Raw genomic sequence first — 55,834 nt, 5'->3', positions numbered from 1 at the left:
ATAATTACTGTTTAATATTAAAAGTTTGGTTCGCATTCATGAAACTTTCAAAAAAGGCATTCTCAATAATCACAATTTTGGTTAATAATTACTTCACCTCTTCATGTTAGGGAGATCAAGACCTTAGGAAGCTTCCTTTAATAATTAATATAATTTATAGAGACACACTTTAACCCAAATAATTAATGTTTAATATTAAAACTTTGGTTCGCATTCATGAAACTTTCAAAAAAGGCATTCTCAATAATCACAATTTTGGTTAATAATTGCTTCACCTTTTCATGTTAGGGAGATAAACACCTTAGAGAGCTTCATTGAATAGTTAATATAATTTATAAAGACACATTTTAACTCAAAAGGCCTAAGCCCAATGAGTATGTATTCAATTATATTATATTAGCCACTCATTCTTCTCATTACTATTGAATGTGAGACTTTACTCACACACGTAACCCAACGCTTCACACATAAAGCACATGACTTGCTATTAATCCAATGTATACGCGCAGTTAGAAATTACAATGTCTCATATTTTGTCAAATGATTAGCAAATCTTGGGCCAGGACCTTACTTTTTTTGACTTGACGTGGATGGTATTTTCCACAACATGTTATCATATAAAGAAAAAAAATATATTGAGTGAATTTAGCATTAGGTTGAATGGAAAGAAATTACTTTCTATTAACTTAGTGTATACGCACAGCAGGAAATTACAATGTCTCCTATTTTGTCAAATGACTAGTAATTCCTAGGCCAGGGCCTCACTCTTCTTGACTTGACGTGGATGGTTTTTCCACAACATGTTATCATATAAAATAAAAAATCTATTGAGTGAATTTTACGTTAGGTTGAATGGAAAGAAATTTCTTTCTATTAACCTAGTGTATACGCACAGTAAGAAATTACAATGTCTCCTATTTTGTCAAATGATTAGCAAATCTTGGGCCAGGACCTCACTTTTTTTGACTTGACATGGATGGTATTTTCCACAAAATGTTATCATATAAAGAAAAAAAAAATCTATTGAGTGAATTTAGCATTAGGTTGAATGGAAAGAAATTACTTTCTATTAACCTAGTGTATACGCACAGTAGGAATTTACAATGTCTCCTATTTTGTCAAATGATTAGTAATTTCTAGGCAAGGGCCTTGCTCTTTTTGACTTGATGTGGATGGTATTTTCCACAACATGTTATCATATAAAGTAAAAAATCTATTGAGTGAATTTTACGTTAGGTTGAATGGAAAGAAATTTCTTTCTATTAACCTAGTGTATACACGCAGTAAGAAATTACAATGTCTCCTATTTTGTCAAATGTTTAGCAAATCCTAGGCCAGGGCCTCGCTCTTTTTGACTTGATGTGGATGGTATTTTCCACAACGTGTTATCATATAAAGAAAAAAATATATATTAAGTGAATTTAATGTTACATTGAATGGAAAGAAATTACTTTCTATTAACCCAGTGTATAGTTATGTTGAATGGAAAGAAATTACTTTTTATTAACCCAGTGTATAGCATAGTAAGAAATTACAACTCCTATTTTGTCAAATGATTAGCAAATCCTGGGCCAAGGCCTCGCTCTTTTTGACTTGATGTGGATGGTATTTTCCGCAACATATTATCATATAAAGAAAAAAAAAACTATTAATAGTGTATTTAACATTAGTTTGAATGGGAAGAAATTTAGTTCTCGCAAGAAACAAATTTTTGAAGAAAGTTGTGCCCAACACGAGAAACAATTCCAAGACACAAACATTGATTGACAAGCAAATCAATGTCTCCATTTCTTTTTTGACACACTTAAAAGTTATGACATTCATAAATTTTTGTTTTACTTGTAGTTTTAGATGATAAAATTCATATTATTGTGCCTCTCATCATTCCTCACTCAATTTTCGTCACTCATCACCCATTACTCATCACTCATCACTTAAAATACCCCAAATTTCTAACCCCACCCGTTTGGCAATTGTTTTCACTACACATCACTCAAATATTTCAACCTTTCTATGGGTCCCATACCTGAGCTAAGTGTCAGACCCTTCTGTTCTTTCAACGGATTGCCTCTCCCCTTCACCCCTTCAATAGAGTGCCTCTCCCACCATCCTCTTCCTCTCTTATTAGCTCCAAAAAAAATCAAAGCTCAAAAAATTAAAGCAGAGAGCAAAGCACAAAAAGCAAGCTCCGGTGTCCGTCACGTGCAAGGCCGACGAGGCGGCGCTTTGCATCTCGTGCAACTCCGATATCCACCTGGAGTTCAAACATCGCCGATCTCCACCTCACCGGGTCCAAACAGCGTCGATCTCCACCTCACCGAGTCTAAACAACACCGATCCCCACCTCTCCGGGTCCAAACAGCGCCGATCTCCACCCCTTTTCTCCGCCCCTTTCCTCTCTTTCATTTCTTACTTTTGGGTTTTGTTTGTGTTTGGAGAAGAAATTTTTAGATTTATTGTGTGGATGAACATGTTTATGGGTTTGTGTTTGTTTGTTAGTGTGTATGATTCGGTATCATGTGTTTATGGGTTTGATTTTCTGGGTTTGAGAAATTGGTACCAATGATTTTTTTTTTGTTGATAAAGTTACCCATGTGTTTCTGTGAAGAAGAAAAGAAAGAAAAAAGAATGAAGAAGAAGAAATAAAATGGCCGTTGGAGCGAGTTTGTGAAGAAGAAAGAAGAAGAAAACATGAAATCTAAAAAAAGTCGTTGAGTTGAGTGAGTCTGTGAAGAAGAAATGAGAGGAAAAAATAAATAAATAAAAGCAAGGACGTGACTTCTTTGACCGTGGGTCCTTCAGTGTGGATTTAATTACCAAAATGCCATTAAAAATTGAGTTTTGGAAACTGAAAACACCTAAAATGTGTTTTCAGTTTTCATAACTCATCACTCAAAAATCAGAGAATTGGATGATGGAAACAATAACTGGAAACAAAATCCAAACAAGCCTCTCAGTCATGGGTCCCACCATTTTTGAGTTATGGGTGATGGAAACAGAGTTATGAGTTACGGAAACATGAAATCCAAACACCCCCTTAACGTTAGTGTGCAGGGAAAGAAATTTCGTTCGGGTAAGAAAATATGGCCCATTTGGGAAGAGATATCTAGTAATGTTGTTTGTAGTTGTTGAAAATACGTGTTGGTGAAAAAAAAGTGTGTGAAAATACGTATAATATTGTTTAAATACTGAAAACTGTTTTTTAAACAACGGTAACAAATATTTTCTAAGAAAGTTGTGCCTTAGACAAGAAAGCAAACACTGAGAAGAAAAACAATGTCCACACCTTTTTCTTTTACTTAGATTTTGTAACTCACATTCATAAACTTTTGATTTTACTCAGATGATGCCTGTTTGGTTTCAAAAAGTGGTGTATCTACTTTTCATTTTCTTTATTCTATATTCTAATAAAAAAAATCTTGAATTTGAATATAGAAAAAAGTTTCACTAAATCAACTTTTCTTCACTTGTGTCTTTAATCAATTTTCTTGTTTTTAATGATACCACTTGTTATGTTTGAGCAACACACTTCTTGATACATTAAACCCAACTTAGATCTACCTAATTACAAGTAAAATGTGTTTTGTCACTGGATAAGGGCCCAAAATATGCAAGGTTCACATCTACAAGACTTACAGTCAATGCTTGTTGCCAAATGTGTGGTAAGAGCATCCACATCAGTGGGGTGCAAATTTTCCTTTTATTTTGCACAAAAAACCTACTTTTTCTATTTTACACATCCAATTTTACAAAACAACCACATTAGTTTATCTATTCTACACATTTATTCAATAAAATATTAATTCTTTCACCATTTTTTATTATTTTCTCACTTATTGCCTCTCTCTTTCCCTCAGACCCAACCACCATCATCATCACTACTTCGATCGGCAAACATACCTAACCAAATCATCATCATCATCACTACCCCGATCGGTGAACAGACCCAACCATCACTTGATCCGAAACGAGGAGCGATTTCCTAGAAGAAGCTGAAGTGGAAAATTTGGAGCGGTGTTGATGACTTTTGTTGTTGCCATTTTCTGATTTTTCTGTGAGCTCTGTCCTCTGTTGTGAATTTTTGAGGTTGCTGGGGGAGGTTGTACAGTGAAGGGTGGGACTCAGGTGGTTGAAGAGTGCAGCGAACTAAGGTGGTCCCATCATCATCATCACTCGATCCGAAAACCAAGATCGGAAAACCAACCGATCGGCGATTTGATCAGGCTTCGTGCTGGTCTGGTGAGTTGATCGGCGGCAGTTGATGAGTTGATCAAATGAGAATAACGGAGAGTGGGGAGAGAGTGAGAGCAACCAGAGACAAGGTGAGAGAAAAAATTACTAAAATATTAAATACACGTGCTACAGTAACCGTGTATATATACACGGTTACTGTAGCAATTGTATATTTATTCATAATTATGCACAATTTTACACCCACTGATGTGGTTGTTTTTTTGGTCAAAATGTGTAAAATGAAGGGTTTTTTTGCATTTTACAAGACTTTGCATCCACTGATGTAGATGCTCTAACATCAACAAACAAACCCACATTGTCTATACCGTAGAAAATCAAGGTTTTTTTTTTTTTCCTTTAATTTTTGACACTGCTCCTGCATTTCAAGAGTCCATGTTAGTAAAGGCAGTTTTTTTCCCCTTTTAATGCTTTTTGCTTTTTGTTTCAATTTTTTCCCAAATATATATATATATATATATTTTTTTTCAAATAAACTAGTTTTCACTAATGCTAAGATTATGATTATCTTCAAACCCCCTCCCGCTCCCGGGTTCCATTTTCCAGAGGAGAAATCAACCAACTTGTCCAAAACCAATTTATAGAGTCAAGTTTGGCCCTTTTTCACCATTTTTGGGACCCAAAAAGTCTACACCTTATGGAAAAAAGAACCATTGTCACCTTATCCCATTCGTCCATGGTTGAAACTTAATTCTGTTTTTTCTTAAGATAATTGAGTAGTTCAGCATTACTTGGTGCGATGCTACTGTTGTCAGTCTGTTTGAAACAAAGTCACAACTCACAAATGTTTCTAATTTGAATTTTTTTCGTCCTCTTGCAAGTCGTTATTTCATTCCTCAGGTCTTTTGGAAGTAAATGGTATATACAAAAACCTTTCGTGGATGCTATCAGTACAAGAAAACCAAAGGTGCTTGAGAAAAGTAGTAGCATCTATGTCGCGTCCACCTCTCTACTCTTTCTATCTCCTTTTTTGCTTCTTCTTCCTTCTCTCTGGGATCCGATCGGATGACCTTCAAATTCTTATGAAACTAAAATCCACCCTTCTTCAAACATCAAACACCAGTGCCTTCAATTCTTGGGAATCCAGCAATTCCATGTGCAATTTCACTGGAATCACCTGCAGTTCACAGGGTTCCGTTACAAAAATCAAACTTTCACACCAAAATTTAACAGGGGTTCTTCCTCTTGATTTCATATGCCAGCTCCAATCATTGGAAAAACTCTCGCTGGGGTTCAACCACTTGAACGGTCCAATTATGGACGACTTGAAAAATTGTGTTAAACTGCAGTATCTGTATTTGGACAGAAGCGGATTGTCCCAGACTTTCCCATGGAAATCACTTCAAAACATGACCAGTCTTGTTCAGCTATACCTCGGCAATAATCCTTTTAATCCTTTTCCATTTCCAAAAGAGGTATTACAGCTTACCAACCTGACTTGGCTTGACCTATGCAACTGCAGCATCCACGGAACAATTCCAGCAGAGATTGGCAAACTTAAGGAGCTAATCTACTTGGGGCTTCAGGACAATAACATGACAGGGAAAATTCCGGTCGAGATTGGGAACCTAGTCAACCTCAGGAAGCTTAGCCTCTCCCACAACTCATTCATGGGAAAACTTCCTGTTGGTTTAAGAAATCTCACGAAGCTTGAGGTGTTTCATTTTTCAATGAACAATCTTGAAGGCGATTTGTCTGAGTTGAGGTTCTTGAATAACTTGGTTTCTATACGATTATCTGAAAATGAGCTATCTGGCCAAGTGCCTGCCGAGTTCGGTGAGTTCAAGAAGCTTGTGAACCTTTCTCTATATTATAACAGCTTCACAGGTCCCCTGCCTCAGAACCTTGGCTCCTCAGCAAAATTATATATCGTCAACTTGTCCATGAATTTCTTTACCGGCCAAATTCCGCCATATATGTGCAAGCAAGGTACATTGAGTGTGCTTTCCATGTTCGGCAACAATCTCACCGGTGAAATTCCAGCCAGTTACGCCAACTGTTCCACTCTACTTGATTTCAGGGTCAACAATAATTCCCTTTCGGGAACCATTCCAAGTGGAATTTGGGGATTACCACATTTGCTTAATATTGATATCAAGTGGAATAGTATCGAAGGCCCAATTACATCTGATATCAAAAACGCCAAGTCTCTTGCTACGTTATATGCGGGACACAACCGCTTATCTGGTGAATTACCAGCAGAGATTTCAAAAGCCACGTCACTGAAGTTTATTCAACTGAGTGATAATCAGCTTTTGGGCAGTTTAGTGCAACTTCCAACTTCTATAATATACTTTATCATCCCAAACAATAGACTTACTGGGGAGATCCCACCTATGATCTGCAACGTAAGTTTCCTCGAAAGATTAGATATCTCTAATAATGGTCTCAGTGGTAAAATTCCACAATGTTTGGGAAACTTCAGCAACCATCTTCGGGAATTAGATTTGCAAATGAATAGCTTTCACGGGACCATCCCTATTACATTGGCAAATAGTAGATTTTTGCAATATCTTGCCTTCAGTGACAATGATTTAGAAGGGCCATTACCAAGATCTTTGATCAACTGTAAAACTCTGGAAGTTCTTGACCTCGGAAATAACAAGATAAGTGATTTCTTCCCGTATTGGTTGGGAGCTCTTCCCAATTTAGTAGTTCTTGTCTTGAAATCAAACAAATTCCATGGTCCTATAGGAAATCATAATACCAGTGGGAAGTTTTCAATGGCCTACAAATTCTTGACATTGGAAATAACAAGATAAATGATTTCTTCCCCTGTTGGTTGGAAGCTCTTCACAACATACATGCTCTTGTCTTGAAGTCCAACAGATTCCATGGTCCTATAGGAAATCATAACACTAGTGGGATATTTTTCTCTAGGTTACTAATTCTTGACCTCTCTCACAATAAGTTTACTGGTCCTTTACCAATAAATTATTTTGAAAATATGAATGCCATGAAGATCAAGGATGAAGATAAACATGAACCACAAGATTTGAGTGATGGTTCTTATCAAGAATCGGTGGTGTTGATTGTGAAAGGGCTGCAGAGTAAACTAAAGAGAATCTTAACCATCTTCACAGCAATTGATTTATCAAGTAACAAATTTGAAGGTGAGATTCCCAAAGTACTTGGAAAGCTTACAGTTCTTCGATTGCTTAACCTTTCCCATAATAGCCTAACCAGCCATATCCCACTATCATTGGCAAATTTATCAAGACTTGAATCTTTGGACCTTTCTTCAAATAGGCTCACTGGACGTATACCTATCCAATTGACAAGCCTAACATTTTTGGCCATGTTAAACCTTTCACAAAACCAGCTTACTGGACCCATACCTCAAGGCAAGCAATTTGATACATTTGAGAACAACTCATACAATGGGAACTTGGGATTGTGTGGATTTCCATTATCAGTGAACTGTAGTACTAATGAGCTGCTATCACCACCACTACCATCAATATTGCAAGAACATAATGATTCTATATTTGCTAGTGGATTTGATTGGAAGGTCGTGTTAATAGGCTATGGATGTGGATTGTTGTTTGGATTAGCTATGGGATGTGTTGTGTTTAACTTTAAAAGAGGAATACCTAAATGGCTTCTAAGGTTTGTTAAGGAGAACAAGACGAAACGATGAGGAGTAATCAAAGACCCAGGAAAAGAAGATATTTTTGCATTCAAGGGGTGCTCTAATTTGGTGAGTTTGACGTTCTCTTTAGTTTAATATATGCCATGGTTTTAAATAAACTTGTCTTAGAAGTAACAACAAAATCAGTATGTTGTAGTATATATTCTGTAATTTTTCTTTGTGTTGCCTGCAAGGTATTTTAGAAATTAATAAAGCATTTGTTCTCTACTAAGAATCAGAAGAAGATCATGAGCCATTATCTTATAGGATAGCCTTAGAATGGTGTCTGTCGTGGAGTTAAAATATATGTATGAATTATTGAATTATAGTGTTGTTTTCTCCTTTCTTGAATAACCATATTACCTTTTGGATAACTTACACACTTATAAATTCCTTTCTCAAAAAGAAAAACAAAAAAAACAGCAACAACAACCATAATCCATTCACCCTCTACAACAATGCGGCAATTCACCCACATTTTTTCTTATATTTGGAAGATTTGATGATTTTTTAATTGTTGTACCACATAAATTTGCAGTAAGAGAGATGTATGATGTTCAACAAAGAAATAATCTTTAGATATTTTCAGATTTTTCATGGTAGGATTTTTCATGTTAAACATGGCCAAAGCTAAATGCAATTCAATAAATTGACATTAATGGACAATTTGTCTCTTAACTGAGTTGAATGAATCATGTCTAATTCCATTATGTGACGATTTATAAAACTATTTATGTGTATTAAAGCATATGATTTATTAAATCAAAACTTTCTCCAAACTTTTTGAGAAAATGTTTGTTCTTTCAATACATGACAAGAAGGAAGGATCCTATCTCCTACTAAGAGATCTACACGACTATAAGTTTGAGATTTCTTGTGCACTAGACTTGCAGGCTTGCAGCTGCACTTTGAGTATCTCACCTACATGTTTTCTTCTACTGCTCTAATACACACATTATGATTAGTGTTTGAGATTGAAAACAAAAAAACAAAAAAACAAAAAAACAAAAAAACAAAAAACAACTGGCCTTAATTCATTATATGATTTCTTGACTATTCAATCTTGATTTTTAACCTATAAAATTTTTCTTGTGCTTAGAACTAATGTCGTCTTAGAAACATTTTTGGTAATAATGGAATAACTTGTCTGAAAGAAGGCCTAATATTATATCTTGAAGAAATTTTCCAACTGCTCTAGGCCATTATAGAAGAATCTATTAACCTTGCAGGAAGTGAAGTGAGATATAGCAAATTTGAGCTAAATTCTCAAAGCCAGCAAATAGCATTAACATATTAATGGAAATGATCGTAATCGTGAACTCATAGAAGTATATGCTAAATCTTTTGTTTTATCTGATCTAATTAAGAAAACGAAGGTGAACATGGGCTTTGAATATAATTCTGTTTACTTTTAGTTCACTGTTCATTTGAGTTACTATGTATATATATATATACCATCTCTGCCTTTCAATTTTTAATCAAATTCCAAAATTAAATCGACCACAAGAAAAGAAATTTGTGCACGCATATTTAAAGCCGCAGAAAGAACAAAGATGCTTTGCCTACCAAAGAAGACATTTTCCAAAGAATTGGCTCAGGAGACACTATCAGTGTTTTTTGTGGGGATAGCATGGAAATTAGCAGCCACCTCTTTTTCAACTGCACTGTTTCTCGAGCAATCTGGTGTGCAAGCTACTGGAGTCTTAAATCTGATTGCATTCCAATTTCCTCTAACGAAGATATTGTCAGACTAGTTTTGGACCCAACCAGCTTCTTTTGCTTGGAAAGATCCACAATTGGAGAAGATTCCTGGTTATGCTCCTTAAAGATGATCACAAAGGACAATGGTGGCCACGGAGACTCGCTGGGTACTATCCGGAATATAGAAAAGAGATCGCAAAGGACAATGTCCTAATGGTTTGGACGAAAAGTCATGATCTGTGTGCTCTTTTACAAGCAGAAGATGCAGCTGTGCTTTGGGCGATCCAACTTGATATTGGTGAAAATTGGAAGCAGATCATCATTGAGGGAGAAAGTCCAATGAATATCAACTTGACTGGTCTATTGCAACTTTTATTAGTAACATCCTTCACCATAGAAAGTCCTTACTGAATTGTCAGTTTCGCTGAACTAGTAGGAGCTGTAATTCTGCAGCTCATGTGGCTGCAAAGTTTGCCATTAAGTATAGTTGGTCCTTTTGTTTCAATAAGTGTAGTCTGCCTAAAGTCATTGATGATGCTTGAATGGTGACTGCTAATTGTTTTATTGTTGAATGAAATAACAGTTATCAAGGAAAAAAAAGTGCATTCATAATAACTCACTCTACTTTCAGCAAAACCAATAGGATATCTTTATAGTGTCCATAATATTAAAGCATTCCTATGGGGTGATGTAAAGTAAAACCCATAAAAACGCAAAATATATAATTTTGCTAACAAAAATGCACAAAACACCTGTAAATCCAGTCAGGCATTTGCAAATAATTTTTACAATTTGCTGTAGTGCTTAAACACAACGTTGTAGCAAGAGATGAAAGAAAAAATCTAGGATCACAAAATTTTTTACAACTTCTTGCCACAATTGTTACATGGCAGAGTGTGATTGACGAAAAAAAAATAGTGAGTTTATGTATAAGTGATAATTAACTACTCACATTCTGACAGATCAAAGTTGTGGCAAAAAAGTTGTGAAATAATTTGTGATCCTAGAAGTACTCGAGGTGAAAAGGAATTTATTATTATTTTTATTCTCTCTCTCACCAAACTCTCACCTCTCTTCTCTTGTCTATGGGTTGTAGTGTGGTAATTGTGGATTTTAGCGAATTTATAGTATCTCTAACATTACTCATAGAGAATTTAGTGGAAGCCATCAAAGGTGAAAAAATTAATGAGAATATTTGAATCTATGACTATATACAATTAGTGATATTTCTAATCGATAAGAAAATATTAAACTTATTATAAATTTCATTACATAATAAGTAAAAACTGATGTTACCATAAATGTGATTGGTGGATTTAAAAAACCTAATTAATAAATATTTAAATTATTATTTTTTTTGTAATTGATGACCATAGTTAGTAAAATATGCTACATGTATAATATGGTAAGTATGTGGAGTGATATAATTCGGCATCTTTTTAAAAAGTATGTTTTAAAAAGTCTGCAAAAAAAAAAAAACATAAACGGGAAAATAACGGTATATATATAGTACGTGTATAATACTTTTATATTTTGAAACTTCGCCAAAAAAAATACTGAAATATTTGTCATATGCTTTTTTTGGAGATGACTAAAGTTATTTAACAAATTACAATCATATAGAAATAATCTACTTAACAAAGAAAATTATTTCAATAACCATATAGAAATTTCTTAACAATCTAACACATTACATGACAAATGCAAATATATTGTATAAATAAAGACAATAAATTCAATAAAATAATATTAAATGATATGCAGGTACATGAAAATGGATGCATATATAATATTAGATGGAAGAGATTTAGCAAAAATTGGAATTTAGAAACAATAAAATTTGACAATAAAAGACTAGACATTTTAAAAATTGGACTGGGAGCAAAACTGAATTTGCTTCTTGTTCTCAATTTTTCCTGATTTTTGGTATTTTTATCAGACCAAATTAGTACCCGATTTTTAATTAAACTAGTTGAACCGGATCGGTCTGATTTTTAAAACCACGATGACTAGTAGTATATATGAATGAGATTTACTAACGTGTGCCCTTAGGGCATACATTAGTAAACTATTTTAAGAAACTTTTTATGGAAAAACAAAAAAATAATTAACTGTTTTGACAGTTTTTTCAATTCCTAAAAAAATCTTTCTCAAAATAAATGGTTAATGTGTGCCCTAACTGGACCTATAAGAATTATTAAGCTCTGTGTAGATCCCAATTGACTATTAGAATAGTAGCCTATAGTTGTGTTGCGCGTGCAGTTGTGCTTTGACGTATAGAATAGTAGGGTGCAGCGGAACAATATAAGTTTAGTACGTTTTTTACGGTTTTGATGTCTATCTTCTCCTTTTTGTTGCCGTGTTTGAAGTATAAAAACGGAATGTTACTCCTAGTTTTGAAGACACGTGTATATTACCCTATCATTGGGAAACAGGTGGCAAACATGTGTGTTTTTTTTTGTTTTTTGTTTTATTTTATAAGATAGAACTTTTACTCTAGCCTAATCTAAGTGTATATGTGTGTGAAGCTTTCTCCTGGAGACTTGAACCCCGACTCTTGCCCCCCACACTCCACAAACACTTATACCTATGGAATGACCATCGCACCAAGGGTGTGCGGTGGTAACATGTGTTTTTTTTATAAAATGTTTTGTATGTACAAACAAATTAGGTTGACGACACATTAATTTATAAGTTTATTTTTTAAAAGAATTTTTAATCTATGAAGTTTGTTTCTAATAATTAGGGATGGCAATGGGCAGGGCCGGGCTGGGCCGAGCCGGGCCGAAGGATGGGATCTTCGCCCCCGCCCTGTATAGATTTTTCTTGCCCCATTTTCGCCTCTTAAGGCCCTACGAAGACCCACAAAGCCCAGCCCTACACCGTAAAACTTTATTTCTTATTAATTTTTCCTACAACTATTACCATTTTTTCAGATAAAATGACATGTTTTAATATTAAAAATATACTTGAATTTATAAATAAATTTATCCTATCAAATCAAACTAATTTTTAGTAAAAGCTAAATAATATTATCTAAATGTTTGACAAGACAATGTCACAACAAAAATCTCATAGTATGACACAATAAAAAAAATCCAAACTCCTAATACATAACAAAATAAAAATTGCCTAGTTCTTCAAAAAGAATCTCCACTTTCTTCCATCATTGTGACACCACTTTCTTTTTCATCATCATAATCATCCTGGAAATTTTGGAATGTATCTTTAATTCCATCTATGGTAGATGAAGAACCTAAAAAAAAGATAAAATAAATTCAATCAAACTATTGAAAAATATAATAAAGACTATAGCAACATAAATTATTGCATAATTAAACTAGTAAATTTAATTACCATTAATTTCAGCCCATAACCAATTTTGAGCACACATTAATGCCTCCACAGTCTTTTGATGAAGTTTATTGCGATGTGAACTTAACAACCGACCACTTGTGCTAAATGATGACTTTGAGGCAACAGTTGACACTGGAATTGCAAGGATATTCCTTGCAATGCATTGCAAAGTAAGAGACTTTAGCCCGTTAGATTTCCACCATGCCAAAATATCAAAATCGACAGTTCTTGGCATTAAATCATCCTCAAGGTAATGGTCCAACTCCAATTTAATATTCCCACCCCTTTTTTTTCTGACTAAGATATCTTTCAAAGTCCATAAAGGAGTCATTAACTTGCGAATTCTCTCCCACACAAGGGCCACGAGTACCTTCCCTACTCATTCTCCCAGAACTGTAGTCACGAATCATTTCATAACAAATATCTCTAACCCTTTGAATTTCATTATCAGCTTCATCACCATAAATTATTGGAAAATAATATTCTACCAATTCAATCTTATATCTTGGGCCTAAAATGGCTGCCACGACCATAACACCATGAATCACATTCCAATAACAATCAAATTTTTCCAACATTTTAAATGCCATACTCCTAATCACATCATTTGCACTTGTAAACCATGAATTCAAAGCTATTTTTATTTCACACACCTTAGGAAAGAAAAGATTAGCTGTAGGGTATGAGGTACCTAAAAATAGCTCTGTAACCTTGTGAAACACTACCAATCTCTTACATATATTACTTGCCATCTCCCATTCTTTCTCCGTTGAAATGCACTTATAAGACGACTCACATATGTTCAATCGATAAAAAACATTTTGATACTTTATAGCAGTAGAAAGCATGAGATAGGTAGAGTTCCAACGAGTCTTACAATCAAGGCCTAGTTCTTTGGTACATTCAACATGTGCTTGTCGGGATGTCTCTTCAAACTTCTACCTTCTCTTTGTTAATGCAGTCCAAAATCCCACACTTTCTTGAACCTTTTCAATGCATGATCCAATTACATCCAAACCATCCTAAACAATCAAATTAAGAACATGTGCTGCACAACGCATATGCAACATTGATCCACGCATAATAAGTGCACCACGTTGAAGCTTATCTAAGATAATTTTTATAACTGCATCATTGGTACTGCAATTGTCAATAGTCATAATAGATAACTTCCTATCAATATTCCACTCTAACAAAGTATCTAGAAGGGCACTAGAAAGCACTTCTTTCGTATGTGGAGATGGCACATAAATAAACCTTAAATGAGAAATTTAAATAATTAGAACCAACAATGATATAAGTTCATAAAACATTTGAAAAGAATTTATGTGATGCCTCAATTTGATTGATCGTGTGATGTGTGTGGGTGTGTGATGAGTCCCATATCGGGTATTTACTAGGTTGAATTGGGCTTTATTAACAACTGCAAGGAGCCTCAATTGTGACTAGTCCTTTTGAGGTATAACGCAGATGTGGCTAGCGCTTTTCCTTGGGTCATTACATATGGTATCAAAGCCGGCCCGATAATCCCGTGTGGGCTCGGAGACACTACCTCACAAAGTGGGCCCTAACGAGGACGTTAGAGATTTAAGTGGGGGAGATTGTGATACCCCAATTTGATTGATTGTGTGATGTGTGTGGGTGTGTGATGAGTCCCACATCGGGTATTTACTAGGTTGAACTGAGCTTTATTAACAACTGCAAGGAGCCTCAATTGTGACTAGTCCTTTTGAGGTATAGCGTAGATGTGACTAGCGCTTTTTCTTGGGTCGTTAAGACAGTTAAGACTTCTGATGTTTTTTTTGTAGGATGTGGAAGAATAGGCTTGAATCACTAGATAGTCAAAGGGTATTTTATGGGTTTGATAATTGTTAGAAGCAGTGTGCCTATATGCTTAGAATCATAAGAATAGTAAAAGCTTTAGTATCTCTTGTCTACTATGATTTTTCTTTGAGGTTTATCCAACTCTAAAGTGTTGTTTGTTTGGTTATAGGAAAATGCCACCCCGCAATTCTACCCGTTCTAGTTTTGAGCTGAATGCTGAAAACCTTGAGGGTGTTTTAAATGCTATTAGAAGTCTTGCTGAGGTGGTGGAAAAACATATTAGTACTAGTGGGACAGCTAAGTCCAAAGATGCTGAAATTGAAGGATGTACCATTAAGCAATTCAGGAAAATGGGTCCTCCTTCATTTTTGGGAAACCCTGATCCTACAGAAGCAAAGACTTGGATAATGCAAATGGAGAAAATATTTGATGTGGTTGGTTGCACTGAGGTACAAAAAGTCTCTTTTGCTTCATTTATACTGAAAGGGGAAGCAGAGCATTGGTGGAGATCCACTAAAAAGACTTTGCCACTTGAGAAAGACGAGATATTGACTTGGACTGTTTTCCTTGATGCTTTTTATGAGAAATATTTTCCAGAAAGTGTACGGGATGAGAAAGAAGTGGAGTTTATGGAACTCATTCAAGGGAATTGTAGGGGCAGGATGGCCAAAATACGCTTTTGGGCCTTGGGCCTGATTTGGGGGTATTTACCTCTTCGAGCAAGGTTGATAGGGATTATCTGAGGAGTGGCATCTCCTTGGCCGAGTCAGGTGAAGATTGTATGACACATCAGGATGTTTGGAAGGAAATTCTGAAAGGTCTGTTGGGTGCAGATATATTCTACAAAAAACTATAGAGAGGAATAACGAATGAGAAATATCTTGAAGAAAGCTACTACCATTGCATTAAAGGCTCTACACCTACCTCTCTGGCCACATTAATGGGGAAATGACCTCTGAACGGTAGTGACCAGGTTTACAACTATTGTTTGAAGACTTCATAGGGTGGCGGATGGGACAAGTATCTAATTGGGTGATTTGTGCTACACGTGGAAGATGAAGGGAAGAAGAAGAGTGATATAAAAGAACGAAAAAGGCATTAGAGCGGGGGATCGGACAAAAAAAAAAGAGAGAGAAAGAAAGCACTGTACACATCATCTTCAATTTTAATCTATTGTTTGAAGAAAGAAAGGCAATACAAGTCATCCTTGGCTTACGTCCGAGGAGAATTTCTGTTATTTTTATCCATTAATTGTGTAGATAGTGGCAATCTAGCCCACCTATCTGTTGTCCAATATCCCTAAAACCTAGGTTTCAAGCCCACGCTCTATAAATTTGATTGTATGAGGCTTTTTGGACCTGAATCCATCACGCGGTTGGGTCCGAGTACAAATTGTGCACTTATAGGAATAAAACGGTGTTATAGTATAAGGCTAAATTTACTGAGTTGGCTCGATTTGCTTCTCATGTTGTGTCTGATGATGTTAGGAAGGCTAAGAAATTCCAAAGGGGACTACGACCAAGTATTAGAACTAGGATGGCGGCCTTACGATTGAAAGCTTACTCTGAGGTAGTGGAGACGGCAAAAGTTGTTGAGAAGGAATGTGAAGACTATCAGAAAATTCGAGATCAAAATAAAAAGAGATCCAAGCCTGAAGAATCTCAAAAAGAAAATGAAAATGACAAACCATTCAAAAAGAAGACTACAATAGAACTAGAGCCTAACGTGGTGCAACAAGTAATAGAGAATTGTTCGAAGTGTGGTAAAAAGCATAACAGTGTTTGCTATCGTGAAAGTGGGGCATGTTTTAAGTGTGGACAAATGGGGCATCGTGTCAAAGATTGCCTAGCTTTGAAGAGTGAGATGATGGTTAAGCCTAATGATGTGAATCAACAGCCAAAAATCCAAGGGCGAGTGTTTGCTATTACTGGGCAAAGTGATGAGGAAACTAAGTCAGGTACCATCTCCTTGTTTTTTTTTTCCTTGTTAAGTGAAATAATGTTTGCTGAGTTTATGCAAGTAATGTGTGGTTATGATAGTAGACAAGGAAGTAATGGCTGACTTAATTCTCTTAAAGATTTGAGATTTTGATATGATATAATGTCGATTGGTTATTAGGATATTTTTTTGAGTTCTAAATAAGGGTTGTATTCAATAGTGTATTTTCATGTGGAAAGGATATTATGCATTGACAATAGGCTATTGAATAGGATGACTGTGAGGAATAAATATCGATTACCCAAGATTGTCCTTAAATCAAGTTACCATCAACTCAAAGTTAAGAAGGAAGATATTTTTTAAGATTGTCATTCATACATATTATGGCTAGTATTGCGTTTTGGTGATGCTAATTTGGTGGACTAATATCTCACTCAATTCAAGGAATAAGGTACGTCAAGTTTAGAGGACTAAACTAATTTTTAAGGGGGAAAGAGTGTAATACCCTGATTTGATTTTATGATCATCACCGTCATCGTCATTATTAATAAAGAGTTGAGGTACTTTATGTGTGTGCATAGTAAGATGGGAGTAGACAATTTTGTGGTGTAACAAAATAAGTAAGAAGATTAAAGTTTTAATGCATACAATTTAGTGCGGTAGCTTAAATAATTAAATAAATAAATAAAAGAGGAAGATGTTTATGGGCCTTTTGGAGACTAAAGAGGTAAGTTTAAGTGGGTTTTAAACTACAGCCCACTACCCCACTAAGCCCACATCTTTGATGTGTTGTATATAAGGTAGAGGAAAAGATAATTAGGGTTTTGATAAGAAACGTTTCATCACACTAAGGAGGCTAGAAGGTGTATTTTTCCTTGGAGCATTGAAGAGGCAATTTGATTGTTCAAGGTATGATTTCTCACAATTAGAAACAAAGAATTAAAAGTTTATAAGGTTGTTTAGAAGTTTGATTTTGATCCTAAAATTCTACTTATATTTTACAATTAGAATTGCCGTTGTGTATCCATGTTAGATGTTAGATTGTTCATTAGGATATATATATAATTCTAGAATGAGCCACGATATTTCAAAAAAAAAAAAAAAAATTCATGATTTGGCTTAAGTCTTCCGTCGGTTTTGTACATATAATATATATATATATATATATATATATATATATATATATATATATATATATATATAATAAGCCAACCATGCGGCCATTGTTTTCATTGCCATTGGGAGATATACTCCCACCTTTCATTGAGATTGATAGCATATATATATATAATAAGCCAACCATGCGGCCATTGTTTTCATTGCCATTGGGAGATATACTCCCACCTTTCATTGAGATTATGCTATCAAACCATTGAGGTTATATATTAAAGTTGAAATTGGCTTTGGTGGGAGTATGGTTCTCACGTTGTTCTCCGTGGGTCCCTAGAACAGGTAAATATTGCCATTAGGTCTTCTATTGGATTTGTATATATACGATCCTTTTAGTTTTGCCATGTTTTTTTGTGAATATATATGTTAGGATGAATTAACTTTTTGGGGTTTTATATTAAATCCTAGGTCAATGATATTTTTGGCTACTGTCTTCCTCATGACAATATGAGTTTCGATTAATGCAATGGAATATTATTGGTTAGAGCATCATTGGTTATAGAACCTTTAATTTAGTGTTAAAAGTGTTATTAGTTCAGCAAAGTATAATCCTAGTGAGTCCATTTGTATAGTTTTATAAGCTTTATATTTTGTGGAGGATATGAAGTAATTTTCACGATTGATTATAGGTCCTATTTAAGAGTATTTTGAGACTATTTAGAGGGTGTTTCAGCTGGACTTTCAGAGTGATTCAAGTGCTTTAAGTAATTATGCATAATATGCACAAGTTTTGTTCTTTAGGTTCTTAGAAGTTAAAAGTTTTCAAAAGTTATATTTTTTTTAGCTTACGTTTTAAAAGTTTATCAAAAAACATTTTTACATTATTGAAAGAGAAATTTTAATTGGCTTTTAATTTTAAGAGAAATTTCGAATTTTAAATAACGTTTTGAATGTCCAAATCCCATTTAAAAGATTATTTTAAACTAAACTATTTTCCGAAAATAATTGAGTTTCAAATTAAGTTTTCTAAAAAGATTATTGTTCTGTAAATTGTTTCAAACCAAGTGATTTCGGAGTCATGTTCTTGTTTTTCAAACAGTATTTAAGACATTTCTTTTAGCAAATTGGATTTTTCAAACTTACTCAAGAATTGTAAAAATATTTATATAAACTCTTCAGTTCCTATTCGTTCCCTAAGAAAGTCAAGCATCTTTTGATTTATGTATCAATTCAATATTATGATATTCAATATGTCCCTATCTCTGGAATAATTGTTACTATTAAAAAAATTATTCTATTTTGTATATATTTTGTTTTGTGATATGCAACTCAAATTAAGTGTTTTTAGAATTGATCAGATATATGTGTAAATCCACTCACAGGATTGTATGTGAGAATATGTGTTGATCCCTCACCAGTAGGGGTTAGATGTTGGCATTTGCTTATAGGATTGTATGTGAGAATATGTGATATGTATATGTGACACTGTGCTCTGATCAATTTTATGCATGTGTTTTCTAATGATTGTGAGATGTTATTATATATGTATTAAGTGATTCATTATATGTATTAAGTGATTCATTATATGTTTTGGAATAATTATTTTGATATAATTGAATGAGTTTGTGAAAAATCAAAATACTCATGCTTTGCTTGACTTTATTCCGTTGTATATTCTGTATAATTCCTTAGTAGATGTGTGGCTCACTCAATCAATTACTATTTTCATATTAAAGTGTAGTTGAGAATATAGAACCCTTGGATCGCTTTGTAAGGTGCAAGGTAGAGCGTGGAAGTTGTAGGCGACTTCAGTATTACTTGAAGACTCATAGAATTTTAGTTACCTTTGTTTTGGTAATTTACGTTTTATATAGTGGAGATTGTTTCCAATTTGTGGAGTTTTGAAAAGATTATTAGTTATTTTTGCATTTCCGCGTTAGGCTTCATAGTATTTTAGAGATTATTATAAATTGTGGATTTTAGTTATTGTAAGAGATTTATCAGTAGCATTGTTTATTGGAGTTTATTGAATTATGTCTAAACAAATTATTTTTATTGAGCTAGGTAAGGTAGCAAGTTAGTCATGCATCTAAATTAATGTTTCATGGATTTGGGTCGTGACAATTTAATTGAAACATAAAAATGAATATATACTTTAAAAAAAGTATCCCATAACTCGGCTTTGTAATCTCCACAAACCATCAATGAAGTGTGTTGTTACAACCATAAACCCTCGCCTTTTGTTTTGTGAAGTCCACATATCAGTGGTAATAGAAATTCTACCCTGATTCTTATCAATTTCATGCTTTGATTTCTCCCTTTCTTTCTCATAGATGCTCAAAATGTCCTTCTTGATTGTGTTCCTAGAAACCATCCTGAACAATGGTTGAAGAGAGGATGAATATTTTCTAAAACCAATGTGGTCAACTATAGAGAGGGGATACTCATGCAAGATGATCATATGAGCAAGTTCATTTCTTGATACATTTTTATCAAAATTATAAGCATTCACACCTGCCATTGAATCCACTTTATTTTGATCCCTCGCCAAATTTTTTTGATTCATATCCCTAATGTCTTGAAACTTTCTCCTAGGACATATTTTCACGTGGTCATGCAAATGTTTAGTGCCATAATTGGATCCCCTTACTAGCAATTTCTTACAATAATTGCACTCAGCCTTGTCTTTATCATCAACTCTCTTTCTCTTAAAATGATTCCAAACAATTGATTTGTACTTTCCCTCTTCTTGAATTATTTCATTACTAGGCTAGACTGCCTAGACATTGTTTGGCATATTCAACAAAAGTGATGATGGGGTTGCATTATCTTCATCTACTATCAAACGAAATTGATTGCTGCCAGATGGATTGGAGCTACTAATGTTTTCATTTGAAGTCATTTTTTTCCTGATGTTAATTTAGCAACTTAGTAGTGGACAAACTATATTTCTTCAACAAAGATAATATAAAATAATATTGGGAACAAAAAAAAAAAAATTAAAACAAATCTCCTTGGCAACGTCGTTAAACAGTTAAACTATATTTAGCAACATCATTAAACAATTAAATTAAAAATCATAGCACCAACAACACATACACAAATGGGCATTCATATTTCATTGGCCTAAAAAACACTAAAACAAATCTCCTTTATACTAAGTAGTGTGCATTATATAATTGCTCCCATTTTGTGACTATTTCATAGAGAATGGGACAAAGTCTCAAACCTGTACCTTATATTTTTTAATAAAACTACAGAAAACAAAATTAAATTGTATATAATTTTTGTGTGGAGAACGAGAATGATCAGCTAGAGCTAATACATGATTGATGCCATCATATCGGCAATCAAACCAATAGGGAAATATATTCCTCATCATCTCGTTCTCCATTCACCACCTCATATTTCTAACATGAAAATTCAAAAACAAAAACCCAGCTCGTAAAATAGATATGGATTTTGACAAGTATAAAGAAGCAGTGTTGTTAAGCAAAGTGAAATCCCAATGAGAATTCCAAGTGTTAAGAGAAAAGGGGGTGTGTGTAACTGGGTAACAGAACGACGGCGCACTTGATTGCTTGTGAATGTGACTATGACGGCATACCTTATATTTTATAACAGCCAAATGCCCACGCAAAATTACAAAAACAATGACACAGACTCAAATAAAAAAATTATATTATGTTCATAATGAAAAGTAAGTTGAGAAAGACATATGAATCATGAATGAAAAGACAAAAAAAATAGTTAAAATTGGTACTTTATTTTCAACTTTTCTAGAGAGAGAAAAGAGATTGAGCCACGTTAGGAAGAATGAAATAAGCTAATGATATTTTTGTTTAAATAGTAGGGTTTTAGAGTATGAAAAAATTACAACTTAACCCTTATTAACGCGAGGCGAGGCGGGGCGGGGTGGGTCTAAAAAGTGTAAACCCATCCCCGCCCTGTCCCGTGGTGCGGGTCTAAAATCTCGCCCCATCCCCCGCCCCCCATCACCTTTGCGGGGCGAGGAAAACCCGCACGGGGCGAAGCGGGGAAGGGCGGGTTAAGCAAGGCGGAGAAAAATTGTCATCCCTATTAATAATAGTTTTTTATCATTAGATTAAGACACTAATTAGTTTTTGGTGTAGGCGAAGATTGAACCTTAACCATCATAAACTTTACCAGTTGAGCTAATTAAAACCCACATTTATAAGTCTATTTATTTACTACCAGCAGTAATATTTCTAGCATCACTCTTGCTTATTTTTAGGTTACTACACGCTAACATAGTAAGGTCCGTAATATTCTTAATAATTAGCATTGCTTTTATTTATTTGCTAAAAGTTTGACAATTATACCTAAAAATAAAAATAAAGGTGAGGATTTAACAATTTGTACACAAACAAATAATAGCTAACCAAAATAAACACACGAATGTGTGGTTTTCGCTGTGGATGAACTAAGACAGACCATTGTGTTTACCTACAGTCGATTCCAAATTGGTTTATTTCCTACGTTTGACAGAGTGTGTAAATCCAACTTTGTCACTCTTGTTGGCACACTCCCAACCAAACCTTTAAAGATAGAATTTTAGATTTTGATAATCATAACCCCCAAAAATAGACTCTTTCTTTGCTGAGTTTTTCGGATATTTTTTGGTTCTAACATCTCTAAAAGCTCAATTAAATTGATCTTTCTTTTCTTTTCTTATGAATTATGACAGTCTATTTTCAAGTTGATTTCAGTCATCCTTCAAATTGACATACGCGGGAGATTTGAATGAAAATTTATACCCATGAGTTGTAATAATAATACAATTATTATTATTATTATTATTTTTTATGGATCATTTGAATGTCAAATCAATATCTAATTAATATACACTGATAACGCCAAAGATGTTTATAGTTCAACTACATTTTCTGGTGTTTATAACAAAAACATTCAAAATTCAAATTTCTATTCTCCAACTACGTTCCTATCAAATTACAATAGAATAAAAGTTTACACTAAAAAGTCACAATATTGATTTATAAATACATGTTTTCATAAAGGATTAAATGGAGTAGCTCCATCCATTGTATCTAGGCTATCATTTTTTTCATGATAATACAAATAAAAAGTACTAAGAGTTTCCAGGAGCACAGCAACACAACCCAATAATACAAGTATGCCAATATAGGTTCCTTTCCACCTCTGTCCTGGTTCCAAAATATGAATCCCTATAAAGACATTAACGATACCCAGAGTGGTTGTTCCATAACCAAGGAAGAAATGGAATATGTTCCATATAATCCTGTACTTGCGCTCCTTCGGCTTAACAAAATGGCCAACGATCACCTGAATTGTTGCAAGACAAAAAAGAGTAATGCCAATACATCCATGAGTCTTATACCTCAATCCAGATAATTGTGCACCAAGGTTGAGTCCAGTTGCCCAGCCAATAAGACCAATAATGTACCCCGAAGATTGACATGTAACATGAAGCTTAAACCATATCGGGTCTGTTGCTTTGAACACCTTCAAATACCTTGCTATAAGAACTCCTACAGGCAGCATAATACCCCAACTAATGCCACACACGATTCCATGAAAGCTCTTCAATTTTATTAATTTCCCTCCTCCTCCTTGTTTAACCTTCCCTGATAGAAAATTCAAAGTACCATAGGAGCGAAGCTCGTCTCTAAGTAAACTATGAATTTTAGGAACATTATTCCCATACATTGGACCTTTTTGCCACACATGATCCACCGTGATGGTTTCTCTAGGAAGCTGTAAGGTGGCAAAGATGGTGATTGAGTTATTTTCATACATGGCTGAGACATCAAAGACAGGAAAACTTAGAGCCCCTTCTTTAAGAGAGGTTCTATAATTGGTTATAGGAGATGTATAGGCTATTAGGTTCCCATCTTTTCTTGTGTATGCAACAAAGGCTTGAGCGTCAATCATACCAATTGAAGTGGGATTGATGCCCCATGAAATCCATGTTGAGAAAATATCGATGCCCGGTTGCCTAAAAGCAATCTCAACCATGCCAGATGATATATTGTAATTCCAATAAAGGGTTGAATTTAACACAGGCAAATTTGAGCATGCGTTAAAGTTCTTGCGAGGAAACTCGGAGTTAAAAGAACACTGTGCCTTGCATAAAAAGATGGCATTCGAAAAGAAGACGATGAGGAATAATAGTAATAATTTGTTGAAGAAAATCCTAACCATGACTGGCAAACCAAATCACACACAAAACCAAATTGAAAAGATCGTTAAAGAAAAAGAGCTAACTTTGAAAATATATCTTAAGGGTATTTTTCAAATAGACAATTGCTTAACTCTCTCTCTTTCTATCTCTTTTTTTTTTTTTCCTCTCTCTCTCGCTCCCTATGCATTATATATAGTGTTTTGGCTCGGTGGTTAGTCCTTAAGTATTCATGGTCTATTTTAGAAATTTACTAATTTCATGGTCATTTCCTTTGGCTATTTCTACCCAGACAGCACTGTTATTCAATTTTGTGACTTTCTTTGTTTTGGGAATTATTGTTGGATTAAATAAAACTATTATATATAATGTTTTGAGTCAGTGGTTATTCCTAAGTTCTCCCGATTTAGAAATTTTCTGATTTTCTGGTCCCTTCCTAATTTAGTTGTTCAATTTGCGACTTTTTTTTCTTTTTTTCTTTTGTTGAGAGAAGAGTTTGGCTTAAAATGTGAATGTTCTTTTTTTGGATTTTGGATTGGAGAATTATGGTAAGCTCAATGTGTTTGGAATTTAAATCAGGGTGTGATATTTTTTAAATGGGTTTCAAAATTTTCTTTTTATTATAATTTGTTATAACTACAACTCTACAAGACTCTTATCCTTATTGAATTCAGTCTCTTGTTTGCTACCTGTGAATATGCTCACAATTTGGTTCTGTATGAAATTGGACAATATCCACTCTTCTTGAAAGTAAAGTAGTCCTGGGATTTTGTATGGACCTAGAGCGTTCTCATCTGGATGAAATGCAAAATAGATGATGGCGGTTTTCCTAAAAGAGCAAAAACAACCCCAAATCCCATTATCCATCCCTGTGCAAAAATTTTGCATGTTTGTTTGGAGGCAGGGGCGGCGCTACACTATTCTCAGGGGTTAAAATGAACCCCCTGACTTCCCAAAAAAAAAAAATCTATATATATAAAAAAAATTTTGCTAGTTTAATACTATAATTTTTTCTTAAAAATATTTTTGCACACCTTGACTTAAATTTTACACGCCCTTATTCTAAGTATTTCTAACTCTAAGAATAAAAAGTAAAGGTTTGTGAATTGTAAGTGTCACTATTTTTTATAAATTTATATTGTGTGTGTGAGTGCATCTAATATTGATTGTGTGCATTACTTTTTGTTATAATGTTATTTGTGTGAATTATGAAGTGTGTGGATGTTTGTGTGTACAATATAATATAAATTTATATAATTTATTAATTTGAAAATAGAGATGGTTTGTTACATGTGTGTGTATTATTATCATGTTATAATAACTTTTTGTTATAAAGTTAGTAAATTTCAAGAAAAAAAATCGCAAAATTATTGATTGTCCAAGCATTTGATTGGTTAAATAGACACTAGTGTATAATTTTATATATGAATGAGCGTGATTGTGTGCATCAATAATTAATACAAAGCCAATGAGTTTAGTTTAGTCATTTAGTTTAAAATATTTTTATAAAAAAAATAACAAATAGATAATAAAAATTGCATAAAAATAAAAATGTTAGATAAGCGTAACAAAATAAAATGATTATAGGCTTATAGTTACCCACATTGGCAATTGATACTTATAATGAACTATCATATAACAATTCAAAATTTGAAAACTTGTAGAAGAAAATTGTAAAACTTCATGTATTAATTTTTTTTTGTCGGTAATTCGATATATTCAAGTTCTTTTTCTATTAAAATTTTTTAATGACCCCCCTAAACAAAATTCCTAGAGCCGCCACTGTTTGGAGGTAAAATAGGGTGGATGAAAAACTTTGGAGAGAAAATAGGAAGGAAAATTTTTTTAGAGTGTGTTTGGTTGGGCGGGGATAAAGGAAAATAAATAGTGAGGCCTAGGTGTTTTCTCTCCAAGCTCACCATGATATTTTCTAACCAAAATGAAGAAAAAACTAAGTGGAAATGAACTTTTTTTTATTGACAAAAATGCCCATGTGCATGTGCACATGGGCTTCTTCAAATTGCTTTTTTTCCCCTTCTCAACTCGGAAGTAAGTAACATTGCCTTTTTGGAAACGTTCCCTCTTTTTTTTTTTTTTTTTTCTTTTGATTTTCTAGGCCTAAGCATGCCCCCCCCCCCCCTTTTTTTTTTTTTTTTTTTTGGGCAGTAACGTTGCCTTTTCCCTTTTTTTATTCTATTCTTTTTTTTCTTTTGATTTTCTAGGGCTTGGGTGTGATAGTTGTTTTTTTTTTTTTTTTGTTATTTAACTATACAAGATTTTTATTTTGGGACATGATTTTTATTATTTAATAAATTTGGGTGACTGCACTTTTTTTGTTTTAATCGGGCATCATTCTTTAACAATGGTATATGAGTAAATGTATTCAAAATTATTTTTTCCATCCCTCTACTTTTCCACTCCTAACCAAACAAAAGGGAGAGAAAATAAAATTTTTTCTATCCTCCAAATTTTTCATCCTCCCACTATTTTCTATCCTCTCACTTTTCCACCATTTCAACCAAACAGACTCTTAAACATCTAAATTTGCTTATCCCCCCTAGCAAGATCTATAAAGTATAAACTTAAACCCAACTATCTTTTTCTACCCGCAATTAAATTAATGATATGTATCTCTCTCTCTCTGCCTTGGGTTGGGTGTTGTTAGGGTATTGCATTTATTTATTTATTTTGGTGTGTATACAAAATATAGAGTATTTTATTGTGATAAATTGCAAAATAAGTATGTACGTTAAAGTGGTAATCTAAAATAGATAAAGTAACTTTTTGGTGACTTGAAATGCAGTTTTATTTTTTATTTTTCCATTTTTGAATGGGAATACTCTAACTAGTACATGGCCAACCCATAATGTTACAAGTGTGAGAGCATTTCCAGTAGTCTCTCTAAATTTTTGTACTGTCTGAAAAGTGAACAGTTCTTTTTACCTTTTAGGTACCTACTTTTTCAATACGTACCGCTATCTCAGTGCATGCGCGCCTCGTAAAACGAAGTGTCAATTGATCAGGGCTGTTGATATGCAAAATAATGCCACGTGTGTGAGAGATACGAGCTGTCATGTCTAACATAATTATGGAGCGACGTTTTATCTTCCCGAGGTATAGCCGTCATTTCATCCATAGGCTCCACCAAGCGCCGAGTAAAAAATCCCCGACCCTAATATCACTAGGTGACAATAGGGTTGGGGGGGGGGGGGCTATTGTGGGGGCTTTGGGCCTAGAAGGCCCGTGCAAGCCTACTTCTTCGGAACCCAAAATAAGGCCCAAGGCCCATTGGAACAACCCGTTATGGCATGCATAAGGGGAGTTGACCCGAAACCCTATCACAATAAGCCCCACCCAGAGATCGGTGTGAGGTTAAAGGACATCACCTCAAGGAAATTTTAGGTGATCGGCCTAAGTATTGATGAGCAACGAGGGAAGTGAGCGCACGGCACGAACATGGCAAGATCAGTAGCCGAGGGTTGGCAATGTCGTAGTGGAAGTTCACCGTTGGACGCTCTTTGACGACTGGAACAAGTACCAAGGGAATCCTCCAAAGACGTGAGGATCCCTTGGGATTCTGATAACATGGGAATATGTGCGAAGTGGGAAGGAAATGATGACTACCCAACTAACAAAAGACTATAAGAGGAAGAAGTGAGCAAAGGATCATGGTTGGAAAAACATCTTGGGGAGGGAAATATTCAAGGAATGTACTGGTAAACACAGGGGAAGGAGAGTGAAAACACTGTGAGGGAGGTGCATTAAGGTTAGGAGAGGGCAAACTAGGTGAAGCTCTGAGCCCAATTGGTAGGATTGTGCCAAAGCCCACATATAATTTAATTGGGAGCCCAAAGACCATCGTCCAACGAGGTTTTGGTGCTCATAGTAGTATTTCTCAATTCTATTTTCTTATTCTTTATTTTATTTTCTATTCCTGTAATTATTTTTTTTCAACTATACAATTTGTTCTTTTTTTTTTCTTTCATTTTTCATCTCTGTTTTTCTCCTACATACACATATCTCCATTCACCACTCCTCTTTCATCTCTTTTTTTCTCCTCCACACACGTATTGCCATTCCACACTCCTCTTCATCTCTTTTTTCTTTTTATTTTTCTATCTATTCTCCTCCAGGACCTTCACACTATCTTTGTCCTCTTTGTTTTTATTTTTCTACAGACTAGCAGACTGCTGCACATCTTTGAGAGAAGGCCAGTGGAGATTGAGAGTCACCAAAAGGACAAAGCTGTCAGACTCACCATGCAGCACCACCTCGTTCTCCTCCCTAACACCAAATAGAATGGCTTGTCTCTTCTTTCTTTCTTTTTCTTATTTTCTTGGATTGATTCATTTTTGTTGTTATAATAATAGATAGATTTTGTTTTGTGTTTCCTGTTTTGATTATGTGAGACGTTTGAGTCTCTGAGCAAAGCAAAGAAACTAAAACAAAGAGATGAAAGGAGAGAGAAAGAATTTTTTTTTATTTATTGAATTGTTTGATTTTTAAGTAAAAAAAATTTATTTGGAGTTACTACAGTGTTCTCTAAATCAAAAGAACTACTTTAGCAAGTTAAAATTTTTTTTGGAAAAGTTTTGCTTTTAGAGAAGCTGTTGGAGTGAGTTTTTGGTGTGTTTGTTCTCCAAAATTAGTTTTAAAGAACCTATTGGAGATGCTCTTACCCATATATTATTTCATACACAATGACCAAAGCACCCCTAGTTACCTACAAAATTCTCAATCTGACAAGCATGCATGTCTATAAATGTTTACATCAATGTATCAAACAATCACATACTTTGTTGTTTGACCAAAGAATACGATATGGCCAAGCACAATATTTTCAAAATAAAGCATAGATAGGTCCAAATGAGAATTAGAATCAGCTTGTCTCCTAAGTTTTGTTATGAAATTATTGTGAAAATATTGTACCCATAGCACTACTCAGCAAAAAGTTTGAACTATATATTTATTCCATCGGTTCTTTTAGGACCACACCATTTGTTATAACTTGATTATATGTGTGAATGTGATTGGTGAACTATCACATTCACATTAATCCATCAATTTTTTACCAAGACACCAAAGTTTTTCTATGGAATTGATGGGACAGAGAGTCTCATCCCATAATCCTTATCGCTAGTTTTTCTTTTAAAAGTTGTGAAAATTTGGAAAAATTATACTTAATCACTCTAAATTATATCATTGATTACACTTTGCATTTTAAACTTTTCAAAAGCACGTTTTTCTACCTAAACTATGACTACTATTACACTCTGCACCTTAACGTCAACTTTGTTGTTAATTTGGATGGAAAAGTATGACATCACGTAAAAAGACTAATATCATAAAATTTTATTATATAAAAAGTGATATCATAAAATTTTATGGTAAAGTTTTTTTTTGTTTTGGTAATTACACTAAACCCACCTGTAGTTTGGGCGAAAATCACTTTGCCTACCTGTGGTTTGAAAAGTATCACTTAAACCACCTGAAGTATATTCTGTTTGTTTTCTGTAACCCACCTATGTTAAAATCAGGGGTAAATAGGTATTTTTACTCAAATTTTATGTCTTTCTCCTCCTAAAACAAAAAATAGCACAAAAATGTAAGAGAAACAAGATCAAAAAGTTATACTGGTCTCTCTCAATTCAAAGTTTTCTTTGAACATGAAGAACATACCCAAAAATAAATAAAACCTAGATTAGAATATAAGAATACTTGTCCAAATCTGAGAAAATTTAACGCTGGAAAAAAACACTTTGTATTTATATCCTCATTCTATCCTCTGCAGTACCCATTCCTTTAATTTTTTTCTAAATCTCCCAACAACATCGGAGAATGAGTAACAACAGTTCACGAGAAAACATGAAGAACAATAATAATCATCGAAACTCGATTCCCGAAAAATCTTTGTTCATCGGAGCAGCTCTGTTTGGTCTTATAGCCGACACGCTTCTCATTTCCGGCTTCATCGGATTGAGATCGGGAAACTCTCTGTTTTGTTCACTAGCCACTGTGAGAAACGGAGGCGGCGCGGCGAGCGGTCACTCTCCGACACCGATCCAGCTCCAAGCCATTCTCCACTATGCCATGTCACGCATGGTCCCACAGCAATCTTTAGGCAAAGTCATGGTTTCCTACGACTCGTTGAAGACCAGAGCTCCGTGCAACTTCCTAGTGTTCGGACTCGACCACGACTTGTTGACGTGGACCTCACTGAACCCACGTGGCAAAAAGGTGTTCCTTGAGGAAGATTCGAAGTGGTTCCAAACAGTTCTTAAGGACTTGTCGTACCTAAAGGCCCACCCGGTCAAGTACCGAACCCAGCTCTCCCAAGCTAAGAAGGTACTTTGCCGAAGCGCCAAGTAGGATGGGTGCGATTTTCTTGGCGGCGGTCATGGCTCCCCCTCCAGACCCTCCAAACCATGAAGAACACCACAAAGAACACGTTGATCTCACCACAGGTCTCTCTTGAAAAGTTTTTGAGTTTTGATTCGCGTTATGTTGTGTTTTGAAGTTAAGATGTGTTTTTGTAACGGCTGAGCTTGAGGTGGGTTACGGAGATTGACGGAAACATACCACAGATGGGTTAAGTGATACTTTTTAAACCACGGATAGGCAATGTGATTTTCGCCCAAACCACAGGTGGGTTATGTGTAATTACCCTTTTTTTTTTTGGTTACTCCATCATGAATTCATGATAGTTGCATAATATTTATCAGTGAGGTTTTTTGTTTTTTACCTTGAGGTCACTAAGAATAAGTAGGTATTGATATTGTGCCTAACAATAGTGTACCACTAGAATAATAATTCTCAAGGTTATACTACTGGTTTAAAAGATCCTTGATTAGTATCATGTAGGCAACATCATGATGTTTTCTTTCATTTAGCGACTAGAAGAGAAATTGTGTGTGCTTCATTGGCAGTGTTATTTGTGTAATTATAAAATATTTTGGGAGTACCAAAAATGTATATTTTCTTCTTTCACATGAATTGTGGGTAGAACCCATAATGTGAACTTATAACTTAATTTTGACCAAAACATCAATAATAGAATTTTAGATTTTGATCATTTTGAACCCCAAAAAAGGCCTCTTTTTTTTTCTTTTTTTTTTTGGGATTTTGCAATTGTTTGGTTCTAACATCCCTAAAGCTCAATTAAATTGACCTTTCCTTTCTTTCTTTTTTTTATGATTGTCATAGTATATTTTGAAGCTGATTTTGGACATCCCTCAAATTTACAAACGTACAAATTAAACATTTTTCTATCTCAAAAAAAAAAAAAAAAATCACATACGTAGGAGATATGAATATTCCATGAATTTGAGCAAAACAATTGAATGAAAATTTATATCCACGAGTTGTAATAATAATACAATAATGGATGATTTGAATGTCAATAATACATTGAAAATGCCAAAGATGTTTGTAGTTCAAACTACACTTTAAGGTGTTCCTAAATTCTAAAGAAGACATTTAAAATTTAAATACTACTCTCTAACTATCAAATTACCCATAAAAAATTACATTGCAAAGTAAGCATATTAATTTAGAAATACATGCTGTTCATGAATTAAATGGACTAGCTCCATTCGTTGTCTCTAGGTTTTTAGTTTTCCTACTAAAATACGAATAACAAGCAGTACCAATTTCTAGTAGCACAGCAACAGCACCCAATAATGCAAGTATGCTAATATAGGCTTCTTTCCACTTTTTTCCAGGCTTCAAAATATTAATCCCTATAAATACATTACTGATACTCAGAATGATTGTTCCATAACCAATGCAGATATGTATTATATTCCAATAATTCCTGTACTTGAACTCCTTCGGCCTAAAAAGAAAGCCAGCTGCTGCAAGACAAAAAATACAAATGCCAATGTATCCATGCGCCTTTTGATTAAATCCAGATAGTTGAACACCAAGGTTGAGTCCAGTTGTCCAGCCCATTATACCAACAATGTACCCCAAAGATTGACATATAACATGAATATGGAACACCTTTATATACCTTGCTATAACAACTCCTAGAGGTAACATAATACCCCAACCAATGACATTCAAGCCTGCATGAATTTTCTTCATTACCATAAATCTTTCTTCTCCTCTAGTCTCTCCTGATAGAAAATTCAAAGTACCATAGGACTGAAGATTGTCTTTGGAATGACTATGAAAGCCAGGAACATTATCCATAGACATTGGACCTCGTTGCCACACATGATTCACCACGGAGGTTCTGCTACTAAACATTAACGTGGCAAAAATGGTGACTGAGTTATTTGCATAAATGGCTGAGACACCATAGACAGGAAAACTTAGCTTCCCTTGTTCAAGAATTGTTTCACGACTGGTTATAGAAGATGTATAGGCTATTAGTCTCCCATCACTTCTTGGGTGTGCAACAAAAGCTTGAGCGCCAATCATACCAATTGAAGTGGGATTGATGGCCCAAGCAATCCAAGTTGAATAGTTATAAATACCCGATTGCCTAAAAGCAATTTCAACCTTGTTAGATGATATATTGTAATTCCAATACAGGGTTGAATTTAACACAGCCAAATTTGTGCATGAGGCAAAGTTAGAAAACTCGGACGTAGAAGAACACTGTGCCTTGCATAAAAAGATGGCAGTCGAAAAGAAGACCATGAGGAATAATAATAATTTGTTGAAGAAAATCCTAATCATGACTCGCAAACCAAAACCCAAATGAAAAATATTGAGGAAAGATCGTGAAAGAAAAGCAGCACTTGAAAATATATCTTGAGGGTATTTTTGAAAAAAACAATATCCAACTCCCTCTCTCTCACACACACATAATCTCTGTCTCTCTATCTCTCTATCTCTCTCTATATATATACACGTATATATATAGTGCTTTGGTCATTTCATGGTCATTTCCTTTGGCTATTTCTAGCTAGTCAACTTATACTCAAACAGCATTGTTCCAGAGTTTTATTCAGTTTTGTGACTTTTTTTTTTCTTATTGGAGGAATGTTATATATAATGTTTGGACGAAGTACACGTTTTTTTTTTTTTAAGTCACAGAACGCACTTATAGGTGGCGTTACTTAGACTACACACCTGGAGTAGTTTTAATTTTATCCATTGCCACACGATAAGTCAGAGGATTTTCGTATGTACAGTTTGGAAATAAACTTTTTCATAATATTTTAGATAAGTTTTTATTCCTAAATACTCCTGATTTAGAAACTTACTAATTCCCTGGTCCTTTCCTTTGACTACTCCCATCCTACTTGTTCTTGGAACTCTTGTAGAGTTTTTGTTCAAAATTTCAAATTGTGAACCGGAGAATTGTTATATATAGGGTTCGCCTTAACTTGTAGATTTTGTTTTTTGGATTGAGAATTATGGTTGAGTCCGGCTCAATCTATTTAGAATTTCAATTTATTAGGATTGAAGTAGTCCAACTCCAAAGCAGCATGTTTACTAACAAAATTCCCAACCTGATATGTCAATATGTAAGAAGGAAAATGGTAGTTCCACAAAAAATCATACAACTTTTGCTATAACTTGCCACATGGTGAGTTGTGAGTGGTAAGAAAAGGTTGTGGGTCCACACATTCACCACTTACAACTTGTGACATGGCAAATTATGGTAAAAGTTGTGTAATTGTTTGTAATCCTAACATTGCTCTTGTAAGGAAAAGAAAACATACTATGTAATCAAAGTATCACAACCAGATACTTTGTTGGTTCAACAATAAGTTGGGACTTTCTGACCAATAAGTATTCACATCTACTTATGTAAAATTAGGGTTCTAAACGAACCATACCGTTCATAAAAAGCTCGAGCTTGGTTCAATAAAAAGCTCATTCATGTTCGTTTGTTTCTAAACAAGTTATGCTTGAGCCATAGATTTAGGCTTGTTTATTAAACAACTCGAGCCCAAGAAAAAAAAATATATTCGTGAATAAGCTCATGAATATTAGAGCTTAATATAAAACAAGTCAAGCTTAGACTTATTTATAAACCTGGTATAAGATTGATATGTGCTTTTTCTTTTCTTTTTTTTTTTGTTGAGGAATCAATATGTGCTTAATTTATATAAGTCCATTAAAAATATCTTAATAACTAGTCGCTAACCCATGCTATGCACGGGAACCTACCTATTTGTAAGGTAAACTAAAATAATTTTATAAAAAATTTAAAAAACTACACCATTGTATGATTTGCTCTTGTATGACTTTAATCAATTTAATGAAGAAGCCATTGTTTAAATATGCAATGACTTACAAAAAAATTGTAGACAGTTTCAAATACTGCAAAAAAATAACTCAAAAATTCAAATATTAAAACTTCTAAAAGACTAAAAAATATTAAAGAACCAGATGATTCATTGTTTAGAAATTATTAAAACAAAACTATATATATATATATATATATATATATATATATATATATATATATATGACTAAACAATAGAGAAGTATAAGAGAAAGATGGGTTACATTTGAAAGAATAATTTCAATTATTGCAAGCTTTTTTAACTTGTAAAAAACGGCTAAAGAGAGTTTGGTGATTCATGTATGAAAATTACTTTTTAAAAAATACATGAAAAACCATAAAATATATATATATTTTTTTTAATAAAGTAGAGGAAAAGAAAATAACAGAAGAAGAGCTTAAACTTCTACTTTGCTTTTTAAAAAAAAAAATTGGGTTTGCTTTGCTTTTATAGTATTCATGATTAACCTCGCAAATTTAGAGATAAATTATCAATATTTGAGTTTGAGTTTAAGTTGGACTTGTTAGAGAGATAAAGTTTCACTCTTTGCTAAGTTTGGATTAAACAAAAATAGTTTTGTTTTTTTTTTTTAAAATGATAATGATGAGTTTGAGTTTAAGTTGGACTTGTTAAAGAGATAGAGTTTCACTCCTTATTTATTTAAATAAATTAATAATTTTATTTAAATATTGTGCTGACGTGAAAAATTGTGAGAGTTTCAGAAGTTTCAGTTTTATATATATACTAGTCGCTAACTCGTGCTATACACGGAAACCTATCTATTTGTAAGGTAAACTAAAATAATTTTATAAAAAATTAAAGAAATTACACCATTACATAATTTGCTCTTGTATGACTTTAATTTGTGTTACAATTTGACGGAGAAGCCATTGCAGGATATATGCCCAATAATCTTCATGATTTCGAATTCGGCTAAGAATCACAGGTTTCAACTTTCAAGTACAACTCGTGAAGTGGAGAAGATCTGGGCTATTGAGCCAATTCTGTGAAGTGAAGAAGCATAGTTGGGGTTTTTGAGCCCATTTCATGAAGTGAAAATTTGGGCTTTACAAATTGCCTTCAAAAACAGACGGGTTTGTTGTCGTGTTCTGCATATGACACATCACTCATACACACACTACTCTGTTTTGGGTCAAATTATTATTAAGTTTCAGGTCAAACAATTTTTTTTTTTCTAAGATAATGATTTATTCCAATGCAAAGTAGATGAAACCTAACCTAACCGGATTGATATAGGTTTCTAAGATAGAGAAACAGTATAAATTTTGAGTTTGAGTTTAAGTTGAACTTGTTAGAGAGATAGTATTTCACTCCTTGTTAAGTTTGGACTAAAAAAAAAATTATATAAATAAAATGATAATTTTATTTAAATAAAAAAATAATAATGATGAGTTTGAGTTTAAGTTAGACTTTTTAGAGAGATAGAGTTTTACTCCTTGATAAGTTTGGACTAAACAAAAATATATTTATTTAAATAAAATGATAATTTTATTTAAATATTATGCTGACGTGAAAAATTGTGAGAGTTTCAAAGGTTTTGGTTATATATATATAGACTAGTTAAAGGCCCATGTGTTGCATGGTTTAAAAATAAAAACCTATGTTATTTCATTTTATGATTTAATGAAAATATTTTGTTTAATACAATACTATTTACTTTTTCTCTATCTCTCTTTTTCTAATGCATTTCAGTTGATTCTTAGACATATTCTCAATGTCGACAGTGATATATGCACTTTTAATTTTTTGAGCAAATAGCAAATTCAAAAGTACAATTTTTTTCATGTAAATGAGGATTCAACATGGAATGTAATTGAGGTTACATTATTTTGCACTTCTTTGCAAATAGCAAATTTGAAATTACATTTTTTTTTCCTGACAATGTAAATGAGGATTTAACATGGAATGTAATTTCATTATTTTTTTTTCATCTAGTTCAATGTTATTTTAGCATTTCTATGCACATGAATGGAAATATCCATGAAAAAAAAAATTAGCATATTAACACATTTGTCAAAAAAAGAATGCAACACCCAAAACGTGTACAATAAACTACGTCAACCTATCCCACATAAAACTTTAAACTTTATATAGAATTAGTGTATTACAATAGCTTAAAAGTAAATAAAATTTTCCAAACTCAAATCATTCTAAAATGAAAACAGACATAGTTTTGAGATGGTAAAGAAGTCATTAAAAAGAAAAAAAAAAATACTGACATTATATCAAAATATAGTAAACAATGACGTATATACTTAATGTTGATATTTATTAACAGTGGGGAGTGGGGACGTATGGTAGATTATTTCAATCTGAACCTAAGTTACCTATATTAGAAATGATTGACGGCTTTTCAGTATTGAGTTTAATCTTCTACTATGATTCAGAGTCAAATCTGAATCGTCTTTTCTTTTGCGAGAGAGAAATAGAGACTTTTTGAGAGACTATTTTTTGGATAAACAGAATGAGAGAGATCTCGTTTGAAGAATACGTAATAGTTAAAAAGTGTTATTTGATGCGGATTAGTATTTGATATTCCAATTGTGATCAAATTCTTCTTCTTATTCTTTTTTGTCTTAGGATTATCTATTTAGTTTTTGGAAGTGGTATTTGAGAATCACCACATTACGTTTTATAAATATAAACATGTAGTGTATTAAAAAAAATAAGATTAGATGGATTAGATGAAGTGGAATTTTTGAAAATTACCGCATTACCTATTTTTTTTATTTACATATATAAACGTGTAGTGAAGTAATTAAAAAATTAAGAAAGTTGCTGCTTTTTTTTATAATACACTACACTTGAAAAATAAGGATTAGATGAAAATTTTGGATTGTAATCAAATTAAGATTTATATCAACTTAGAAATTATAGAAGATTTTTTTTTTAAAAAAATCTAAAAAGATTTCTGCAATTTGATGAAGCCACTTGGCGTAATCACAGCTTCTAAGCTCAACTTTTATTATATAGTATATGATATAGATAATGTGGACCACTAGGTACCAATTACGAATTACCATTACCCTTTTTTTCCTTCCTTTGCCTCTACATTGACTAGGCATGTGTGGTACCCTTGTGTAGTAATTTATGTATTTTTAATTTAAGGGTCCGTTTGGAATCCACTTATTTTGCTGAAATTGAAAAGTTTTTGCTGAAAGTACTGTAGATAAAAATAAAATTTAGCTAAAATAGTACTGTGAGACCACATAAATAGTACCAAAAAGTAAAGCGAGGCCATTGAATAGTAGCAAAAATAAGTTGAATAGTAAAATAAGTTGGCAAAAATAATCTTTTTTCCAAAAGGAAACTGAATGAGCTACATGTCCATCAGTGATCATTTCCTTCCCATCCATTCCCATCAAAACGTTACAAAAAAAGACTAACTTTACATGTAACCAAATTACCAAACCCTCCCACATTACTCACAATTCAGTCACCTTATCACTTCAAAAAAAGTAAAAGAAAAATTCAATCACCTTAAAGCAACCGCATCCGTTCTTCTAAAAGATTCTATCTATTTTACCCATAAAAAAAAAAACTACTTTTTCTATTTTATCCTATTCTATTGTCCTTTTCTCTTTGTCGTTTCTTCTTCTTCTTTTTTCTTCCTCTTCTTTCTTCTTCTTTCTCTCACAGTCAAATCAACTCTCCATCACAAGCACCACAAGCATCAAAACCCATAAGCACCACCAATCTCCATTGACCCATAAGCACCTATCAACACCACCAGCACCGATCCACATGGGGCGATGGTGATGACGACAGTGATGAAATTGCCTCTCCCTCACCCCCTCTTGGTTGAAATCATCTCTCTGATCACCAATCCACGATCACCGATCAATGATCCATAATCAAAGCACCACAAGCACCGATCCATTATCCACAAGCATCGTTCCAGGCGACCCACAGCTACAAGTTCACAAAAATGCTCTCTTTGTCTCTATTGGTGTGTTCATGCATGTGTGTATTTGATTTTTGGTTGATTTTGTGGTGTGACCGTGTGTGGGTTTGTTTTATTTTTGGTTGATTTTGTGGTGTGTCCGTGTTGTTGTGGTGGTGGTTGGTGGTGCTAGGTTACAATGGTGGTGGTTGGCAGTGCTGAGTTGCAATGGTGGTGGTTGGCAGTGCTGAGTTGCAATGATGTGGGTGGTGGTGCTGGGTTGGCAGTGGGGGTTATCAGTTGCAGAGATTATGGATTGAAGAGAGAGAGAGAGTCAGGGGAAGAGAGAATGTGAGGGGAGAGAAAAATATTAAAATAATGTATAGAAAAGCTACGGTAATCATGCATATATGCACGACTACTATAGCAGTTTTGTATATTTGCACACCTTTGTAAACACTGATGTGGGTGTATTTTTGGTTAAAATGTGCAAAATTAAGCACTTTTTGTATTTTATAAACTTTTGCAACCACTGATGCAGTTACTCTTATCATCTTTAACTAGAGTCTATATCTTACAACCTAGATAAGATAGAAGCTTCCTTGGAAGGCTTTCTCTTTTCTCTCTTTGACCTTTATTTATTGTCTTTATCTAAGGTCTATATCTTACCGTCTAGAACAATAGGCTTCCTTAATAAGACATAAGCTTCTTTGAGAAGCTTTCTTTTTTCTCTTTTCTCTTTTTCACCATGTTTGTTTGGTGGAATTTTAAGGAGGATGGAAAACTGAAAAGAGAAAAATGGAGAAATAGCATTTTTAGTATCCAATTGGTAAATATTATTTTTGCCAACTTATTTTACTATTCAGCTTATTTTTGTTACTATTCATGGGTTCCACTGCACTTTTAATACTATTCATGAGTTTCATTGAACTATTTCAGCTGACATTTACCTTTAGTTTCAATCAAATAAACGGATCCTAAACAAACACTTAGTGGTTATTTGGTTGAGAGAGGGAGAAAAAGTGACCCGAGCCCACCAAAATGTTCTCTCCAAAATAAGGAGAAAACTTGGGTGGAGAATCAAGTTTAAGCTAATCAAAATGCCTATGTGCAGTTGCTTTTTTTTTCTTTTTGTTCCTTTATTCTTGTTTACTTGGGTCTCTTTAGTATGTTATTCTTGTTTACTTAATTTTCCAAGATTCAAGCATTTACAATTTAATTACGTTGGATTTCAAGCTCAAAAGAGCGCACGGCACGAACATGGCAAGATCAGTAGCCGAGGGTTGGCAATGTCGTAGTGAAAGTTCACCGCTGGACGCTCTTTAACGACTGGAACAAGTACCAAGGGAATCCTCCAAAGACGTGAGGATCCCTTGGGATTCTGATAACATGGGAATATGTGCGAAGTGGGAAGGAAATGATGACTACCCAACTAACAAGAGACTATAAGAGGAAGAAGTGAGCAAAGGATCATGGTTGGAAAAACATCTTGGGGAGGGAAATACTCAAGGAGTGTACTGGGAAACACAGGGGAAGGAGAGGGAAAACACGGTGAAGGAGGTGCATTAAGGTTAGGAGAGGGCAAACTAGGTGAAGCTCAGAGCCCAATTGGTAGGATTGTGCCAAAGCCCACATATAATTTAATTGGGAGCCCAAAGACCATCGTCTAACAAGGTTCTGGTGCTCATAGTAGTATTTCTCAATTCTATTTTCTTATTCTTTATTTTATTTTCTATTCCTGTAATTATTTTTTTTTCAACTATACAATTTGATCTTTTCTTTTCTTTTTCTTTTTTTCCTTTCATTTTTCATCTCTTTTTTTCTCCTCCACACACGTATCGCCATTCCACACTCCTCTTCATCTCTTTTTTCTTTTTATTTTTCTACCTTTTCTCCTCCAGGACCTTCACACTATCTTTGTCCTCTTTGTTTTTATTTTTCTACAGACTAGCAGACCGTTGCACACCTTTGAGAGAAGGCCAGTGGAGATTGAGAGTCACCAAAAGGACAAAGCTGTCAGACTCACCATGCTCCACCACCTCGTCCTCCTCCCTAGCACCAGATAGAATGGCTTGTCTCTTCTTTCTTTCTTTTTCTTATTTTCTTGGACTGATTCAACTTTGTTGTTATAATAATAGATAGATTTTGTTTTGTGTTTCCTGTTTTGATTATGTGAGACGTTTGAGTCTCTAAGCGAAGCAAAGAAACTAAAACAAAGAGATGAAAGGAGAGAGAAAGAAATGTTTTTTTTTTTATTGAATTGTTTGATTTTTAAGTAAAAAAAAAAAATCATTTGGAGTTGCTACAGTGTTCTCTAAATCAAAAGAACTGCTTTAGCAAGTTCAAATTTTTTTTGGAAAAGTTTTGCTTTTAGAGAAGCAATTGGAGTGAGTTTTTGATGTGTTTGTTTTCCAAAATTGGTTTTAGAGAACCTATTGGAGATGCTCTTACCCATATATTATTTCATACACAATGACCAAAGCACCCCTAGTTACCTACAAAATTCTCAATCTGACAAGCATGCATGTCTATAAATGTTTACATCAATGTAACAATCACATACTTTGTTGTTTGACCAAAGAATACGATATGGCCAAGCACAATATTTTCAAAATAAAGCTTAGATAGGTCCAAATGACTATCAGAATCAACTTGTCTCCTAAGTTTTGTTATGAAATTATTGTGAAAATATTGTACCTGTAGCACTACTCAGCAAAAAGTTTGAACTATATATATATATTCCATCGGTTCTTTTAGGACTACACTATTTGTTATAACTTGATTATATGTGTGAATGTGATTGGTGAACCATCACATTCACATTAATCCATCAATTTTTTACCAAGACACCAAAGTTGTTTCTATGGAATTGATGGGACAGAGAGTCTCATCCCATAATCCATATCGGTAGTTTTTCTTTTAAAAGTTGTGAAAATTTGGGAAAATTATACTTTATCACTCTAAATTATACCATTGATTGCACTTTGCATTTTAAACTTTTCGAAAGCACGTTTTGCTATCTAAACTATGACTACTATTACACTTTGCACCTTAACGTCAACTTTGTTGTTAATTTGAATGGAAAAGTATGGCATCACGTCAAAAGACTAATATCATAAACTTTTATTATATAAAAAGTGATATCATAAAATTTTATGGTAAAGTTTTTTTTTTTTTGGTTACTCCATCATGAATTTATGATAGTTGCATAATATTTATCAGTAAGGTTTTTGTTTTTTACCTTGAGGTCACTAAGAATTAGTAGGTATTGATATTGTGCCTAACAATAGTGTACCACTAGAATAATAATTCTCAAGGTTATACTATTGATTTAAAAGATCCTTGATTAGTATCATGTAGGCAACAATCATGATGTTTTCTTTCATTTAGCAACTTGAAGAGAAATTGTGTGTGCTTCATTGGCTTTGTTATTTGTGTAATTATAAAATATTTTGGGAGTACCAAAAATGTGTATTTTCTTCGTTCACATGAATTGTGGTAGAACCCATAATGTGAACTTATAACTTAATTTTGACCAAAACATCTGTGAGGTCCCGAGGACCAATAACCCGAAGACCCGAGGAAAAGAAGGCCGACATGCATAAACAAGAGGAGGTGAAGGAGTAAGGGAAGTTACCTGGGGATACCTGAAGATGATGTGGCATGGGCACTGCTGACATAAGGGTTACAAATATCCGAAGGTGGCAGGCTAATTTAGAGTGTTGCATTAAATGCCCGGCAACAACCATTCTGGCCGCATTAATTGGAGGATACCAACTCAATCCATTGCATTAATGTGGACATGACCTGAACAGTGCTGAATACAAAATTAGAACTCTGCTCCATTACCGACAAACAGGTGTCAGAGGGAAAAACATAGTAGATGGTGAGGTGTAAGGCCAAGATGAAATGAACAAACGATATAAATAAGAGTCAGGACACTACGGAGATAGGACTTTTTGTTGTTGGACCCTCTCTACCAAATATATTGTATAAGGATCTTTGATCAAGAATCGAAGAAGGGGTAGTTAATCAAGTTTGTGAATTCTCAGGTCCTTACAACATCAATAATAGAATTTTAGATCTTGATCATTTTGAACCCCAAAAAAAAAGGCCTCTTTTTTTTTTTTTTTTTTGCTGAGTTTTTTTGGGATTTTGCAATTGTTTGGTTCTAACATCCCTAAAGCTCAATAATTAAATTGACCTTTCCTTTTTTTTTTTTTTATGATTGTCATAGTATATTTTGAAGCTGATTTTGGACATCCCTCAAATTTACATACGTACAAATTAAACATTTTTCTTTCTCAAAAAAAAAAAAAAAATTACATACGTAGTAGATATGAATATTCCATGAATTTGAGCAAAACAACTGAATGAAAATTTATATCCACGAGTTGTAATAATAATATTGTGGGGAGTAAAAAGACCATGATGGAGATGTGGGCCTTTGGGGCCATGCTAAGGAAGGCCGACCTGCTCTTGGGTTTAGAACTTGTTAGTACTACGGGTCGGCCCATACGCCGAGGATCCGAGGATCGAGCCGAGGATGAATTTCCCCTCGGACGGACACCGGAGAACCCGGGACTTTATGGTAAAGGTTAGGGAATGACACGGTCAAGACCAACGGTTAAAGGGGGTAAACCCTTGAATGTCCTAGAAGCACCGATGTTAGAGAAATACCAAAGATAAAGGCTGTCACCTCCACATTAAAGACCCTGCACCTACCACCCTGACCGCATTAATGGGGAAGTGACACCTGAACAGTGGAAGGGAAACTTCTGGTTACTATTCAAAGGCACTGAGAAAAGAAATATCTAGGCTAAGGGGGAGTTGGGGCAACACGTGTATAAAGTATCAGAAAGAGGAGTATTTAAGGAAGAACCTAGAACAGAAATGGGGGGCTCCCTTCTTTGTAATCTAAAAAGAAAAAGAAAAAAGAGAAAGAGATAATATAAGAACAGCTATCGGCTTACGTCCGAGCAGGTTGAGTTACAATATTCCTTGTTGTTTTAATGTGTTTGCAATCTTTGGCTTGTCATTTAATCCTCAAACACTTCTAACCTGGGTTTCAAACCCACATTCTACAAATTCATATTGTTTAAGGCTCATTGGGCCTGAGCCCGTAACTGTTCTTGGGGCCAGGTGCAATTGTGCGCTTACAAATACAATAATGGATGATTTGAATGTCAATAATACATTGAAAATGCCAAAGACGTTTGTAGTTCAAACTACACTTTAAGGTGTTCCTAAATTCTAAAGAAGACATTTAAAATTTAAATACTACTCTCTAACTATCAAATTACCCATAAAAAAATTACATTGTAAAGTAAGCATATTAATTTAGAAATACATGCTGATCATGAATTAAATGGACTAGCTCCATCCGTTGTCTCTAGGTTTTTAGTTTTCCTACTAAAATATGAATAACAAGCTGTACCAATTTCCAGTAGCACCGCAACAGCACCCAATAATGCAAGTATGCTAATATAGGCTTCTTTCCACTTTTTTCCAGGCTTCAAAATATTAATCCCTATAAATACATTACTGATGCTCAGAATGGTTGTTCCATAACCAATGCAGATATGTATTATATTCCAATATTTCCTGTACTTGAGCTCCTTCGGCCTAAAAATAAAGAGAGTCTGAGCTGTTGCAAGAGAAAAAAGACAAATGCCAATGTATCCGTGCGCCTTTTGATTAAATCCAGATAGTTGAACACCAAGGTTGAGTCCAGTTGTCCAGCCCATTATACCAACAATGTACCCCAAAGATTGACATATGACATGAATATGGAACCATGCCGACTCTGTTGTTTTGAACACCTTTATATACCTTGCTATAACAACTCCTAGAGGTAACATAATACCCCAACCAATAACATTCAAGCCTCCATGAATTTTCTTCATTACCATAAATCTTTCTTCTCCTCTAGTCTCTCCTGATAGAAAATTCAAAGTACCATAGGACTGAAGATTGTCTTTAGAATGACTATGAAAGCCAGGAACATTATCCATAGATATTGGACCTCGTTGCCACACATGATTCACCACGGAGGTTCTGCTACTAAACATTAACGTGGCAAAAATGGTGATTGAGTTATTTGCATAAATGGCTGAGACACCATAGACAGGAAAACTTAGCTTCCCTTGTTCAAGAATTGTTTCACGACTGGTTATAGAAGATGTATAGGCTATTAGTCTCCCATCACTTCTTGGGTGTGCAACAAAAGCTTGAGCGCCAATCATACCAATTGAAGTGGGATTGATGGCCCAAGCAATCCAAGTTGAGTAGTTATAAATACCCGATTGCCTAAAAGCAATTTCAACCTTGTTAGATGATATATTGTAATTCCAATACAGGGTTGAATTTAACACAGCCAAATTTGTGCATGAGGCAAAGTTAGAAAACTCGGACGTAGAAGAACACTGTGCCTTGCATAAAAAGATGGCAGTCGAAAAGAAGACCATGAGGAATAATAATAATTTGTTGAAGAAAATCCTAATCATGACTCGCAAACCAAAACCCAAATGAAAAATATTGAGGAAAGATCGTGAAAGAAAAGGAGCACTTGAAAATATATCTTGAGGGTATTTTTGAAAAAAACAATATCCAACTCCCTCTCTCTCACACACACAATCTCTGTCTCTCTATCTCTCTATATATATATATACACGTATATATATAGTGCTTTGGTAATTTATGGTCATTTCCTTTGGCTATTTCTAGCTAGTCTACTTATACTCAGACAGCATTGTTCCAGAGTTTTATTCAATTTTGTGACGTTTTTTTTTTCTTATTGGAGGAATGTTATATATAATGTTTGGACGAAGTACACGTGTTTTTTTTAAGTCACAGAACGCATTTATAGGTCACGTTACTTAGACTACACCTGGAGTAGTTTTAATTTTATCCATTGCCACACAATAAGTCAGAGGATTTTCCTATGTACAGTTTGGAAATAACTTTTTCATAATGTTTTAGATAGGTTTTTATTCCTAAATACTCCTAATTTAGAAACTTACTAATTCCCTGGTCCTTACCACTCCCCTCCTACTTGTTCTTGGAACTCTTGTAGAGTTTTTGTTCAAAATTTCAAATTGTGAACCGGAGAATTGTTATATATAGGGTTTGCCTTAACTTGTAAATTTTGTTTTTTGGATTGAGAATTATGGTAGAGTCCGGCTCAATCTATTTAGAATTTCTATTTCTTAGCATTGAAGTAGTCCAACTCCAAAGCAGCATGTTTACTAACAAAATTCCCAACCTGCAGATATGTCAATATGTAAGAAGGAAAATGGTAGTTCCACAAAAAATCGCACAACTTTTGCTATAACTTGGCACACGGTGAGTTGTGAGTGGTAAGAAAAGGTTGTGGGTCCACACGTTCACCACTTACAACTTGTAATATGGAGAGACATGGTAAAAGTTGTGTAATTGTTTGTGATTCTAGCATTGCTCTTGTAAGGAAAAGAAAACATTCTATGTAATCAAAGTATCACAATCAGATACTTTGTTGGTTCAACAATAAGTTGGGATTTTCTGACCAATAAGTATTCACATCTACTTATTTAAAATTAGAGTTGTAAACGAACCAAGCCGTTCATAAAAAGTTTGAGCTTGATTCAATAAAAAGCTCGTTCATGTTCGTTTGTTTATAAACAAGTTATGCTTGAGCCATAGATTTAGACTTGTTTATTAAACAACTAGAGCCCAAGCAAAAAAAAAAAAAAATTTATTTGTGAACAAGCTCATGAATATTAGAGCTTGATATAAAACAAGTCAAGCTTAGACTTATTTATAAACCTGGTATAAGCTTGATATGTGCTTAATTAATATAAGTCCATTAAAAATATCTTAATAACTAGTCGCTAACCCGTGCTATGCACGGAACCTACCTATTTTGAGGTAAACTAAAATAATTTTATAAAAAATTTAAAAAACTACACCATTGTATGATTTGTGTTACAATTTAATAAAAAAGTCATTGCTTGAATGTACAATGACTTACAAAAAAATTGTTAGACAATTTCAAATACTGCAAAAAAATTAACTCAAAAATTCAAATATTAAAACTTCTGAAAGACCAAAAAATATTAAAGAATCAAATGATTTATTGTTTAAAAATTATTAAAACAAAACAATATATATATATATATATATGTATATGACTAAACAATAGAGAAGTATAAGAGAAAGATGGGTTACATTTGAAAGAATAATTTCAATTATTGCAAGCTTTTTTAACTTGTAAAAAACGGCTAAAGAGAGCTTGGTGATTCATGTATGAAAATTACTTTTTAAAAAATACATGAAAAACTGTAAAATAATGTTTTTTTTTTTTTTTTAACAAAGTAGAGGAAAAGAAAATAACATAAGAAGAGCTCAAACCTCTACTTTGCTTTTAAAAAAAAATTTTGGGGTTTGCTTTGCTTTTATAGTATTCATGATTAACCTCGCAAATTTAGAGATAAATTATCAATATTTGAGTTTGAGTTTAAGTTTAAGTTGAACTTGTTAGAGAGATAGAGTTTCACTCTTTGTTAAGTTCGGATTAAACAAAAATAGTTTTGTTTAAAAAAAAATGATAATGATGAGTTTGAGTTTGAGTTTAAGTTGGACTTGTTAAAGAGATAGAGTTTCACTCCTTATTTATTTAAATAAATTAATAATTTTATTTAAATATTGTGCTGACGTGGAAAATTGTGAGAGTTTCAGAAGTTTCAGTTTTATATATATACTAGTCGCTAACTCGTGCTATACACGGAAACCTATCTATTTGTAAGGTAAACTAAAATAATTTTATAAAAAATTAAAGAAATTACACCATTACATAATTTGCTCTTGTATGACTTTAATTTGTGTTACAATTTGACGGAGAAGCCATTGCAGGGTATATGCCCAATAATCTTCATGATTTCGAATTCGGCTAAGAATCACAGGTTTCAACTTTCAAGTACACTACAAAAAACGCGCTTTTGGGCAGCGTTTTTTAGCCGCGTTTTTGTAAAACGCAGCTACAGACAGGGGTTTTGAACCGCGTTTTACAAAAACGCAGCTCCAGGAAACACGTATAGCCGCGTTTACTAAACGCGGCTATAGACTCGCACTGAAGCCGCGTTCTTTGGTGTTGAGGCTGCGTTTGGCAGGTAGAATTTCAGCCGCGTTTTTAGAAACGCGGCTACAGGGATTTCTTTTTTTTTTTTTTTTTTTCTGGAGCCGCGTTTAAAAAACGCAGCTCCAGACCCGCAGAAGCTGCGTTTCATTAAACGCAGCTCCTAAATGCAGAAGCTGCGTTTAATCAAACGCGGCTTCTGCATTTAGTATAAATATAAAAATAAAAAAAAATAAAAAAATAAAAAACCTTCCCTAAATCATTCCTAAATCAGATCGCAAAAAAACCCTAAATCAGAAACCCCTCCTCCATCTGCCCAAACCCAAACTCTCTCTCACTCACCTGCCCAAACCCAAACTCTCTCTCATTTCAAAGCTCTTCTTCGGCCTCACCGACTCCTCCTCCTCCTCTCCCGTGACCGCACGATCAAGCTCTAGAACACCCTCGGAGAATGCAAGTTCACTATCTCTGACCAAGAGGCGCACCAGGACTGGGTCTCAAGCGTTCGTTTCACCCCCAACACTCTCCAACCCACCATCGTTTCGGCGTCGTGGGATAAGACTGTGAAGGTTTGGAACTTGACCAACTGTAAGATTAAGAACACATTGGCTGGACACACCGGGTATGTGAACACCGTTGCGGTTTCGCCCGATGGGTCGCTTTGTGCCAGTGGTGGGAAAGATGGGGTGATCCTTTTGTGGGATTTGGCTGAGGGGAAGAAGCTGTACTCGCTTGACGCGGGTGCCATTATTCATGCCCTCTGCTTCAGTCCTAATAGGTACTGGCTTTGCGCCGCCACGGAGCAGAGCATTAAGATCTGGGATTTGGAGAGTAAGAGCATTGTTGAGGATTTGAAGGTGGATCTCAAGACTGAGGCTGAGAAGGCCGATGACACCACCTCTTCCAATAGTACAAAGAAGAAGGTATAATTTCAATTTGAGCAATTGTTTTTGAATTTATATTGTGTGTTTATGTTGATTTCAGTTATTCATTAATCAATTGAAGCGAAATTTTTTAAACTTTTTTGGGGCAGGGGCCTGGAGGTGTATGGTGTGATGTGGATGTTGTGGAATTCTCCTATTTTGGTGCACCTGCTCCAACTCCCAAAGAACAATTATATACAGAGCTCATAGATGGCTTGACAGGAAGTGATCCATGCATTGGCTCTGGCTCCCAGGTAATTTTTTTCTCTTTGACCAAAGTCCTATTTCATGTGCTTGTTAAATTTCAGGGAAACTTGTTCGCAGAACATAATGGAAGCAACTCTACCCAGTTTTGGAGAATTCTTGAATATACCATGACAGAGCATTGATCAATCTTTGCTGCATGGAAGTAGGAGTTTTTAATAATTATTCTATAAATCTATATAATGTTGATCAAAATCTCTTTTCACTAGTATTATTTATCACTCATGTTGTAATATTTCTTCAGTAAATCATGACAATATTAATTGAACTGGTAATAATACTTATAAGTTTACATTTCAACCTTTATTGTGATAACCAATGGTAGGTTCTATAGTCTTTTCATTGCAAACTCTATTAAAAATAGGACGTTTAACCATGAAATTTTATATAAAGAAAGTATATATTGAAAGCATTTTGATAGTGCATCACTTTTTTCCAATGAAACATCTGTTTAAAATTTAACTGTGAATGTTTGTTTAGAAAAAATAAAATTTAAAGCACTTTGATCGTGGAGGAAACTTATGTATCACTTTTCATAATTTACTAATGAAAAGTGGGCCATCTGTGACTCATGAAGAAAGCTATATCTACTCTTTTCTACTATTTGTAATGGTTGATTCTGAAAAGCTGCAAGAAAGATCTGGTAAGCCACCAGTAAGCGTTGTGATCTGACATATATTTTGTATGTGTGGGGCCTGATTTCTGGATCTGGGTTTAATGAATGCGAAATGATCACTAATCTAAGTTTTATTTCAACTCCTTTGTCATCTGTGATTGGTTAAAGCTAAATATCTTGACACCTTTGGTTCTAGTCTGAAAAAGTGAAGTATTTTAGTTCTGTACCAATATATACACATTTTTAAATCATCAAAATTAGATGACAGATTAGGGACACCTTTGAGTGGGATGATGTCAACTGTTCACATGAAATGATGGGGAGATCTCAACTGCTAGCTTTCATATTTATTTTCTTCTCCTCATATTAGTATAGTTTTATTTTTCTAAGATAAGTTGGCTCACAAAAAGGTTCTTTGTGAATTTCTTTATGTTATTGTAACCTTTGGTGCAACAGCATTTGATCGAATACAGTCTGGCTTTTGGCTTTCTTACCTGGTGAATAATTGCATGGCCAATAGTTTGTGCCAAGATAAACTCTGCTGATGGTTTAGTGCAGATTGTCTGTGTGATTAGAACAACATTTATACATTTTTAGGGAATTTCAGAAGACGTGAATTATATATTTTCCCCCTTACCTAATATGCTGAGAACTTCTAGGGAGGGCAAATGCTTGGTGAACAAGTAATCTTGGAAATGAGGAAAAAAAGAGAAAGAAAGTCGAGAGACATGTTTTTCAATGCTATCTTTGTATTCATGGTGTATGCTAGCAAGTCATTTACGAACATAGCTGTCCATCAAAGGTTATGATTCTTATGAAATAGGATTGAAGGCAGCTTATTTTTAGTTATGTGTTTCCTTTTAGCTGGTAAACTGTATTGTGTAGTACTTGTAAAGCTTCTTATCCTTGTCTTGGTGATTCAACCATATTTTATTAACTTGTTAATTAATCATTATGCTTGGCCAAACTTTTTCAACAGCATTTCTTAAATAGTGAAAAACATTTGCAATGTTTTTGTTAGGTTGTTTACTATCTTTCATTTCCTGATTCTCAATTTTCTAACAACATTTGTTACACACTAGTAGCTAGTGTCTTCACTTCTGCTCGTGAAATTACCTAATTGCTTTTTTGCTTTTATAGGTGGCAAGCCAAGGGACATATGGAACCTTGGGCGCTATTGTAAAAAGCCGAATAGGAAATAGACAGGTTGGTTTTCTCACAAATCGGCATGTGGCAGTTGATTTGGACTACCCAAATCAGAAAATGTTTCATCCATTGCCACCCAACCTTGGACCCAGGGTGTATCTTGGTGCTGTGGAGAGGGCAACTTCATTTATCACAGATGATCTTTGGTATGGCATCTTTGCTGGAACAAATCCAGGTAATGTAGTTCCAAATTGCAGTTATTGTTAATGAATTACCTGGATTATTGGCAAAAACTTAAAAGCTTGTTGTGAATTTATGAGTCATATTGTAGAATCCTGCTTCTGTAAAGTCCAAAAAGTTGCTATCTTGCTGACTAAAAAAATAGTTGGGATCTTTGATTGGAAAGTGTTTCTTGAAGGACACTGGGGATACTGTCATGCAATATTTATAACTTAATCCTATGTTCTTTGTATTATGGGTATTACCTGTAGACCAGGCTGTTCTTTGGATCAAAATGGAGGCACCCAACCAAAATGAAAATCTCAACCTTAAACTTATTGTCTTAATCACAATGCAAATTTCTCTCCTGCACCCTTGGACTGAAGTGCTCCTAGCTCAACAGGTCAAGCTGTTTTGTAAAATCAGTCATGTGCACTGTAAATCAACCCATACCAAACTAGGTTGTGCCTGTTTACACTGGTCTGAACATTGTGTGCCCTTCTAACCTTTTGATTAGTTGATTGTTGCTCAAATGGTAGATTTTTAATGATAGTGCTTGTAAATCCGTATAGAGGGGTGTAAAGTTATTGAGGCAGGAAATACTCTTTGCCAAATCTATTGAAACAGACTAGGGTAAGTTTATTGAATATTTTTTGTTATGTATTGCAATATGAGGGAGAAGGCTCATTTTAGCATTGCCTGCAGAAATCTAAGTAGTATTTAATCCTCTTTCTTGAGGATCTTTTGGCTTTGTCCTGGTTTAAACTATGAAGCTTATGTTTAAATCTGGTAGTATCGTTGAGAATAAGATGGTATTAAAATTGGAACCCAAGATTTGGAACTTAGCTAACCCACTAATTCTGCTTATTTTATACGAAGATCTGGCTGTGTTCTTTATTTGGCCATGCAAAGTAAAACCAAAGACTGTGTTTTTTGAATATATAATAAACTTGAGCATGCTAGATTATTTGCTTATTGTGTCATGGGGGGTTTAGCTTAGCACAATATACAATAAAGTTGATGTTGTTCTTTTATTGCTTCAATTAGGTAATTGAGTATTACGTTTAGTGGTTTAGTGGGCCTGTTAATTGATTAAAACTTAATTTTGTAGTGCTGAATGATGAATGATCTTCAATATAGTAATGTTGATTTGAGCTTAATTAGTTCAGATAGCCATCATTAAAAAAAACTTGGATGATTTGAATCCATAGGAATTAATGCACTTTTAGCAACTAACAAAGTTTGCTAAATTTAATAGCCTTTTTGATGCAAGTGTCAATAAATTTATGCATATTATAGGTATTATCAGCTCCATTCACTCTGTGAATAACTAAAACGCACTAAATCATGCATAATACAAAAAGCTATCGTGAAATTGTTGGGTATAAGTCTTCACAAAAAACTAGTGAAGCACCTTTTACTTTTAGACCTTAATACCATTTGAAAAGAGACTAGCTAGCTTTTTAAGGGTGGTCCTATACTCCCATATGCAAGAAGTCATGCTGCCTTTATGAAAGTAATCTTTTGCTAATTCTTTTGGTTTTTTTATTTTTTATTTTATAATATCTTTTAGTTTTACTAATTATTTTTTATTGTTTTTTTAAGTAATTCATTTTGATTGTTGGCCACGATATTCGTATATTGTAATTGAAGGAACCGAAAGAGAGCCTTTTTGTGCTTAATAAAGAAATGCAAAAAGATAGATTTATTTGGGAATATTAAACCCAACTCAACTTTACACATACAGACAATAGGCATTAGTGAAACAAGGAATTATATGAGTTGAGGTGTTCCGGATTAGAGGTTCAGGTTCAGGTTTATTTTAATAAGTTGTGTCCATGATTTGGAAACTTGTGATAAGTTGTGTTGGAAACTTGTGATAAGTTTTGTTTGAAACTTGTGATAGCAGGGAACTTGTGTTGTGTTGTGATATACAGCAAGGAACTTGTTTATTTTGATAAGTTGAGTTGGAAACTTGTTGAAGTAGGGAATTTGTTTATTTTGATAAGTTGTGTCATGACAATGATTTGGAAACAATTTCAAGTTGTGTTGGAAACTTGTGATAGCAGGGATAAATCAATGAAGTTGTGATAACAGGGAAAAGAAAGAAAAAAAACAGGGAAGAGGAAAAAAAAAATAAAGAGAAGCTGTAGCCACGTTTTTTATAAACGCGGCTATAGTTCCTAGCTTCTCAGCTGACAGAGGGCTATAGCCGCGTTTTCAACCTATAACCGCGTTAATAAGCGCGGCTCAAGCGGGTCTATAGCCGCGTTTTTCTGAAACGCGGCTATAGACCCGAAGCCTATAGCCGTGGTTCAAAAACGCGGCTTCAGGCTTCGGCTTTAGCCGCGATTATAAAAATGCGGCTACAGACCCGCAGGGTCTGTTGCTGCGCCGCTTAGGCGTGGGTTGTAAACGCGGCCATAGAAAACGCGGCTATAGGTTATAGCCGCGTTTTTGAAACGCGGCTATAGGTTATAGCCGCGTTTTTGAAACGCGGCTATAGACCCCGTTTTTTGTAGTGGTACAACTCGTGAAGTGGAGAAGATCTGGGCTATTGAGCCAATTCTGTGAAGTGAAGAAGCATAGTTGGGGTTTTTGAGCCCATTTCATGAAGTGAAAATTTGGGCTTTACAAATTTCCTTCAAAAACACACTAGTTTGTTTCTGCATATGACACATCACTCATACACACACTAACTCTGTTTTGGGTCAAATTATTATTAAGTTTCAGGTCAAACTATTTTTTTTTTTAAGATAATGATTTTCTCCAATGTAAAGTAGATGAAACCTAACCTAACCGGATTGATATAGGTTTCTAAGATAGAGAGGTACAAATTTTGAGTTTGAGTTTAAGTTGAACTTGGTAGAAAGATAGTGTTTCACTCTTTGTTAAGTTTGGACTAAACAAAAATAATTTTATTTAAATAAAATGATAATTTTATTTAAATAAAAAATGATAATGATGAGTTTGAGTTTAAATTAGACTTTTTAGAGAGATAGAGTTTACCCCTTGATAAGTTTGGACTAAATACAAATATATTTATTCAAATAAAATGATAATTTTATTTAAATATTATGCTGACGTGGAAAATTGTGAGAGTTTCAAAGGTTTTGATTATATATATATATATATATATATATAGACTAGTTAAAGGTCCATGTGTTGCATGGTTTAAAAATAAAAACCTTTGTTATTTCCTTTTATGATTTAATGAAAATATTTTGATAAATACAATACTATTTACGTTTTATCTATCTCTCTTTTTCTAATGCATTTCAGTTGATTCTTAGACATATTCTCAATGTCGACAGTGATATATGCACTTTTAATTTTTTTGAGCAAATAGCAAATTCGAAAGTACAATTTTTTTCATGTAAATGAGGATTCAACATGGAATGTAATTGAGGTTACATTATTTTGCACTTCTTTGCAAATAGCAAATTTGAAAGTACATTTTTTCTGACAATGTAATTGAGGATCCAACATGGAATGTAATTTCATTATTTTGTTTTCATCTAGTTCAATGTTATTTTAGCATTTCTATGCACATGAATGGAAATATCCATGAAAAAAAAAATTAGCATATTAACACATTTGTCAAAAAAAGAATGCAACACCCAAAACATGTACAATAAACTAAGTCAACCTATCCCACATAAAACTTTAAACTTTATATAGAATTAGGGTATTACAATAGCTTAAAAGTAAATAAAATTTTCCAAACTCAAATCATTCTAAAATGAAAACAAACATAGTTTTGAGTTGGTAAAGAAGTCATTAAAAAGCAAAAAAAATACTGACATTATATCAAAATATAGTAAACAATGACGTATATACTTAATGTTGATATTTATTAACAGTGGGGAGTGGGGACGTATGGTAGATTATTTCAATCTAAACCTAAGTAACCTATATTAGAAATGATGGACGGCCTCTCTCGAATGTGTGGTATGGCAACAATCTCCTCAACCAAATATAACATGAAAAAAAGCATGCAAAAGTAAAGTATAATAATAAAACCTAATCGCTAAGCGAGTCTTGAAAATAAGCTTTTCAATATTGAGTAATCTTCTACAATGATTCAGAGTCAAATCTGAATCGTCTTTTCTTTTGCAAGAGAGAAAGAGAGACTTTTTGAGAGACTATTTTTTGGATAAACAGAATGAGAGAGATCTCATTTGAAGAATACATAATAGTTAAAAAGTGGTACTTGATGCGGATTAGTATTTGATATTCCAATTGTGATCAAATTCTTCTTCTTATTCTTTTTTGTCTTAGGATTATCTATTTAGTTTTTGGAAGTGGTATTTGAGAATCACCACATTACGTTTTATATATATAAAAACATGTAGTGTATTAAAAAAAAAAAGATTAGATGGATAAGATGAAGTGGAATTTTTTAAAATTACTGCATTACCTATGTTTTTTTTATTTACATATATAAACGTGTAATGTAGTAATTAAAAAAAATAAGAAAGTTGCTGATTTTTTTATAATACACTACACTTAAAAAATAAGGATTAGATAAAAATTTTGGATTGTAATCAAATTAAGATTTATATCAACTTAGAAATTATAGAAGATTTTAAAAAATCTAAAAAAATTCTACAATTTGGTGAAGCCACTTGGCGTAATCACAACTTCTAAGCTCAACTTTTATTATATAGTATATGATATAGATAATGTGGACCATTAGATACCAATTACGAATTACCATTACCCTTTTTTTCCTTCCTTTGCCTCTACATTGACTAGGCACGCGTGGTACCCTTGTGTAGTAATTTATGTATTTTTAATTTAAAGGTCCGTTTGGGATCCACTTATTTTGCTGAAATTAAAAAAATTTTGCTAAAAATACGATAGATAAAAGTAAAAGTTAGCTAAAATAGTACAGTAAGACCCCATAAATAGTACCAAAAAGTGAAGTAGGACCATTGAATAGTAGCAAAAACAAGTTGAATAGTAAAATAAGTTGGCAAAAATAATCTTTGCCAAAAGGACACTAAATGAGCTACATGTCTACCAGTGATCCTTTCCTTCCCATCCATTCCCATCAAAATGATACAAAAAAAGACTAACTTTACATGTAACCAAATTACCAAACCCTCCCACATTACTCACAATTCAGTCACCTTATCACTTCAAAAAAAGAAAAAGAAAAATTTAGTCACCTTAAAGCAACCGCATCAGTTCTTCTAAAAGATTCTATCTATTTTACACACAAAAAAACCTACTTTTTCTATTTTATCCTATTCTGTTGTCCTTTTCTCTCTGTCGTTTCTTCTTCTTCTTTCTTCTTCTTTCTCTCACGATCAGATCAACTCTCCATCACAAGCACCACAAGCATTAAAACCCATAAACACCACCAATCTCCATCGACCCATAAGCACCTATCAACACCGCCAGC

The 55,834-nt window shown here is 33.9% G+C and overlaps 6 protein-coding genes, 1 non-coding gene and 1 pseudogene across 7 annotated transcripts; 4 read left to right on the top strand and 4 right to left on the bottom strand.

The window, feature by feature from the left end:
- Nucleotides 1-5,183: 5,183 nt before the first annotated feature.
- Nucleotides 5,184-9,994, top strand: LOC142639358 (uncharacterized). The gene is made up of 3 exons (XM_075813551.1): nt 5,184-6,513; nt 7,293-7,860; nt 9,622-9,994. Exons 1-3 carry the CDS (start codon nt 5,184-5,186, stop codon nt 9,992-9,994), a joined length of 2,271 nt encoding a protein of 756 aa, XP_075669666.1.
- Nucleotides 9,995-21,114: 11,120 nt separating this feature from the next.
- On the bottom strand, nt 21,115-21,201 carry LOC142641814 (small nucleolar RNA Z102/R77). Its single transcript, XR_012845494.1, has one exon. It is a non-coding gene; the product is annotated as a small nucleolar RNA Z102/R77 (small nucleolar RNA).
- A 1,642-nt stretch (nt 21,202-22,843) lies between these two features.
- On the bottom strand, nt 22,844-23,830 carry LOC142639357 (cytochrome b561 and DOMON domain-containing protein At5g47530-like). Its single transcript, XM_075813550.1, has one exon. The coding sequence runs from the start codon at nt 23,828-23,830 to the stop codon at nt 22,844-22,846; it is 987 nt and encodes a 328-aa protein (XP_075669665.1).
- Nucleotides 23,831-29,858: 6,028 nt separating this feature from the next.
- Nucleotides 29,859-30,561, top strand: LOC142639356 (arabinogalactan O-methyltransferase 1-like). Its single transcript, XM_075813549.1, has 2 exons — nt 29,859-30,338; nt 30,511-30,561. Exons 1-2 carry the CDS (start codon nt 29,859-29,861, stop codon nt 30,559-30,561), a joined length of 531 nt encoding a protein of 176 aa, XP_075669664.1.
- A 998-nt stretch (nt 30,562-31,559) lies between these two features.
- On the bottom strand, nt 31,560-32,639 carry LOC142639355 (cytochrome b561 and DOMON domain-containing protein At5g47530-like). The gene has a single exon (XM_075813547.1). It carries the CDS (start codon nt 32,637-32,639, stop codon nt 31,560-31,562), a length of 1,080 nt encoding a protein of 359 aa, XP_075669662.1.
- A 10,862-nt stretch (nt 32,640-43,501) lies between these two features.
- Nucleotides 43,502-44,611, bottom strand: LOC142639354 (cytochrome b561 and DOMON domain-containing protein At5g47530-like). The gene has a single exon (XM_075813546.1). The coding sequence runs from the start codon at nt 44,609-44,611 to the stop codon at nt 43,502-43,504; it is 1,110 nt and encodes a 369-aa protein (XP_075669661.1).
- An 805-nt stretch (nt 44,612-45,416) lies between these two features.
- Nucleotides 45,417-48,191, top strand: LOC142639353 (small ribosomal subunit protein RACK1 pseudogene; annotated as a pseudogene).
- A 36-nt stretch (nt 48,192-48,227) lies between these two features.
- Nucleotides 48,228-50,866, top strand: LOC142639351 (protein NARROW LEAF 1-like). The gene is made up of 3 exons (XM_075813545.1): nt 48,228-48,239; nt 48,290-48,433; nt 50,200-50,866. Exons 1-3 carry the CDS (start codon nt 48,228-48,230, stop codon nt 50,470-50,472), a joined length of 429 nt encoding a protein of 142 aa, XP_075669660.1. The 3' UTR covers nt 50,473-50,866.
- Nucleotides 50,867-55,834: the final 4,968 nt, after the last annotated feature.

Source organism: Castanea sativa, chromosome 6 (genome assembly GCF_040712315.1).
Source record: "Castanea sativa cultivar Marrone di Chiusa Pesio chromosome 6, ASM4071231v1".
In the NCBI taxonomy this organism is placed as follows: domain Eukaryota; kingdom Viridiplantae; phylum Streptophyta; class Magnoliopsida; order Fagales; family Fagaceae; genus Castanea; species Castanea sativa.
This window is presented reverse-complemented; position numbering and strand designations above follow the sequence as displayed.

What these genes read in the sequence shown, in the direction of transcription:
- LOC142639357 (XM_075813550.1), bottom strand. Translation starts at nt 23,830, where the DNA reads ATGGTTGAGATTGCTTTTAGGCAACCGGGCATCGATATTTTCTCAACA.
- LOC142639355 (XM_075813547.1), bottom strand. Translation starts at nt 32,639, where the DNA reads ATGGTCTTCTTTTCGACTGCCATCTTTTTATGCAAGGCACAGTGTTCT.
- LOC142639354 (XM_075813546.1), bottom strand. Translation starts at nt 44,611, where the DNA reads ATGGTCTTCTTTTCGACTGCCATCTTTTTATGCAAGGCACAGTGTTCT.
- LOC142639356 (XM_075813549.1), top strand. Translation starts at nt 29,859, where the DNA reads ATGAAGAACAATAATAATCATCGAAACTCGATTCCCGAAAAATCTTTG. An exon ending in AGCTCTCCCAAGCTAAGAAG is followed by an intron (nt 30,339 to 30,510) that starts GTACTTTGCCGA and finishes TGTGTTTTGAAG; the next exon opens with TTAAGATGTGTTTTTGTAAC.
- LOC142639358 (XM_075813551.1), top strand. Translation starts at nt 5,184, where the DNA reads ATGTCGCGTCCACCTCTCTACTCTTTCTATCTCCTTTTTTGCTTCTTC. An exon ending in TGATAATCAGCTTTTGGGCA is followed by an intron (nt 6,514 to 7,292) that starts GTTTAGTGCAAC and finishes TGATTGTGAAAG; the next exon opens with GGCTGCAGAGTAAACTAAAG. An exon ending in ATACCTAAATGGCTTCTAAG is followed by an intron (nt 7,861 to 9,621) that starts GTTTGTTAAGGA and finishes CCTCTAACGAAG; the next exon opens with ATATTGTCAGACTAGTTTTG.
- LOC142639351 (XM_075813545.1), top strand. An exon ending in GCATTGGCTCTGGCTCCCAG is followed by an intron (nt 48,434 to 50,199) that starts GTAATTTTTTTC and finishes TTGCTTTTATAG; the next exon opens with GTGGCAAGCCAAGGGACATA.